Here is a 72,089-nt window from a genome sequence, read left to right on the forward strand (position 1 = left end):
ATTTTTTTATTTTATTTTTACCAACATCCCATCTCATGTGATAACGACTCTGCATCAAGTGTTTCAGCCAATCGGGGTGCTACATTTCTGTTCTTTTCTGAGTTTCTCTTTCTAAAAATGAATAAACACAGCACGCTACAGTGACAACCAAATAGTTCACAACAACAATAAAAGCTACAAATAAACCTACCGGTATTTCAAATACAGACTTAAACTAGGGGGAAAACTAGCGCACAAATGTGTTCTGCTGGTTCCATTTCTAATCATTTTACTTTCACAATCACTGTAACTAATCATTAATCATCCCCTATGCATGGCGTATAAACATTGTTTACACTTGACAAAACAGGCAGTTCAAAAAATAAAACATCTAACAATAACAATAATATAAGGAATACACTCTTGTGGCAAGAGAGGAGACCGAAGATGGAGGATCCATGTCACCAGAAGCCAGAGATACAATTACAGGCTTTTTATTGCAGACTTTGGTGTATTTTATTTCTTAAACAGTACACCTTCGCTATAACGCCCTTCATTATAACAAACCTTCGGCCATAATGAACCTGGCCCCTGGCCCCTAAATAAATAAATAAATAAAGATAATGTAATATACTATTGTAACGTATGTCTCATCTGTGGAGTGCAGGAATGCTTGGAGTAGGAGGGTCTGTGTTTCACATTGGTCGAACAGCCTATGGGCGACAGGCACGGACCACAGGAGTTGCTGATGATTGGCCCTGGAGTGGGATGAGGCGGGACTAACTAGGGCTAAAGACCAGTGACGGGGAGTGTGTGTTGACAGAATAGTTCCACGCTGAGATTCCTTTAAAAAATGTATTGGTTTTAGCGGCGTAGGTCGTGGCCCACAGCAACCTGTTAATTGTTAGTTAACAATTGGCATATTGTCTTTGATCATTTATTAGTGTAATAAGATCGAGTTTGGCCCTGAATCGACTGAAGGTTCATTCAGCGTTAAGGATTTTTGTTACAATATACACACACTGTGAACATCCCGGTCTCTACGCACGGGATGCCACCTCTGCAGTGAAGTCAACTCTTTTGTCTTAATAAGAAATGCGCGCTGTGTAACTGCCTCCAGCACGAAAATAATTTTATGTTGCAACAAAGCTGGAAACTATATTGATCGTTTGAAAAAAGTAGTAATGTAGGCATGTCTCTGTTGTGAATACTGGTCAAAATACACTCGTTTTTTAGCTTGTTCAGCAACCATGTGGCAAAGCAAAATTGATTAAAAAAAAAAGAAAAAAAATATTGAGGATCTGATTAACTTTTCATATCGGGTTGATTTGGGATTCTTTCATGTTGTATTAAGATTTGGTGCACTTTGAAACGATTCATGTCAGATTGATTTAGAATAAAAGCTTTAATTCGGGATTTGTGCTTTTTTTGTACTGCGTTTTAATTATTTAGAATTGGATAAAGCAAAGGCAGAATACTGCATACATGAAACAAACATGTACATGTAATTCTACTTTTATTCACAATCTCATCTCATTAACTTACTCCAACAGTTTATCATTCATTTTGATTGTCCTTTCGATATAACGAACAAAAGGCTGGACCCCAACAGGTTCATTATAGCAAGGGTGTACTGTAATTAGTTGTAGCTGTTGACAATAGCTTGAAAAAGTAGCACATATTCCCATTCCCATTTCCCTTCCCTTGTTTTTTGTAATGGTTTTTGCCACTAAACTTAGTTTTGTTTTCGTGAAGTCCATTTGGTTACCGTATTAAATTGAACTTTCATATTTGTGTCGCGTTTGTCTTTGCTTCCCAGCATACCGTAATGTTGTCGAGTTGCTGTAATGGTATTTGATGCATTTTCCTGTTTTCTCCATTTTTTTCCAGTTACACTTTTACTAAAAGTTTTAGTAAATGTATATCACTCAATGTCTTTTTTTCTTGTGGCAGCATTTTCCTGGTTTTCAAACACGTCTCTGTTTTCAAAAGCAACATTTTGATATCTGGTCGCCATTTTTATTAACTGCCAGTGTATGTGTTGTTGTGAAGTCAGTTTGGGTGTAGCGGTAACTTGCTAATTTTAACGAGAGAGTAAAATGTATTTTAAGGGGGTAAAATGCAACATTACCTTGAAGTCATGAGTACTCTCGATAAATACTGTACAATCTTTAATGGTGATGGGGTAAGCATTAAAGAGCCTCCCATTTTAACTGCAATATTATTTTGAACTATTGTACAAAAACTTAAAAAAAAAAAAAAAAATCAGAGACAACAGCTGTTCTTCTTCACTATATTGACCACAGCCAATACGACTTTGAAGATAAGCACAGAAACAGATCATATATATGAAGACCGGCCCGCCGACTGCAATTGCAGGCCCCAGGGCAGAACAGTCAAAGGCCCCCCTAGAAAGGGACGGCTGAGGGTTACGACACTACTTTTTATCCTAAATAACACATTAGAAACCAATATGTGTAAGTTGTGGAAGCACAAAGCGCAAAGAAAACATCCGAAACATCAATTAGGCTAATTAAACACCAAGTCGTGATTCATGATCGTGTAATCTAAAAATAAACAAGCAAAAAAACTAATGAAAAAATATAAAAAATGTAACTAAGTATGACCAACAAAGTTAAAATATACAATAATAAAACAGGTATTTAAAAAGGTAAAATACTCACATAATATGGGGATGGGGTCCTAAAATGCAACTCTTCTGTATTTTTTTGCAGCAAAATCATCAATTATGTCTTGAAAGTTCAATGACCTGGCAAGATCGTGCTCAAAAGCAAGAAGAGCAAGACCATTGAGTCTTTCTTGTCTGATTGTTGATCTTTGTACGCTTTTGATTTGCATCATTTTGCTAAAAGATCTTTTGGCTTCAGAAACAGTGACGGGTATGGTACAGAAAATCCGCAGAGCTACAGTGACATTAGGAAAAAGACATTTCAGCTTAAGTTCATGAAGTTTATTTAACAGTTCTAGTGGTTTGAGAGGTGCACTTCCAAAGTTTGCCTTATAAATTGCTTTCATGTGTTTCACCTCATCGATGATGTCCGTGGATACATCGTTGTCATATTCTCTGCAGAAAGCTGCACATGAATTTTCAATATGAGTATCAGTGAATTCCAAAAATAACCACAAAAAGCTGAAAGAATTATTGATATCTTTGGCCAAGACAAACCGCCGTGTTAACCCCCCGATTACAGTCAACAAGCTTGTAAAAAAACATTCACTTTAAAACCCCCCTCCTCATTCACTTCTCCCAGTTGGACTTCTGGTGTTTCATCGTGAAACTGTTTTCTCTTTTTTGTGTGCTTCTCGGGGATTTCAGTTTCGGTTGGCAGGTCTGTTGACAAGGCTTCGGCTGCACGCTTGGCTTCTGAAAGAAGAATTTCCCACTTATCACGTAACTCTTTAAGCTCCTCAATCAAGTTGTCAATGTTTTGTACTTCCATGTCAAGTTATTGCGTTGATCTATGGCAACCAATATTTTGAGCCATATTGTTGCCATCAAAGTACACCTAAATGTATGTAGCATTGAATTCCCTTTAGCTCTGTTTTGCACTCAGAAGACAGATTTAGTTCCTGGCACTCAATAATTGCATGTTTTATTAGTGGCAAATGTTTTGCAATTGGTTTAATACTTTCCTTTGACCATCTAGTCTGAGAGAGATTGTGCAATGAACATCCAATCTTTGCTTGCAATATCTCCCATCGTTGAGGGCTGTTAGCAAAAAAATTGTAGATTTTTTGTATGATTCCAAAAAATTTTATCATGTCATCACAGCATTCAGCAGCATTTGAGCCACACAAATTTAAGCTATGAGCGCCACAATTAGAAAATGTAGCGAGAGGATTAATTTCAGTAATAATGGCTTGAGCACCATTATACTTGGAAGCCATATTCGAACCATTGTTGTACCCCTGACCCCTGCAGTCTTGCAATGGGATATTGTGTTTTCCCTGTTCAGTTATAATGAGGTAGCAATGTCTCGTCCAGTTTTTTGTTGCAGTCAACAAACTCCAAAAATCGTTCTTTGATAACAAAATATGTATTGTTGTCTAAAACATATGTTAGGATGATCGTAGTTTGCTCTGTGTGAGAAGAATTAGGGGTAGCATCGACAGGCACAGCAAACTATTTGGATTTTCGTCTTTCCGATAGTATTTTTTTAACTACTTTTGCACTGCATGCCTGGATAAACTCGTTCTGACTGTCTGCAGAAATATAATGAGCTTGAAGTCATTTTCCGTCGTCTTGAAGAACTGGATCGTATTTGGCAAGCAATTCAGTAATTCCAAGAAAATTACCGTTATTGCTGTTTCCGATTTTATTTGAAGTTCCCCTGAAAGCAAGTCCTCTTTCACCCAGGAACAGAGTCCCTGACAGAATTCGGTTTAGCAAATCCCTCCAGTACTTTGCTTTAGCTTCAATTTCTTTATCTAGCTGTGAATTTATATCAATTCCTTGGGCAAGTCTTCTCTCTAAATCTCGCCGTTTCAGATAACATTGCTTGTGATGATCACTGACTTCGTGAGCAGGCAATTTATCATATTATTTGCGCCATGACATTTCTTTTTTCCAGCCGTTGTCACTTGTCAAAACCGATTTGCAAGAAACGGGGTTTGAACTGAATAATCTACACAGGAAACAAAAGCGCGATTCTGCACTTTCACTCCACACAAGCCAGTCCCTGTCAGCAACTTATCTGTTTTTTTTTGGTTGATTTTAATATGGAATTTGGAAACTTCCTTTTTTCGTCTTCGGGAAATGTGTCTGGATGCCTAGATGGCCCTTTTCGAACAACCTTTTCTATCAGAGTTGCAGGTAGCGCAGTATTTGATAACAGCCCAGTATCAAATCCACATTCTTCATTCTCTTGAAGTGCAATCTTACTTTCAACAGTGTTTGTTTTGCCTGTCTCATTTGTATCGAGTCTTTCTTCTTGTTCAACAATACTAGCTTGGACTGTTTTTCTACTTAAATCAGTTGTTTTAACAGAATCATAAGTTAGCGGTTCTGCCTGATCTTCTTTACTAGGCCTAACCCCACATTTGACTGAGGTGTTTATGCTTCAACCTGTGTAGCTTCAGATTTTTCTTATTCTTACTGTGATTGGCTGCAAAGATAACAGGGCTAGCCAGAGACTGGATAATGTTTTGTTGGGTGGGTTTTTATTTTGCAGTTTCCTAGTAACTGAAAACATTGTATTCTGGGAGATGTAGTTGTTAGTGGAAGTTTTAGGGGAGGCAGACAAGCTGTGCAGCAAAATTGCTATGCGTATTCTTTTGCTTTTATTAAAATTGATTGCGTATTTGGGATTTTTTAATGCATAAAAACAGCAGGTACTCAGCTTATCTGGGCCGCTGCATGCGAGTCCACACTAGACAAAACTTTGCAAATCAAAGGTACACACAGTGCGTAACATGCATACGGTTGTGGGCGCTAATGTGCGGGATAACGTTTTATATTCATTTAAGTTTTAGAGTTACCTTTATGTATGTGCAGAGTTTGTACAAAAACGTATGTATCAAACTGTTGGTGGTCTTTGATGTGACTGATTTATTATGCAAATGGACTCCTTGGTGTGTGTGCTGTAATTCATAAGCTGCATATCCCTGTTGCATGTCGGTTTCTGTCAAGGTGCACGAGAGCGCTAATTTTACTTTTATAGAGGGCTAATAGGTGGTCGCTTAGCAGGCGCTTTCATATCCTAAGGTGCACATTACTTATATACAAGACAAATTATCAAAAGCAGTGGCTCTATGGGCCATTGTGGAGATCAGCCTTCTCTGCAGATTTCCCTGAAGTAATAAGTAATCTTTAATACATGGTGATATGTAGCTCAAACCATTTAAACACCTTGCAGACTTGTCACAGCAAATGAGTGCAGCCCTGGCTGCCCATTATTATTTATTATTATTTATTTCTTAGCAGACGCCCTTATCCAGGGCGACTTACAATTGTTACAAGATATCACATTATACAAATATCACATTATTTTTACATACAATTACCCATTTATACAGTTGGGTTTTTACTGGAGCAATCTAGGTAAAGTACCTTGCTCAAGGGTACAACAGCAGTGTCCCCCAACTGGGGATTGAACCCACAACCCTTCGGTCAAGAGTCCAGAGCCCTAACCACTACTCCACACTGCTGCCCATGGTATTCCTAAACCCGTTTGACAGTGTTAGCATTTTGTTCTGTTTTTAATCTATACAGTGTAGTCTCTGTTCTATTGGAATTTACAAAATACAAGTCACCATTAGTTTCTTTCCCCAGAAACCTCTGTTGGCTGCTTGAAAGATAATAGAAATAGAATGGGACCAGGTCCCCTGTGCTACATCTTACCAAGACATTTTGGATTGGCAGTTTACTTCTGGCAGCTTTACATTACAACAAACCCAGCAATAGAAGGAGGAGGTTGCATTAAACTCTTCCTTCAATAACACTATTTTTTATTTTTTTTAAGCAAAGGTCAGATTAATATTTTGCCAATGAGCTCATGCTTTCTGAACTTTTATATACAAAACCACTGAAGCATATGATCACGTGATGTTGTTTTTTTTATTCTTGTTTTTTTTTTAGTACAATGACAGTTATAGTCTGGGGAAATGTCTAGCTACATTATGTACATGTGGTGGTTTGTTTCTAGTGAGAGGCATGTGAGTCATGTTGTTTGTCTGATATTTCCGATAAATTGTAGAATTATTCAAAAGAAAGCAGACCACAAGTAAGGGTTTCAAGTTGCCTTTTGCAGATTTGGCACGTTTGCAGTTTGTACCCTTGTTACTCTTCAAATCTATTTTTATTATATGCACTTGCAGCCCTTTCTGCACAAGTTGTTTTTATTTAGCTTTTTTTCTGTCACGTGCAGAAACCATTTTTTAAGAATTTAAATATATATATATATATATATATATATATATATATATATATATATATATATATATATATATATATATATATATAAACCTTGCAGGAAAACACGATCAGTCTGTGATGTGTTGTGTTTTTGGCTGTTCTGACTGTTAATATTGTATTTTAATCATGCTGATCTGAAATTTAAAAAGCAGTAGCTTATGGTCTGGAAGCCTGTATTTCTGTTGGCAGGCAGCCAATCCAAAGCCCACAGTAAAGCCTTTAAATCTTTGTCTTAGCAGATCCCTGTTACAATGACAATAACAAACACAAATATGCAAGGAGTGGAGGAGGAACATAATCGGGTAGCAACAACAGCAAACAGCTGGTTAACACTGTTTAGTACTTTACTGAAACATTTAGAAAAAAAAAACATAGAAATGTTAAAACATATATTTTGGTGCACTCTATGTTATGTGTGTGAGCTTTCAACACACAAACTGTTTTTGTATGTTTTCTTGTTTGCGTGGATATTTATTAAGATGTTTGTGGGAAATTGTTACTCTTAGCTTGTCAGCTACTTATCTGATTGATTTTAAAAAAATGTAAATATTGTATACAATTTGAAATATCGTAGTTTATGTTTTGTTTCCCCAACATTATGAAACAAATGCTGGGGAAACAAAACGTGCACTATTTCAAATTGTTAGAACAAACCGTTCCCTCAAAACACTGAGCACTTGTCATCACATATTGAGGCGATTTGCTGTGTTACATTTCCTGTCCTGCTGTAAGTTCACTTTTCCTGTGTTTAACATAATAGGCCCCAGTTTAACTAATGTGAGGTCCTGTTGCCTGTACCTGTAACAAAAAAAGTGAACTTAGTGTTGTGGCAAGAAAAAATGTCTTCCTCTGCATCAGTGAAAGCAAAAACATTAGTAGCAAAACAGCAGGGTTCGTATGTTCTCCTAATGACGAATGGTTTAAAAGGCATGGGCCTAAGTACTAATATTACTTACATGTTCGTAAATACTGCAAGTTCGTAGCCTCTGCCCTTCGTAGAATTTTTGCATGCAATGTACTAAACAGTTATTTTTTGTGAACAACTACCGTACTATCACAAGTCAGTGTTGCCAACTTAGCGATTTTGTCGCTAGATCTAGCGACTTTTGGTTTCCCCTAGCAACGAAAACATTGTCAATGTGACTAGCGACAAATCTAGCAACTTTCACTGCCGACAACAGTGATTTTCAGAGAAAGAAGTCGCCAAATTGTATCATCAACATCAGTCACAAGCAGCTCAATACACCACGCTTCTCCCGTCCTAAAGTAGTACAGTGGTGGCGTTCTTGTAGTGCAGCTTTCTGCAGATCTGCAGTTCTAGACAGAATCGCGGAGATGCGCGTTCTTCGAGGGCTGCTGCGTGACGTCACTCAACTCACCTGCAGAAATCTGCCGATCCTGTACAACTTTTTTTTTTTTTGCCTTGACAATAGGTTTCAAGAAAGAATCTGAATATCTGAAAGTTTGTCCCAGTTTCTGTCTTGGATTGATGATATAGAAATATAAATGTGTGCTTATCAGTTTCATTGATGGGATCCATGATGATGACGAGTAATGTAAACAGCCTACAAATTGTAACCGTCATTCTATCCCTTCTGGAAAATCCATTTTTTACGTACTGTATACCTAGGGCTTCTGATTTTCGGTTTTAACCGATAAAACCTGATAAAACACCCCGATACAAAAATAATTAAATCGTTCGATAGACAATAAACACCAGAAAACACTGTAAAAACTGTGGAAATGGTTAACCTATTCACATTGACTGTACCCTTTTCACATTAAAAAAAATAAAACCTACAAAAATAATGATAAATACATTTCCCAGTGCTGCTGGGCAATGCCCCGCCTTCCTGTCTTGTATCTATCATTGATTCGTTCTGAATACTTTAAACCCGCCCCAACTACTGAGTAACAGCACATTCCTACATTTCTATTGGAGACTCCGCTTGCGAGATTTAAAACGAGATTACAATCAGGATGGAGGCTTGTTAGTGGGATTTAAAGCTGCGTTACAGTTATTATACAGAGGATTTAAAACAGAATTGTGGCAAAATGTACAACAATGCATACACACAAAAACCCCAGAAGAATGTGCCCGTGACCATAGGGATTTCGTTGTGGAAGACAGCAAAGGAAAGAAGGTACAACTTAAGTGTGCAAGTACTGTCGAGTTACTACTATACATATTTTGACACACACAAAAAAAAACGCTCAAGCATTTTGGAAAGTAATCGAAAACACTAATTTCATACAGTATATCAAAAACGAAAGCCCCGAAAAAAACGATTTACATAAAACTCGAAAATAGCTAATAATAAGCACCGAAAAATACAGTTAATAAAACCCGAAAAACAGAAGCCCTATGTATACCAGATGACATGGCCACTGACAGACTCCCTTCTGTAAACTCCATTATCATAATATCTTGACATCACACCTTGCCATTGACATTTGCTGATGAGGACTGAAAAATTAGCCTGACATCCTTCTCGTTCAAGTTGTGTAACATATCTACATTTTTTAGGCTGAGTTTCACACTTTATCTCCCAAGTTCAGTTGTAGGTTCTAATTTCCCCACATTTTGCCTTCCTTCCTCTGTTTCTTTAGAAGCCCCAATCCTTTTGTACAGAGATCCTGCACTTGTAGTCCTTTTTCTTCTTTGTCTTGCCTGTCATGCTGTAAATATCCTCAGTGATAAGGGTAAAAAAAAAAAAAAGCAGAACTCTGTTTTGAAGGCTTTTAACAGGTGGGTGATCTTGGGAAATAAAGTCTTGCACCCGTTTTTCTGGAGGAAACACTCATAACAGGAATAGTTGCTTGTGTAGCAGGCAGTTGTCTGGTGTGCAAACTGTTAAACTGCTACTTCATTGAAATAAATGTTTCCTTTCAATTGTGTGGCACATTTTGTAGCCGTCTCAAAATAGGAGAATAGTAGTTCTGGAGTTACAGTAGTACCACCAGACACCCCTAAACCAAACTGTGCTGTGACACATCTGTCTTAAAATTGCTTGAGCTTGCTGCTCTCCAGTTAAACTGTAATATGACTGAAACCTGCCCAGAGAATCACAGCTTCCTTGGCTGCTACATGCATACCTCTGACAGCTCTTACAACAGTTGGAACCGGCTGCTATTTCTAAGAGCTATAGCTTGAATGCAGCAGTTTAAAAGTAGAGAGAAATATAAGGTGTTCAAATGGTGTTTTGAAAAGTGGTAAACATTCCTTCTAGAGGAAGGAAAGGTGGCATGCTGGAAGCATTCCAGCAACCTGGCACTGCCAGATATACAGTAGGGTTCTGTACAGTTGAGGATGGAAACCCATTTTGGATAGTCCAGAGGGATAGAGCACTATCCTGGCATGTTTTTGATCAACATTTTTGCTGTTTCTGGTATTTTGCGGTACACTTACAGCAGGTACACTTGTGAAATTAAAAATGTTAATTTCAGATGCCTCATGCAAAATAATAATAATAATAAACAAAAAACTATTTTTTTCTTTTTTTACATTAGCTTTGAACCTACCTTGAAGTGAAATTAGTATCAACACCTCAGACCATCTTAGACCAAACTGCATATGGCTACATCATTATTAGAATAGTGTTTTGTTTTTGGTTTGTGTTTTTCACTGTACAGAAACTGCTTGTAATGCCTTTTGTAAACAATGTTATATGTGCCTCATAATCTGTCTTTCTTTGTCAGAAACCACTTTCACAAGGTGATTTGAGGTTGTTTTTAATAAACATCCCAGATGCTTCACTGAAGTTTCAAAACGTTTCTTATGCTGCCAATTCAAATATAAATAACCTTTTTTGTAATTCATAATGCACTAGGGGACAATCTTAAAGTTGAATCTTTTTTTTTTTTTTTTTTTTTTTCCTGTAAAATGCTTTTAATGTCTGGATTAACTTTGTCTAACTGAGTGAGCTCTACTGTTTCTGCACCCAGGGGACAAATAACACTGACAGACACCAGTGCCCATAAACAGCCAATATCATAAACGGATACAAATGCAAAGAATTGAAAAAACTCAGAAAGCCAAAGCACCCTTGAGATAAGATGTTAAGTAAGTAAACATATTCGCTATTCAGGAAACTGCTGGTGTGCAGTTTCAGTTGGGACTTTTTAAAGAGATCCAGATAACGTCTTTTATTGCGAGGGGTGATGTTGAGGCTACTATAAGTTGAAAAAGAAAAAGCATATTCAGCAACTGATTTACAATAGTATATCTTCACACCCAACGCCATATCTATATTTTAAAGTTTGGTACTTTCACAGGGTTCTAGGAATACATAAAACAAGGTTACAATGTTTTGCATTGTCTAAATGTGATGAAACATTTAAGACATTTGCTATAGGAAGTTATTTATCCTACTGTGAGTGTAGATCACGGTGGCCTACTACTTTTAATGTACCGACATCTGTGGAAGGCCGTTAAGTATGTCAGGGCATTTATTCTTTTTTGTCTTTTTTGATATTTGGTGGTAACCTACTTTCTCATGGTACAGATGCTTTTATATGATTTTGTTCTTGGTGAGATAATATGTCTGTTGACATACCTTGTTTTGAAGGTGCAGTTTATAATCTTGTGAGTGTTACAGTATGTTCCCTGGACTGAATCCCAGATTCTCAATTACAATGTAATTCTCATCCTTTTATTGTTTGAGTAACCAATTTTACTTTCTAAAAATACAACAATTTATTTATTTATTTATTTATTTATTTATTTTTACTGTTTTGTTAAGGTTAAACAATTGCATTACAATCGTTTGAGCCCTGTTTGCCTGCTACTGTACAAAGGATTGAGCTGGGTTTTTTACACTAATTTGATGAGAATCACAGATATTTAGACTTTGTGAGTCAGGGTAGCACAGTATTATTTAATTGAAACTTTAACTTTCCCAGACTGTTTCCAGTATACTAAAATAGTATACCTTATCCCTGCAACCAGTGCCCCAAGTACCTGTTGTATGTAACAGAATAGACCACAGCCTGCTGTTTCCTGTGAGATTTCACCCACTTGACAGCTTGTGTCCCAAAGGTAATGCAGGAAGTAAAATACAATGGCTCTTATCAGTTTCAGTGGTAGCTTAAAATATGGTCCTGTTATTCCAAAGCTTGCTTTGTTAGTGTGGTCAGGCTTCTGACAAGGAGTGGGGGGTTGTCTTGAGTTTATTGGTAAACACAGCAGGCAAATACATTATTTGTTTTTAACTCATAACCTGCAGTCCCGTTTTTAAAATGCCATCTAGTTTTCACTGAACGGTATTGCTAAATTCAACATGCTTTGTTGCACTTTCAACTGTTGCTGACCTTTAACACCTCATCCAAGTAACCTCATCCAATATATGCTTCAAATTTCTAGGTTTATATAAACATTAAAGTTATGGAAACTCCTTTGGCAAAATAGTACCCTTCACTTGTGAGTAATATGGCTGCCATATTGTGGTCCAGTAACTGTTTCCCAAATATAGCATTTTTGTACTTGTATTTATTCCAAGATCCTCTAGGTAAAGATCAACCGTAGGTATCACCCAATAACATTTTATTATTTTGTCATTCATTTCACAAAGTTGCTGCTTCCACACACTCAAAGCATTATACCTTAGAGACAATTTAAGGTAGCAACATATTTCCAGTTCTAAAAACACTGCATGGTAAATATGTCAGTGACCAATAAATCGACCTCTGACCCAATCGTTTTAAAGGTTGTTTGACTTTTTTGGTTTCTTCATGATAGAGATAGACATACATTTTGTGTTAGGGTACGGAAGGCCTGTGCACACTAGCTTACCCGGTCAGGCAGGATTCCATGTCACCTAACATCTGCTTGAGGTGTGATATTGTAAGACCTACGATCCGGTGAGTTGGTCCATTTAGATTGCACCAGACAGTCAGCTAGTGTACTATATGCTTTAAACTAGTAATAATGCAACTTGTAATAAAATAATTATTACTGGTAAAAACATTTATTAGGGAATTGAGGGTTAAAAAAGGATGTGGAGGAAAAGCGCACTTGTAGTGCAAAGGTTATTGTTTGTTAAGCACAAAACAGACAGAACAGTTCTGGTTCATAAAGTTGTTAATCTTGTATGCTTTCCAGGAAAAAAAGACTTTGTTTAGGCTGTTGGAATCCAATAGAAAGCACCTGCAGCGGTGTCATTCTCAGATCAGCTCATGGCAATATAACATTTCATTTATGTTGCTACCTGGATGAGGAATCATTGTTAGCCTTGCAAGTGAGGGTGGCTGTAGTGCTCAGTTTGCTGTTATCAAACTAATTTATGTACGAATTTTAAGCTCCACTGGCTAGGGCAGACTATTTAATTCATAGATCCAGGGCAGTACCTCTCTCCTCTATTTTTCAAAAATTAATAGGCCCTGACAAAAACTCATAGATTTTCATTAAAATTTATTTATTCAATATTATTGTAGCCCAAGAGTGGTTATGATACAGCTAGATACTATAAATCCCCAGTTGTACAATTATTTTAATATATAAAATCAGATGCAATTATATTTCTTCTGTCAAGTAATGTTTTTAAAATTATCTTTCATCAAAATATGCCATTATTCAGAAGTATTCTCAGGTTACACCTGTCAACTTTCGCATTGCATAGAATACTGCATAGAAAGCCCTTTTGCAAAACTAAGCTTACCTTTGAATTCGAAGATGACCACCAACCAATACTTTTGGAATATGCCTGCCTTAGGTAGGTATTCGCTGAGCATTTTATGTCAGAGCTGCCGATAGGCCACTCCGTGGAGTGACGTCCTCGGTCCCGCCTGCCGAGGGAATAAGTAGTTGCTCCGTGGAGCTCACTTCCTCTTTTGCCTCTCACTACGGTAAGGTAAGCAATCTGTGTCACTAACCTGACTGTGTTTTGAAAGAGCTCCTCTGAGTCGACTGCAGTTCCCTTGCATTCGTGCTCAGAGCTGGCTTGCCGCTCTCGTGGAATCAGCGGCTCCATTTGAGCGTCTTTTTTTTTTTCTCACGGCCTGTTTCGATTGTGTCGCAGGCCATCTTTTCTCGGCTGTCCGTCGTATTAGTGTGACTGCCTGTGCAGTATTAGTGTGTGCGTGTGTTGTCTTTCAGCCTACACCTTCAGGTAGAACAGCGTTCCTCCGCCGGGGCTCGGCTTGCCGCCCCGCAGTTGAGCAACAACAGCCAGTCAGCCATGTGTCCTCCACCGGGGCTGTGTTCTAACCTGCCCCTCTGTCGAATAGACCTCGCAAGGTGCCTTGGCCCGCCCACCTCGGTGCGTCGGGCATTCGAAAAAAAAAAAAGTGTGTTCTCCCTTCTTTTTTCTCTTACTAACTGAGCTTTCGTCCGCTGCGGCTTCGACCTGTGTGTCTCTCCTGGTGCATACTGCGCGCTGACCAGGTGGCTAACTACACGCAGTTAGGATAGGCACAGCTGCATTAGCTGCCCCCCGGTGGTTTGGTGCGCGTAGCGCCTCTGTGCTCGGTGCACGTGGCACAGGGCTCGGTGCTCTCTGCCTGTAGACGGTGCTCCACGCTGTAGGCTACGCGCATCCCCGGTTGTGTGACTGCACAAAGTCCAGGCTAGTCACCCTTGTCCAGTTGCTGTGATTGAGCCTGTGTGAAACAGCTCTCTCTCAAGATTTCTGGAGTTCCCCTGCAATTTATTGTTAGAAGCTGGCTTGCCACTTCCCTGGAATTAGAAACTCTGCTTCTGTGAACTCATCTATAAACGCTGCACAACTGCGCTATGTTTAATCTTTTTCTTTTCAACAGCCTACATCGCTTTGTAATTGTAGTCTGCTTTTCTAACCTTACAGCACTTGCAGTTTTGTGTTTTTTCCTTTGCTATTGCAGCTCTGCCACACCCCGCTGTTGAGTTGACCGCTGGATTGTCGGTGCGCTTAAAAATTGAGTTCACCCGCGTTTTCGTGGTGACTGTTCTATTACCCTGACAGCTTAGCTGTTATATGCATGTATGCCTTGCAGTTTAAAAAAAAAAAGTAACCTAACGATTTTAAAACAATTAGTTAGTAGGGATACGTTCTGAATTAAATAGCTAGACTTCAAAGTTCTTGGTTTTTAAAGAGATCTGCTTTGCCTCTTCAAACCTTGTGATAGAAGAGCTTGCCAGATTACCATGTAATGAGATGATTATCTTTTAAAAGACTAAGTCATGTGAGGAGTGAAAAAACAGGCGCCAGAACTGTAAACATGAGTTTTGGATACTTAGAACACCACTTCTGTTCCTTCTGAGTGAAGTTAATGGGTCTCAGTAATTAGAAGGGTAATTAGGAAAAACAACAAATCTTTTGATTTTGAAGATGTAGACACAAATCCATGATCCTTTATGTGGCTGCATGTTTCTGTGATCCACTGTATCACTGCTTTTGCATTGACAGTTATTCCAAATGCTGCTCCAACCTGTTACTTTACAGAGTGTATGATGGCTACTCGCTGCAGTTCAAGCATGGTCCCCCTTCCTTTCGGGGCATGACTGTAACATCAGTCACGAACCTACAGAACGGCGCAGTGGTGTCGAAGGAGGTAGCAGCTCTGCTGCCAAAAAGGGACTAGGAAGGGTTGGAGGAAGGGTTCAACCTAGTACCCAAGCGGGATGGTGGCCTCAGACCGATCCTCTACCTCAGACAGGTCAACCTGTAGAGGTTCAAAATGTTGACGATGCAACAGCTGTTGAGTCAATCAGGCCAAGTGACTGGTTCATCACGGTGAACCTCAAAGACACCTATTTCTACATCCCCATAAATCCAGCGCACAGGAACTGCCTGTGGTTTGCTTTTCAGGAAACTGCATACGAGTTCTGTGTCTTGCCATTTGCCCTCTCCCTAGCTCCCCATGCCTTCTCAAAGTGCATGGTAGCTATCTTGGCTCCATTGAGACAAAGGCATCAGGGTGCTCAATTATCTGGACAGACTGGCTCATTTGTGAGGTAAACACCCATTAGATAATGGTTACATTTCTATTTCAGGGAACCAGGGTCTCCAGCACAAGCAGTGGCCCACATGGAACTTGTCACCAGCCACCTTCAACGGTTGGGCCTTATGGTGAATCATACGAAGTTCACGCCTTCTCACACAGTGTCTTATCTAGGAGTGTGCTTGGATTCCAGGTCCATGCTATCTACTCTGTTGGACGGCTGAGTGCATAGAATAGCCGCCTGTTTAGAGCTCTTTCAGCTCAACCTAGCGCTCATGGTTGTGACGTTCCAGAGACTTCTGGGCTTGATGGCAGCAGCTTCCCAGACCTTTCCATTGTGTCTCCTGCACATGTGCCTTCTGCAGGCCTGGTTCAACAGCAAGGTTTTGTCAGCCTGCGTTGAAAGGCACTGTCTTGGTGAAACAGCCTGCCCATCTGCCCAAGCGCTGCGACCTGCCGCCTATGAAGGATATTGTTCCTCAGTGGAGGCTTAACGTGGTGCTTGATGCACTCATGAAGTCTGCATTTGAGCCCTTGCATTCAGCTGAGCTGAAATTTGTATTGCTGAAAGTGGCTTTCTTGCTTGCAATCATCACCTCCACAAAGTGGGTGAGTGAGATGCAGGCATTTTCAGTTGTTAAGGTCTGCTTAATTTTTGCAGAAGCAGGACAATACCAATCCTGTTTTTTTGCCGAAAACTATTTCAGCATTTCATGTCAACCAGTTGGAGGGAGTCCAAACAGTTTTTGTCTGCTATGGGGCAAACTCCAAAGGTCAAGCCCTGTCTTAACCAGAGGCTGTCCATATGGATAGCAGATACAGTTAGGACTGCCTATGAGCGAGCCAACTTGCCTCCTCCAGAAAAGCTCACTGCCCATTCCACCAGGGGCATGGCAATGTCATGGGCTTTATTCCATGGTACATTTGTCAAGGACATTTGTAATGCAGCGGTATGGGCTGCTCCCCATACCTTTACTACGTTCTATAGATTGAATGTCGTGGAACCTCAAAACACTGGCTTTTGAACTAGACTGTTAAGGGCGGCTTCCGAGTTAACCCTTACAACACAGGCATAGAAGAGCGTTCTCCCTCAATTTCTTAGCCCTAGCTACATGTTACTGGGGTTCCTAATGGTATGCAAAAGGCAGCCTCGGCTTAGCCTTGTAGCATTCCACTCATTCTGCAATCTTGCCCTTGCGACGGCTTTGGTATACTCACCCATTAGGTAATAGTTACATTTTGTACTTGAAAGGGAACGTTAGGTTATTATCATAACCCTGGTTCCCTGAAATAGAAATGTAACCATTAACCTTCATGGTCGCTGCACCCATGATTGCAGCAGGCTTGAAGGGAAAATGACAATGAGATCTGTGCGCGAAGTCCCGTATGTCCTCGGGGTCGGCCATGACTGCAGGCTCGTCAGAGCAGCTTTGCTATAGAATACTTAGGTTTTGGGTCTTTAGGAGGTAAACAGCCATTAGGTAATGGTTACCATGCCGTTCACATAGATTTCAATAAAAAGGCAGCACTACTGTAGTAAAAAAGCTTGACAGATTGATCAATCAGCTGTTTGCACCTCATTACTGAGCAATTGTCTCTGTACTGCACTTTGGCTATTTAATCCCTGTACGCAGTGTTGGGTTTATTTACAGTTTGAAAAAACAGTACTGACTGCCAACAGCAAGCAAGCATGGCTGGAAAGAGAAAAGCGATGAACATCAGCACGAAAATTCAGTGTAAATGAAATGTCTCTGTTAGATGCTGTGCGCTTGCTAAAGCATGCTGGGAACTCTGCCAGTCAGCAAACAATGCAACGTTGCTTCAAAAAGCTAGGGACAATGTTGGACCTGATTATGAACTGGGGAAGGGGATGGGAGTACTCTGTAAGTAATGTGTGTTTGTACACTGTGTAATTCTTGTTCAGATCTGTTAGCGTTCTCTGTGTATTTTGGTGCTTGTGTGACTACAGCTGAAAGACTCTGCCTGTGTGTGAGTGCGTCACTGAGGTGGGTGGGAGCAGGTCTGACACGACCAGTCAGAGATAGGGAGTGTTGGACCAATGAGTGAGGAAGGGGGAGGGACTTGGGTGTGAAGGAGAGAAGCTGGATATGGCAGCGGGAGATTTGAGAGAGAGGCTGAGTTTGTGAGTGAGAAGAGAGGAATGAGAGCCATTGTTTACTAAAAGCTAAACAAAATAAATAAATACAGTGGTTTCCTACTGCATTGAACCACAACTGTTGTCTTTCATTACATCCTGGAAACCCCGCAGCTCCACGCTACAATATTTAAATAAGTCCTGTTTGCCTGCAGGGTGTATCAACTTCAACCTCTGTCTTGATCTCCTGCCTGTTAAAAACAGTGTGCCAGAAAAAGAAAAAGTGTATATAAAAATATATAAAGAACAAAGTGCAGCAGTCCACAATAAAAATCCAAAAAAAGGAGCTCCAGTATCAAAACATGTCCAAAACTAATCGTGTATAAAAACATTCAATTTCCTCTTATAGAATACAATCCAACTTTGCGAGGAAGTTACTGTAAAGCAATCCACCATGCACGTCAATTCTGCTTCTTGGCGTCCACACGATGGAGTGCTATTCTGCCTTTCTCTTTTGGTGAATACATGAATCTAAAAATCCTTATACTCATCGTCTCTCTCTCTCTCTCTCTCTCTCCTTCCGAACCAACCACCAGTATGCCTCGGCTTAAAAATAGTTATTTTTAATACACGACGATAAAAATAATAAATACACTAACAATTAAAAATATCCAGGGTCGACCCGTAGCTAAAAACTAACTAAAAGACAATCATAAAACTCTACCATCACAAACACACATAAATCCTAAAGGGCTGACCGATAATAGGACACTTAGCTTCCCTCTGGGGCGATGATATTCTAGTGTTAGTGTCGTCACTCTCGTTCCAAGGTTGATTTACACAGAGATGAGGTCATCTGCAGCGTTTCCACAGATTTGCCCAACGCTATCCGTCCGCCGCTTTGTTCCTGCAGTAGTCAGTCCCTTCAGTCCTCTGTGGCTCTTCCACTCTCCTTTCAATTCCAATCCAAACAGCACGCCAGTAAGCCTTTTCGCTCCCCCTCTCACCTTCCAGTTCTCCGCGGCTCCAGTCCCGCTTCAGTCTCCCTGCCATCTGTACCTTATCGCAATTAGCAATCGCCAATAAACCAATTTGGCAGCATAGTGTAGCTCTATTCAACTTCAGGTGCCTTAAATTATTAACAATTAAAACAGGAAACCTGACACTCGTTCCTCTATGCATTCTGCCAAGTGCTGTAGAAAAATATGACAGTACTTGGTCACCCCGTGTGACATCTGCAAGGACAGCTTTCAGTTCTTTTACGTCAGATGAAAGTTCACCATTTAGGTCTTGCAAAACAAATAGAATGTGCAACCCATAGTGATCTTGGGCATCAGTCGACTTGTCAGTGACCACTGACAAGCAACCAGACTGTTTTACCAATTCCTTAATCTCCTGCTTGTGATACTCGGCAACGTTAGGTAAGTATTCATGTTTCAGCTAGGCTGACGAAGGAATCGCTCTACCATTTGCTACACTCTGTCTGAAGAATTTACATAACTTTTGGTTGTCCAGTTGTTCAAGAGGGATATTTGCGCAAACAAATGCCTCTGTCAGGTCAAAATGTAATGTGTTTCGTGCCCTCACAGTTTTCAGTGGACATTTTGAACACGGAAGTCACCGTTTTTTGTTTCTTTACGAGTAAAGCAGTCGCAGTACTGCTCTGGATTTCCGCCTTTCTCTTTCGGTGAATACATGAATCTAAATGCCTGTCAACAGCTGATTCTTTGTAGTGATCTACAGTAATGTTGCAGGACGTACAGAAGAGCTTACCTCCATCGCTGTGTAAAACTCTTGCTGGATACTGCTTTAAGTGATCTGCTGCAGACATATTTTTAGACTTTTTAGAGACATCCATTTTCTTGTTTACAGTGTAGTATTTTAATTTCCCGCCTAGATTGCATATAGTCACATGACATAATCACTGCACAGCACTGTGCATGGCGATTCTGCAGTACACGCAGGCACACAGCAGAGATGTACAGTTTTGTTAATGTGATTTTTTTTGTGTGAAATACAAATAATAATTAGGACATTTATTTTAACTTCTTAAGAACATTGTAAAAACCGTGGTATTGGGCTAATTTCACGATTTCCGCGCAGCCCGTGAAATCGTGATTTACACAGGGCCTTACCTATAATTCTAGAGTTACTGCTTTCTCCCACCTTAACTCGAAAACTACTTACGTATTTACTTACTCTCCTGAGCTTACTGGCATACCGGTACCTGTTGTTTTATGTTTTATATAATACCTGTACATATTTATATAAAATATGTATATTTAAATTTTTTTATACCTAAAATTAGTTCAGTTGTTTCTTTCCCCCTTTTTTATATCGATTAGCTGCCTGAATGCCTGAACCTACTGCAAAACCAAGCATGCAAGGGGTGATTTGGCAAGCTGTCCAGCGGAGGAGTTGGTGGAGAGAGCAAGACAGTCTTTCCTGGGTAAGTGACCATGGCACTTAAGTTATATATCTGTTGTTTTTGATACATGTAAGAGAGACACAGTTATAGGGCTTCTGATTTTCAGTTTTAACCGATAAAACTCCCCCGGTAAAAAAATGAAATCGGTGCCTATCCAATAAACACCGGAAAAAACACTGGAAATGGTTAATCAGTTGGTTGACTTTACCCCCTTTCCCTGCAAAAAAATAAATAAAATACAATAACCTACAAAAAAAAAAAAAAAATCAGTGCAGTTGGGCAATGTCCCTTCTTCCTGACTATCTCGCATTGATTCATTCTGAATACTTGAAACCCACCCCAAATACTGAGTGGCAGCACATTCCTACATTTCTATTGGAGGATTGTCACACGCTTGCAAGATTTAAAAAGAGATGTTCTTGCTCGCTAGATTTAAAACTATATTTCAGTACGAAAGGGAGTATTCACAAGCTTGTGGAATTTAAAACAGAATTGCAAATTGTGGCAAAATGTAAACAAATGCCTAAACCCCCGAAGAATACTGCTGACCATAAGGATTTCATTGTTGAAGACAGCAAAGGAAAGAAGGTACACTGAAGAGTGCAAGTACTGTCAAGTTACTATACATATTGTGACACGAAAAAAAAAAAACGCTGAAGAATTTTGGAAATTAACCGAAAACAATAATTTCATACAGTATATAAAAAGCGAAAGCCCCCAATTTTTTTTTTTACATAAAATTCGAAAATAATTTGAAAATTAAAAAAAAAAAAAAATAATTGAAAATTAAAAAAAAAAAATGAAAACAGAAGCCCTAGTTATAACCCTTCAATTGCTACCTCATTTTCATGTTGACATTTTTGGAATATTGAAATGAAGAGAAGTGTTTTTTTTTTTTTTAATATAGTTTAAGCTAGAAGACCTGAATCTGACTCTGACCTGTCTTCATATGTGGATTAGATCTGAGATGTTTGTCTGCCAAAAACAACACCATCAAAACAGCTCAACTATTTCTGGAGTTTTACACAGTATCTGGGCAGACAGGGATAGACGCTGGTTTTATAACTGTGTATAGCCAATCCGGACTCTTGTCTGACAGTCCTTAATCAGTAAATGCACTGTGTTGTTGTTGAGTATTATTTTTGTATAGCATATTATTATGGCTTATGTATAACAGTTAAATGAAAAAAGTGAGCTATTCTCCATGAGAATATAAACGTCTAATCTGATGAAAAGATTATTTCAAATTGTGTGAGGTGAAGGTTGGATTTTAATCTTCTATGCTAAAACCTTGTTTGTGTTATTGTTTGTTAATTTAAAGCTGTTTATACTGCATGAGAATACATTTTTTTCATAGTGTTTTTCAGTCTGATTGACATTGCCTTGCTTATATTAACATATATAGTTAATGTTTTTTATGACAAATATTCAGTGAAACATATGTATTCCAACATCTGTTTTTGCTTAATGTGAAATGAAGAAAACATGTTTTTTTTTTTATATATATATAATTTATAAATGATCTATGGTAACCTGGAGTCTAATGCATTTTACATGTTTTTGATTTGTTATAATGTATCAACCACATAATATTGGTAACATAGGGTAATAAATGTAGACACATATATACTAACTTAAAACAAATACCATTTTTAAAAAGCAACTTGATGTGGAATATCTAGTGTCATAACTAAGGTACATTTAAACAACAGGAACACATTAGTTAAGGGTATTTCATACCCATACTAATTGCCCTTTAATGTGAAGTGATTAGTGATTAGCTCTTGGTAACATGTTATGTAAGGTAAGCGCTAACTAAGGTTTATATTCATAAGGATTGTTCAATCTTTGAGAAATCAACTCTCACTTCTAAGCATGCACCACAGTTTCTGATAAAACGATAACTCTTGAGGTTTTTATGCATATTCATTTTGATTTATATCTAAAATTGGCTTGTCTTAGCTTCGGGATAACACAGTACTTGTCCTGCCAAGTTGTCAAAAATAGGTTTCTGCATTTGTATTTGCTTAAATTGTTTGGAGATAAAAACTCTGATTTATAACAATGTTGAATTTTGTTGAATATTTTCCTTCCTGTGAAACTGACAGGATTTCACATGAGTATTTAGAGATTAGTGTCTGTATACATTTTTATTCCCCACATGTATAACTAAATGTGGTGGCCAATGCGATCCATGTTTACCTGAGCTGTGCACGCATTGACAGATCAGGCGGAACAGGGCCAACAGATGGAAGTTGTTTGCAACCTTCATAGAAGAGTCGTACCAATAATTATATAGTGAACCAGAATTACAGCATGGCAGATGGGAATCCTACAGCAGTTAAGAGACATTGCTATGTATGCCCTCCGTGTTTATCATTGAGATGTAATCAATATTTAAGGATGGTATTGCTTAGAGATGACACGTGAAATTGACACAAAAGTAGGAAACAGTACCTGTACCTTAAAATAATTGTCTCTAGGATTTGGTACACATGGGGAAAAAAATAAGAATGTAGCTGTAGACAAGTTCATTTCTGCAAATATACCCTATGATAGTTATATTAACTGTGAAACAACTTTCTCAGTAAATATTTCATTGTTGGCTGTTACTTGTAGACAGACCCTTGTTCTTTAGTAGGTTCTGCACTGCTTTGCTTCCTTGGCTTATATGGCACTGGCAGTATGAAACTTGCACGATTCTTTTATTTATGAAAGCTTATACCATTTCACACCATTGAATAAACAGATGAGTCTGAGTGCCAGCAAATCTATGTACAGGGGGACACAGCACAGCAGTGTACATTGATAGAATTTCACAGGCTTCACAAGTTTAATGCACTTTGTGTAACAATGTCATTAAAAACAGATGCTCATCGGTGAGTACATTGACATTTACTCAAATGTTCCTGTGTCTTCATTTAATTTCAATCCCAATGTCCATTCTGGGGTGTTTTAGAATGTGTGAAATGCTGTGGTTATAGATTCCAGTATTATAAGCCCCTTTTTGAAATACATCTAAATTAAATGCACATGGGTTTAAAAAATAAGTAAATAAATAAAACATTAAGGACTTAATAATCATAAGCATATGCGTTTTTCTTCAATTACATGCACCAGTGTCAGAGGGGACGGGAACGCCAAAGACATATATTGGGGTAAATATTACAAATTCCAACCATATTCAGCATAACATTATACCCTGCTGTCTGGAACAGGACAATATGTGCAATATAAAAATGAAAATGTTTTTGTTCAGGAGCTACTGTACTTAAAGCAGTCCTATAACTAATCAGCACAATCTGTACACTCCAGGGATAACAGTTGATATCACTCTAAGCTTGAAGTAAAGTAAATCCCAAGATGTATATGTAACAATTACAATAGCATCTGCTGGCTGTTTATGTACAGTGTGTATAACTGTGTGCATAATAAGTGTAAGTAAATTCCTTACATTACATGCTTTTAAAATAAAGTAGCTTTTGGATATATTTTGTTCCAGTGGTCGCATTGACCTCTTGAATATGCTTAAATAACCATATAACAAATATAATTGGAATAGCTTAGTGCTGCGTCTGCCTGAGGACATCATAATCTTTGACAAGACAAAATGAACAGTTTATTGTTTTTCTCTTTCTACAGCACTAGAGATTTAAAGGCTGTTGTTCTCTGATTGGTTAGTGTTGGCACTAGCCAATCGCAGCAGGGCATGACAGTTGGCCAAATTGTGTCAATCCTGACCTGGCAGGGCTGCAATCCACAGTATGGTACAGTCTCAAAGCAAGCTCTCTGCAGGGGCCTTCTGAGCAAATTCTGCTGAAGAGTATGGTGGGTTTGTGATGCGGGAAAGCCGTCCTCTAGGGACTCAAGAAGGAGGTAGATTTGAAATGGGGTATCTAAAAAGTAAAAGAATAGAGAGCCTTCACACCATAGCCATCCCTCTGATTAATGTTACATCTGTTAATGCTAATTTAGGAATGTTACATGGGTGAATGCATATTAATAAAGGAAATGATAAAAAAAATTAAAAAAATTAAAAAAAATATGGGGCACATTTAAAACCTCAGACTGTAGATGCTGTTACACACTGTATGTACAGTACACACATAATAAAGAAACGAGATGTATGGTAATAGTTACATTGTCACATTGTACCCTTAATGAAGGCTAAATAGTAACAATAATGACAATCTTGTAACCAATATTGCATTCAGGCTATATGCATACTGTACATTGTTCAAACTATAATAAGTGATACACTCAATCACTACAAATAACAATAGCAGAGCTGTGCGCATCCTCATTCCATTTATAAGTCATATAAATGCATCCTGGGTACTTTATTTCACTATTTGTATGTTGCAAGAATACGCCAGTCAGCCATTCTGATAATGAACGAATAAGCATGTTTATTCCCTTTAAAGAATAATCAGCATTGCAATTGGTGTGCAATTCCAGCAGCATGCAGTATAAAACGGTGAGAAAAATGGCGCTATTGTACATTTAAAAAATAAGAACAAATGTAATAGTGCTTAATGATACGGTGGATTAGCGATTGTGATTTCAAGAAGTCCCCTGTAACACATCAGGTGATGCCGGGTCACTTACAATTGATGTTCATTTTCTCCACTACCATGCTCTTGCATAAAACAAGACACAGAATGTGCTCTATAAACTTGGCCTCTACAGATTGAAAGGGGTGTTGGGGAGTTCAGTATGTGAGTCCCATTTTCAAAGGCAGTCGGCTCATCTATATTGTATCTGCTTTCAATTTAAAAGCGACTCTGTGTGTTTGACCTAGGCATAGTTTGCTTTTCATTTACAGACCCCAGATCACCTTGGAATAAAATCAGTCCTCGCCTGTGTTCCCCCAGGTTTTATTTGCAGAACCAGGTCGGGTACCCTGATTAGCTCTCAGCAGGATCATAACAAGAACCATGACGGGTTTAAACCTGAACAGCAAGAGCTCTAGCCAGCTCAAAAAGGGGAAGAATAAAAAAGTAGCGGGTGCTGGTTCAAGTTCATAAACAGTGCATGGTGCTGAATAAATGTGCAACTGTTAATGAATAGCTATTTCAAATATTTACAGAGGCAAAATAAAAAAGAAGACTGGCATCCAGGGGCAGCTGTTCCCGAGAAACCGTAACGCACGTAAACATGATATATGGACCTGGTTTCTAATGCACCAGTGACATATTTAATGTGTTTGAAAGACACATGGTTATTAGCTTGTGTGGGTCTAGGTCTATACAAGTGCATTATGGAGCTACACACTTGATTTTTTTTTTTCAATATATAAATAGGGGGCAAGGTCTAAAACCTTGTTGCACCTCATTAATCTTTTATTGCCGCATTTGTTATTTGCTTGTGTAAGGTGCCAAGGCTGTGTTGACACAAGGGCTTAGGCTTATGAAAAACCAAAACCAGTTGGTGGACCATATGGATACATTTACCAGTGTACCTTTCACCAAAGATACTGATATTGCCTTAATGAATCACTGAGAGTAACCAGTCACAGTTTTAAGTAATATTTGAACACTGAATACCTAGTGTCAGTACTATATAACCCTCTTTTTGTTTAATAATTTATGATACTAAAAGTATTACTGTAAAGTGTCATCTATCATCTACCTATAATGATTTTGCTTCAGTTACACATGATTAGCAGAAATGGCTGAAAGGTATTCAAACACACAGTCAAGCACAGCCAGGCAGCTGATAACAGGAAATAATAGTAACTCCATTGCAATATTTGTATGTATGCCTGTCGATAGGGTACATTTAATCAATATGTTAATATTTATAGTGCATTAGTATGTTAAACTACTGAACCGCCTTTCACCCCCTTAAGTTTTTTTTTAAAAAAAACACATCATAACTAAATCTATATCATTAAATACTACTGTATCATAGAAATTAGATCTATTGAGTCTGTGGGTTTCAAATGATCAAGCACTATTACTGTGCTTTGCTTGTCCAGTCTTTTAAATCTTGGTGTTCAATGTTATTTAAATTCTAACCACAGAAACATGCTTTGGTTTATGAGGAAGCCTTCCAGGTATCACAGTTTGATACCATTGGAACTAGAATGTAACAATACTGTCTAGAGTAACAAGAAATCCTTCCCATCTGAAATCTTTTAAAGGTCTCAGTTCAGATCATTTGGTCTCATGGCATGTCTTTACATAAAATAGAATTGTTCAATAGAAATAAGAAGCAATTTATCTCTTACTTTTTGATGCTCTGCATTTTCTTGAGTGTCCAAAATTATTCAGATTATTATTATTAAACATCTGTATAAAACAACAGCCATGTCTGTCTTTGAAACCGTACTGTAAGTTCTTTGGTAGCAGAAAAGCTTTAAAATTATTATTATTTATTTATTTATTTATTTTTTATTTATTTATTTCTTAGCAAACACCCTTACCCAGGGCGACTTAGAGTTGTATACAAAATAAAATACATATCAAGAATTACAGTAAAATTAAGTGCAAGGAAGGAAGGGTCGGATTCTTTGTGTGTTGCTCAGGAAGAATCGGCAGGTGCGTGCTAGAGTGGAGATGTGCTGGGAGTAGGAGAGGCAGGGGTCCAGGGTTACTCAGAAGTTCTTGGCTGAGAAGGAGGGAGAGAGCGTGGTAGATTCCAGAGGAATGGAGATAGAGAGATCAGAGGAGGGGGCAGATGAGGAGGGGAAGAAAAGGAGGTCAGATTTAGAGAGGTTGAGTTTGAGGTGATGCGAGTGCATCCAGAAGGAGACAGCAGACAGACAGGTAAAGATACGGGAGGGGATTGTGGGGTTAGAGGGGCAGAAGGAGAGGAAGATCTGAGCATCATCAGCATAGAAATGGTATGAGAAACCCTAGGATGCGATGAGGGGGCCCAGGGAGCGGGTGTAGAGAGAGAACTGGAGAGGACCCAAGACTGATCCTTGGGGGACTCCTGTTGAGAAAGGGTGAGGTGTGGGGGTTGAGCCGTGCAAGGTTACCTGGTAGGTGCGGTTGGAGAGGTAGGAGGAGAACCAGGCCAGAGCAGTGCCAGAGATTCCCAGGTCAGCGAGAGAGGATAGGAGAATAGAGTGATCAACAGTGTCAAAGGCAGCAGAGAGATCAAGGACAATTAGGACAGAGGAGAGAGAGGCAGCACAGGCAGAGTTTAGCGAGATAGTGACAGACAGGAGAGCAGTTTCAGTGGAGTGAGCAAAGCGGAAACCAGATTGGAGACGGCCGAGAAGAAAAAGGCCACGTGGATTTCTGTTTGTGATGTGCATGTTTTCCAAAAATATAAATGTAAAAAAAATATGTTTTTATAAAGGTAGACCTATTCATCTATAGTAGTAATTTATTGTCTGGTCTTAATGCTGACTTATTCTCTAACCATAATCTAATATTAGCCACTGCTGATTTTCTTTATGCAACACACCGTTTTATAAAGCACAGGTGTATAAATCACTAGTCTACACCAATATTAAAAGGAACTAGCACTAGCTGTCTCCCACTTGTTTCACCCAGGGCAGAGCTTAGTTTTATCTTTGAGAGGCACTTTTGGTAAACTTGCATTGTATACAGCTGCCTGTGTTTTACCAACTCAGTAGGCAAACAGAGGACACTCCTGCTGTGTCAGTCTTGCACTTCACATGAGCACACAGAATCAATCACAATTAACAGAAAAAATAGCCCCTTCTGTTCACATCTTAAACACAGGTTTACATGTTAAATTGGTTGATGTTTCATGTTTTACAAATGACATCCAGAGAACGTGAGAGATTTGTAAGGACTTGCTTCTGTTTTCTCATTCACTTTTGGTAAGGCAAGGTATGTGCAGTATTGATAGTAATTTAAAATTATGGGCTCCATCTAACAAGAGAATATGTTCCTTTTGTCAATCACTGGGTTTGGCTTCCATGCATACCCGGACCCAGACAGACTGGCTGGCTGACCCTTTTCTGTGGTAAGAGGGTCATGCAGCAAAGCTGCCTCGCTTACCATAATCAACAGTCTTTCTGGCTGTCACGGACACATACAGTACATTATGTAAGGGCTCCTCAGGATCAGATAACTGTTAAGTTTTAAATCTAGTGTATTTGTAGCTGAGGTCTCAAAGAGAATAAATGGTACCAGGGGATGGGGTTGGTATTTTTGGTAATGTGTTTTTTGACAATTTTCTGTGTGATATAGTACACGTAAAACAAATTAAATCTTGTTCGCCGTGCATTATATTAACCAATTTAACAGGAATTACAAGTAATTAAAGTAATTATCTATAATTGTCACTGTTTCTCAGTAATAAGTTAATAGTGGTAAAGTTAGGGTTGAGGCACAGGTTAGGGAAATAATATGAATATCTTGGTTGTTGGCTATTGCATAGTTAATATATATATATATATATATATATATATAAAGTTCTGGTGATGTAATAAAACGTAAAATTAAAAAAAAATCATCCACATGACAACATGGTTTACATCAGATTACATATTTGAATTAATTGTATAGAAATTGTGTGTGTGTGTGTGTGTGTGTTTTGTTTTTTTTTTTAAACCTGATGATGCAACCCTTCCAAAAAAATCTATGGCTTATGCTGTTTCCAGTATTAAAAACTCTTGACCCTTTAATCAGTATGGCTTTCACAAATGTCAGTGAATAAAATATGCAGACTGAATGATCCCCCCCCCCCTACCCTTTTTGGTCTTTTTAAGTTTGTCGAAAGAAAACAAACATAGGGGATATGTTTTTGGATATGCTTCCTCACAGTGACAATGGTGAAAACAGCAAGTGCATTCAATGAAAAGAGGAGATGCACCTGCCGGGAACGAGAGCAGTTGTTGGATGAGGTCGGCCTTTCATTACAGCCATTGTTATTGGTAAAGAGGAGAATGATGTCACTGCTTTTCAGGCCCAATTGGCACCCTGTGGAGTGACACTTAATTTACCTGCTGCTGCTTTCTCAGTAGGGGTTGTAGTTTTTAAAAGCGAATGAGAGGCTGAGATTTCACACGTCCGGTTCTTCAGAGCCACATAGGTGCATGGAAATGAAAGGAGCCTGATACTTGTAATCAGCATGCATAGAAATGGTTAAGGTGTAATGAAACATAAGGGCACATTCAGGTAATTCTACCTTTACAGGTTGGTGCCCTGGGGCCCATCTTATGCAGAAACTGCTTGAGGTGGCGGCTGTGCAGTGTGGACTACAGAGGCACCATCTGTTTCTTTCCCATTCATTTTCTCTGTCCCTCAAGCTCGGACTATACACTTACTTTGAAAAGCACTTCATCTGCACATTTCCCAAAACCGGCTTGATTATTCATTGTTCCATCAAATCCTATTGAAAAGAAGCAATTTACAGTCCAATTTATTTTTTTATCCTACTTGTATACATGTTTATGTATAGACTGCAGACCCATCATCTTACTGTATGTTTGTCAGTATAATTTCTCCAACAAAACAATTCAAGCTTTATGTGTTGGCAGCATTTCTCTATGCTGACTTGGTTGCCTGTTTTTTTATCAGAATTATTTTTCTTCTTAAATCTGAAAAGCAAATATATTGCATTCAGAACTAAACTAAAGGTAACAGCATTACGGTTCTTTTATATAAATGTGTATCACTTCTTTACCGTATATACTGCCTCACTAGTTTTAGTAGGCTTTCTTATTTTACAGTATTTGGTATCATTTTAGGTTAGTTGGTAGGATAACAGGAGTGTTGCTGCCTAACTCCCATCAGATTTACAAATAAATACACACACTTGCAAATACATATGATTTTGTGTAGCAGCAATAAGTAGGTTTATTATGATTTCATCAATTGTGTTTTTATTTGTTGCAATTTGATGATTCTGCACCTGAAACATGCTCAGTAACACATGCATAGACATCATTTTCTTTATGACTCATTGAAGTGGTCTGATTCTTTTTAATTTTTGGTTTTGAAATGCTCTTATATAGCGAGTTTGCCTCAGTAACAGATCCAGGGCAGCTCTTGAATGGGTCGAGTGCTGAGTGCTCACACTAGAAGCTTCAGGGAATGATTGATAACAAATAGGTGAAAGGTCAGGCTTGGCTGCTAGTCGGTGGGAGGCCGACATGCTCGCTGTGTCAGCCAGGGGCGGAGACACAGTAACTGTAGAAGGAACTAGGTCTCGCTGAATTGCTTCAGCCTTGATACAGTGCATGAGTCGCAACATAAACATGTTTTTGTTTTGAAATTAATGACTGAGACGCACGGCATCTACAGCAGGCTGGGCAGGTGTTTCTCAGCACATGACATATTTTTCAGCTACAGTTCTCATGTATGATTGTCACTGGTAACAAAAACTGACTCTCTGCAGTATGATCTGAAGTGAGAATTGTGGTCCAACTTAGCTTATAATTGTATTATCTGATTTGTATTCTGTGTGTGATGTAGGTACCACAGACTTGATTACACCCAGTATGTGAGGCAACTCTACTTACCGTGTGGTTTAATTTGGACTAAACTAATTCTGAATTGCTTATGACTGTAACTTTACTTTTAAGAAAAAGGTGTGACCATTCCACAACATTTTACTAAAGTAGGATGGATAGAGATAAAATGTGTGATTTAAATTAGTAATCTGATTTTACTCTTGAAAAACTTTGCTTGGAGTGCTTTTCAAGTTCTTTTGAAGAAACAAACAGTACAGTAAGTACACCTAGTTCCTAAGTCTGTATTTGTTCCTTTACCATTAGTGTTCTTTTATAGTAACATAACTGATTAGACCAGGCTGCTTAGCCATTGTAATTGTTTTGTAGGATGATACCACTAAAAAAGCAAATCTTTATTAATGTGTTAATAAATAAATTTAGAATATTCATCCATCAATTAGGAAGCTCCATTTTAATGCACTAGTAAATGACAGCAGAATATTAAAAAAGAGAGAGCCCTCAGGAAAGCAAAACATTTATAATGTACATTTATAATTTAAAGATACATTTAATAAAGGCATGATATACCAGTTTCTAACCCTGTTTTTCAGGCATTCATCTGTACATTGGTGCCTTCATCTACGTCTCAGCCTTTTACTTTTCTAGTGCTTGCATCCACCTATCAGCATTAACTCACAGTAGAAAATGGATCGGATATTTCCTTTAACCTGATTGGTCAATATGAGGTCCCTAATCTCTGCTAAAGGACCTTGAATGTTATCGTTGAAACTATGTTTAATCTCTGTTCCAAATCAATTTGCCGGAAACATATAACATTAACATATGTGGAGTACTAGATATTCCATTGTAGGACATAACAGTAACTTAAATGGTGAAACTTATACAAACCTGCAATCAAATCCTAATTAAAAAATAAAGTTACCGGTGCATTTTTTCTTTTACATGTTTTACATTTTTTTTTTAGTATTGAAGTATTTAGCCTATTGGAAATACCCACGACGCAACATAGTCCACCACCAGGATACTGAAGACTGAATGCTACAAGACCACAGATGGAATTGTGAGAGAACTGCATTATTCATGGAATATTGAGAAAAACGAGTATTAATAAGCAACAAAAACTAGTGCTGCATAAAATCATGCTTTTGTTTTTGTTTAACGTATCAATTTTCTAATAGCAATAGAATCCTCAAAATAGGTCTTTACTCTCTGGTAAGGCCCTTCTTGATATGTTATGACCTCTCCTATGGCGCAGGCATTTATTGGCACAAGGCAGGCCTTACAAGATGGCAAAGCCATCTTATTCAGGTTATTTTGCTAAGATATCTAGCTAAATAAACTACATCAAAATATGTAATTTAAAAGATTTAAATGTTAGAGTAATATAGGCCTTGCTTAGTGGTTTGTTATCACAGTAAAACCTATGTGACATTACTTTCCTGACACAGACAGTTATTTCGTCTAATCAGGGTTCTGTTGCTTAATTGATTAAGGTTCTTCTATCTGGGATCTATGAGGATGATAATAAAATAAATAAATAAATACATCAAAAAAACTTACTGTCCTCAAGTCTGTTCATGATCATGTGGTAAGGGCTTGGAAATTAGAAATAATCAGATCGCATCGATCTTGTAAACTCAACGTACAATGCTGTGGATATCATAATGTCAATGCAGGCCGTGCATCTTTGATGAAAGAAATACTGGAAGATAGATCTAGTGTTGATATGTTGGTGGGGGATGGGATATGGTTTTTGACCAGAAGGTGGCAGCAGCGTTATGAAGGTTGTAAATAGTTTGTTTTGGTGAATGATTATGAATAGTGTATTTAGTCATGCAAGAGGAGGATTTGCTCATATGTGTTTACGGTAAACTGCTGAAGTCTTGTTTTAAAGAGCCAGTTTGAAGTACCTAATCATAGGTGGTTTAATGTAAACATTTCCAGTTCCTCTTTCATATCTACTTTAAAGTACATTGAGTTTTCTGTGTTTGTGTGAGTGAACTGTTCTTTATTTTAATATTCTGTGGGTGAATCAACTTGACCGTCTAGCTGCTGGACCAAATATACATATATTTTGACTAGTTTTACTGAAATGGTGTTTATTCTCAAATGCTTATATTCATTTTAGATGATTGTATATGGTAGTTTGAGCAGGGGTTATAAAATGAAGAACTGGTGCTTGTCAGGTAACATATATTCAAGTTAAAGTACAGTAGTGGAATTAAAAAGGTACTTCTATTGTTTATTATAACCTATGTAAGTAATTTAAGTAGTTCATTTATTAAACAGTTTCTGATTTATATTACAATTTCAGTACTCTAAATTGTCAGTACTGAGTTACCTCTGGGATTGGTGGGGAGAACAAACATGAACATAAATGCAATGGCACATTCATTGTGTCCTCCCACATGTGATTTTTCAAGCTATTACTCATAGCAGCTGGGTTTGTGCTGCACATGGGTAGGGTTGCTTACAAACAAAACATCCTTTTACGTGCAGTGTTTTTAGTAGCGTGGTTACACACAGTGTGCCTCACACGGCAGTTCTTGTACTGTAACTAACAAACAGTCTAACAGAACTCTTGAACAGAAATGCAAGTTCATGAAGGAGCTGACATGCTGTTTGTATCAATAATATGAACTTTATGAACTTAATGGTTATTACTGCACTGAATGTTTACTCCTGTGCATGGTCGTAATTAGCTGTGAGGACACCAAGGTCGTGTCCTCGGTTGTTTTTTTGCATCATCAATGCTGCTCATGTAAAAATTCTGGTAAAGTACAAAATACTCCTTAATTCTTTGTTGGTTTGCCGTGTAACATAGATTTGGAGGCTGAATGGTAAATACCAAGCAGTCATATAAATACTGCCAGCTATAGCTTGAAACCTAAGTTTGACCTCGGTAGAATGTCAGCGCTGGTTATGACGCTGCTCCTGCGTGAGCTGCTTTAACTGAACCTAGACTCAATAGTTTTGGGCTCCAGTTAATTAATAGCACCAACAACTTAGTCCTGGCAGCTCACACGACATTCATTATTGACTTAGTTTGTTTATATACTGTATGCAGACTCACACACTAATGTGAACTAAATATATATTTGTGGATTTGTTTTAAGTAAGGATACCTTTCCTAATGTTCATAATGTGCACTGGATCACAAGATGTGTTATATGTTGTACAATTTACAAAAACTGTCTATTGTAGAATTCCCCTGTAGGATAATGCTTATAATAAATTAGCTTTGTATGTACAGCACATACTCAATGAGAACACTGTTTTATGTGATTCATTGCCATGAACAAAATAATCCCTAGTACGACTGCATGTTTTTGTATGTTCTGTCCTGTAATGAATCTTTTCCTGGTCTTGACATGAAAGTGGCGCAACACTGACAGGAGCACACAGCGTTCTGTGGCGCCTTCATGTTACTTCTATGCACTCGGGATACGCAGAGCCTTGATTCACTCTCGCCACACCCACACAGACAGAAACAAGTTGTTTTAAGGCACTGACTATAAAGTACCATTCACTGTCAGATGGGCCTAGATCAGATGTAATGCTGTTATATTATACTTCTAGCCGGCAGAGCTGCTTGACAAGCCAGCCAGATCACTTGCAATTAGCTTCACTCAGATTGTTTTGTTGTCTAATCCCGCTGACAGAACAGGGCAGAGGTTGAGCCAAGGAAAGTGGGTGTGACCTACTTGCTCTTCCACTGAACATCTGCCATGCCGACAGGCAAACAAAGGTCACATTCTGCTGATTTTACCTGAGCAGTGGTCGAGGCAGCAGGTGCAGGGCTGTTTGATTATTTTGTCCCGCACCTGCCGCACCTCGGGTAAGTATAAACAGCTGTTGTCTGGAGATTGGTTTACCCCATAGGTGGGGTTGGAATGGGCCCAAGTATGCAACTCTTTTGTAGGGCTTCTTTTCTATTTCTAATAGCTGCTTCAGCTAACCTGCTGCCTAATAGGGGCCTCTGCATTAAGTCATGTTGGGGAGGGAAAAAAAAGAGTTTGAAGTGGAATAGGGAAGGATAATGGGTTTTCTTTCAGGCATATGCACAGTCTGCAATTCAACACCAAGTCTCAGTTAATTCAAAAGGTCCCAGTTGTATGGTTGCTGTTGGCTTTATTCTAATCTGGGACATGAATTCTCGTGGTCTCACTTTCCCAAATAATCATCAGTGACATTTTAGAAAACATATTCACTTTAGAAATACTATAAGAAACTTAAGTCAATTGAACTTAAGTTTATTTAATTATTTCTAAGTGTAGCACTATTGAGTGTTTAAGACTGTGTTCTCACTGGGTACGTTTGGTGTGAAGTGTGAACAACAAAGTCAGTTTGGGAAACGAACCATACTGAGTCCACTAAAGAGTGGTTTGCTTGCTAAACCTCAATGTGAACAACTGCTGGACTCAGTCCTTTTGCACATAGGAAACAAATTATACAAAGTAACCTGACTCTGGAGTAAACATTTTGCATGTGGTTTAGTTCATATTCTGAGGAAACTCAGTTTTCAGCCTTATTTTTCTGTCTTAGTCTGAAACAGTAAAATTGTTAAATCGTCCCGGTTTTGCTATTTATCACTTTTTATTTATTTATTTAATTGTTTTAAATAACTAGAAAGCTTGTATCAGTGTAGTTAATAAGAGTAATGTATTAGGTTGTGTTAACACCATTCAAAAGTAAAATTAACAATCTTATGGATTATTTGTTTAATCATTTGGATCATCTGACAACCCTAAACTACATGGACAGTGCGAGAAACACCAGAATCCAAGCTGAACTGGACAAAACTCATAGCAATAGTAAAATATATTCACCCTTTTCTCAAATTACTTTGTTTAATGCCTACAGTTGGAGAACAGTGCAGTGTTGCGTAACTGAATACTGCATTATTCTCCTACTATAGGCATTCAACAAATGTATTAATTAAATTAGTGCTCCCTCAGTTCCCATGCTTTCTTCCACAGCAATATGTAAGAATCTAAAACATGCTATTAAAAACCAGAGCAATACATAAGTAGCTGCCATCTTTCATGATACCAAGATGCCTTGCATGATATTGTAAACATCCGGTTCACAGACCATATAAACGAACCGACTGCACTTGGAAACTGCATTGTGAACACAAGGTAATTCGGGCCTAAAAAAAATGGAAAAGGACCAAAAAAAAAAGAACTTTAGCTTGCATCCAAGCAAACTTGGTCCCCTTGCTCGCAGATAAGTGTGAATAGCAAGCAAATTGATACATTGTTTCAAACGAAACGAACCAGTTTTGAAACTGACCAGTGTGAATCCAACCTAATAGTTTATCATACCCATTAGCAGGAATTCTTGCTAAAAAAAAATTGTTACTGTGCATTTAAGAATCCCTGGGAGCTTACTGTACATGTTTTTTTTTGTGACTACAACTAACTTTGACCTGTGACATAAAATGGCTGCTATATTATGATCATGTTAACTACGATTCAAGATATTGGCTTCATACTCGGTACAAAACTGTGGTCTGTTGGTCATTTTAATCTTGGGTATCATGCAACAGAAATGTACAGTTTTCTGTCAGTAATTTTACAAAGCTGCTGCTAAATGTGTTGATGACCTTGAGTCATGTGATTTTATTGTAATTATTTATGCTTCTGTATAGACAGTACACTGAGTTTTTGTCTAAATGTTTGTTACCAGGAAGGGTATGAAATGACTATGAGGAACACTTTGCCTCTGTATTATGTGGGTTCTTTCAGACTGGTGACAAACATCCATTCAGAGTGCCAATTCCACTTTGATGTGTTTCACAGGCAGGCTATGGAAACCTTTATCTGTATATTTTAAATGTTCTGTGATGTAAAAAACTGCCAGGTGTTAGCAATGCTCTGGAGATGAGGAGCCTGGTGAATGTGTTAATAATTAGCAGCAGTGAGGCTTATTTTAATGAATGGGCTTATTATCAGCATGTTTAGAAGATTCATTTCCTAAGGTAAACCTTGTATATGCTTGAACCATTGGTTTGGAAGTTCATTTCAGACAAGCCCTTTGCCACTTCACTGACTTGACAGTGATAGCCTAGGATTCTTTTTTTTTAGTTTCTTTTTCATATGCAGATTTATTTTAATGAGATCCATAGTTAATGTGATGTTGACAGGGCACCAGTTCAGAGTGCCACTTCCACTTTGATGTGTTACACACAGGGTATGGAAACGAGTATGAGCAAGCATATGACACAAATATAATGTAAATCAGCCTTCCTGCTAACTGAGCAATACAGAAGGGGTTTGTAGCACTTCATTTATTGTCTGCAGCTTCCATTGCGTTGCTGACCCCCTAGAGTGTCTAGCATTGGAATGTATAGGCCTGCAATAAGTTTAAATTATATATCAAATATAATTGATCTCCCTGCTTGTGAGAAGGTCATACACCTCAGACTTACGGTTATACTGTATCCTCTTGAATCATGTACATTGTGCTGTAATTGTAAATGGCTATATGTGGTAGTCATTTTATTAAACCTCAGCGAGTGAATATCAAAGGGATAAACCCATACAGACATTGGGATATCATAAACGCGCACAGTGTGAAGTGTGGCCATACAGGGATAGGTATACACATAGTTGCAGAGGAAGGTAGGTACACACAAGCAAGCACTGAAACATTACACACTAGACAGCCATGCACATAACAGTAGTTGTTGCTACCCATTACACAATAATGATGTTACTAATCTAGTGTGTAAGCCATTTGTTTTAAAAACATGAAGATTTTCTGTACTGAATTGCCAACAAGTTCAGTTCCAAATCCATACAGAAATGCCTGCTTCAATCTTGTTCAAGTGCTATGGTGTTGAATCAGCTGCACTCACTTCATTTGAAGTGATGTGACTGCTGGATGCTCAGTGTTATGCTTGCTGTTGAGATAAATTTACCATCCCACACATTTGTCATAATTTATATTTACATTTTTTTATTTTATTTAGTGCCTAATTATTATTCCTCTGAATTTCTCCCCAATTTTTTCTTCTCACCACAGCAGTTCCCCACAGAGCTAAGGAGACCCGAAGGTTCAGTGGGCGTTCTCCGATCCCACAACCGAGCCAGCTTCCTCTTTTACGCCCAGGAACTTGAGCAGATGTCAGTGAGCTCCCAGCCTCTGAAGGACAAAGGCCAGCCCTGCAGGTGTACACTCTGAGCTCACTGGGCGCCTGGCCAGCAGGGTTTGCTGTTGCGTGATTTTAAGGCTGTAAATCTACATTTAAATGTCTAAAGTGTTTAAATATCCAGTTGTTTACCGGTTAAATGATTCATAACATATACAGTATATTTAATAAAAGTACTCTTGTGACTCTTTTACTCAAATGTTACTAACTTTATTTTAACTCATTTCTACTTTTAAGTTTAATTGACACACACACACATATATATATATATATATATATATATATATATAATATATCAATCAGTGCTTTTATTAAATAATAAATAAACAAAAGGTTTAAACAAAACAAAACACTACAACAAAAGGGCACGTTGGCCAAACAAATAAACAATAATGAAACAAATATACTTTCAATACAGCAATTGTTTCTTTCTCTTTGCTCTCTCCGCTCTCCCGTACTCGGGTAGAGAGCTGCAGGTTTATATACAGTGACCATCTCCAGATTAGCAACAATTAATCAATGAATTAACTCGGGAGATGGTCACCGTCTGCACGAGTTTAGTAAGGATGCGTGACTGTCAGCTAGTTAAATAAATCAGTAGCTGATCAGTCATGCATCCTCACAAGGTTTCTAAAATCTAAAACAATAACAAATACGCGGCGCTTTTATCCACGCCGCAAACAATACAAATAATAACGAAATAGTGCATATATATATATATATATATAGGGGCGGGACACTCCGCCACTCATGCCCCCCCCTTGTGCGCAGCACACATGGCCTTTTCGGCCACCTCCCCCCTTAGTCCCCAAAGTCCCGGCTAGCAGTCCCGGCCCAGGAACAGGGGAAGCAAGGTTCTCCGGGGGCGACCACGGCGGGATGTCCTACTCCCACCCAAACAGCTGTAGCGTCCCGGTGGAACGCGCACAGGCCGGCTCCTCCGGCCAAGGAAATTTTGGGGGTGGTCTCCAGACCTCCCCCCCCCTTCTTCATGGCCGGCAGCTCCCCTTCGTGGGGCTCTGACCACAGTTTCTCCTGCCGCGAAAGTGTGGCTGGGGGAGCTGGTCTCCTGACCCCCCCCCCCCCTTCTTCGTGGCCGGCAGCTCCCCTTCATGGGGCTCCAGCCACAGTATTTCCTGCCGCATGGCAGGACTGGTAGCGACTCCAGGCGAAGCAGGACCCTCGACGACCCCAGGCAAAGTAGGACCCTCGGGAGGCGACGGCAGCAGCAGCGGTCCCTCGGGAGGCGACGGCAGCAGCAGCGGACCCTCGGGAGGCGACGGCAGCATCAGCGGACCCTCCGGAGGCGAATTCGGGAGGGGAGCCCCTGGCCATGGAGACGGCATCAGGAGCTCCACTTCTCCCTCGCACCCTATAACTAGTGGCTCCACAGGCGATGCAGAGCAGCCGGCAGCCCTAGGCGATGCGGAGCAGCAGGCATCCTTGGGCGGTGCGAGGCAGGCATCCTTGGGCGGTGCGAGGCTGGCATCCTTGGGCGGAGCGAGGCAGGGCAGGAGCAGTCCTTCCCATGGCGGTGGAAGTGGAACCAGAAGGTATTCACCCTCTACTGGTGGAGGTGGGAGCTGCAAGCAGTCCTCCCATGGCGGTGGAGACAAAGGCAGTTCCTGCTGCTCTGCTCCTAGCGGTGTTGGAGACAAAGGCAGCTCCTGCTGCTCTGCTTCTAGCGGTGGAGGTGTTGGAGACAGAGACAGCTCCTGCTGCTCTGCTTCTAGCTGTGGAGATAGAGGCAGCTCCTGCTGCTCTGCTCCAGGCGGTAGAGACAGAGGCAGCTCCTGCTGCTCTGCTCCTAGCGGTAGAGACAGAGGCAGCTCCTGTTGCTCTGCTCCTAGCGGTGGCATAGGCAGAGGCAGCTCCTGCTGCTCTGCTCCTAGCGGTGGAGGTGGCAGAGGCAGAGGCAGCTCCCGCTGCTCTGCTCCTGCTGGTGGAAGCGGCGGAGGCAGAGGCAGCTCCTGCTACTCTGCTCCTGCTGGTGCAAGGGGTGGAGGTGGGGATAGCGTGTAGTCTCCTCCTGTTGCAGGGAACCGGTGCTTCTCCTTCTCCTCTTCCTGGAGAATGGGGCAGTTGACCACGAAGTGGCCCCACTCCCCACAGGCAGTGCACCAGTTCACGGCCTCAAGTGCGCTGAGGTATGCTTCCCAGCTGCCCTTCGGTCGTCCTTCCTCCTCCTCTCCAAGGTGGGGGCAGTTGATGACGGAGTGGCCCCCCTTCCCGCAGGAAGGGCACCAACTTGAGGCCTCGACCAGGCGAAGGTAGCCATCCCAACGTCCACTCCTGAGCTTCCCTCTCTTGGGCTGTGGACACACCGACTCCCCCCTCTTGGGCTGTGGACGCACCGACTCCCCCCTCTTGGGTTTTGGACGTTCAGGCTCCTCCCACTCAGGCGCAGGACGTTCGGGCTCCTCCCACTCAGGCGCAGGACGTTCGGGCTCCTCCCACTCAGGTGGTGGAGCCTGCTTCTTTGCCTTCTTGGCACCACCACTCATTCCCTTCTTCGGGACCAGCAGTTCCACCTCCTGCCATGGAGGGGGTTGGTCGGGTGCTTTGTGCCCAACCTTGCCGACGGCAAAGCACCACTCCTCCCCTTTGAGGCAGGTGAGGCAGGTTTCCTGATCCCCCTACGGCGATGGTATGTCCTTCAGGCGGATCCACTCCTCTGCGGTCTCGAACCTCACCTCGATCGAAGGCCTGCACAAAGATGGGGTCTTCGTATGGGCACACATCAGGGAGGTGCCCATACTCCAGGGAGGCGAGGCACCATGTAGCCCCACCTTCCTTCAACTCCCTCTGATGCTCATGCCACCTCTTCATGTAGGCATCCACTTTATCCATTTTTTATTTATTTATTTATTTATTTTCCACCAAACACAAAAATACTATTCGAAAAAAACAAACAAAAAAAACGCCCTTTGATTTTCTGGTCCGGCTCCTGGAGGCAGTGTATCCCTCTTCTGGACATCAACTTTTATTAAATAATAAACAAACAAAAGGTTTAAACAAACAAAAGGTTTAAACAAAACAAAACACTACAACAATAGGGCATCAGACCGTTTTTGATAAAACTGGCTGCTTGCGCCCCAGGTTGAAATTTGCAGTCAATTGCTCGCCTGTTTTGCCTTGCACTTCGAATTAATGCATGGATATCACTATCCTGGAGTATGCACTTCCGCCCACTGTTGCCCTTTGCTGATGATGTCTTTCCCTCGGAGTTCCATTCCGACATCACCTTAGACACTGTTGCTTGTGAAACATCAGCAAGTTGAGCTGTCTTGGTCACTGAAGCTCCTGCCAAACGTGCCCCAACAATCACCCATCTTTCAAAGTCACTGAGGTCTCCTCTTGCAGCCATGCTAGCTATAATTATAGGCAATCAGGCCTTTCCAGCATTTTTATACATGACCCTAAGCATGCTGGGATGTTATTTGCTTAATTAACGCATGAGCCACATGTGTGGAAGCCCTTGCTTTCAATATACTTGGTGTCCCTCATTTCCATTTTTTTGTCCACTACCTGTATGTATATATATATATCTGCCCTTACCGGATCACAAAAGTGATGGCGTGAAAATTGTGTTATCCTGGGCTGATTATAGTATATAAATGATTGAGCATTATCAGTTAAAATTGAAAAAAAATATATACCTTTGTCATTGGACTCCATTAATTCTATACCAGAAGGGGGTGTCTCCCATCTGTGGCTGTGCTTGAGTCCTCATATGTCACTTAAACTCCCCCCACCCTCCCTTGAAACATAATTACCACTAACTCATTCTTTGAAGAAAATAGACACGCATCAGCATCTACTGAACAGCTGTACCATGTTTTAGTATTACACAAACATCACTTTACAACTAAAGGTGCAGCACCATTTATTTTAAAATTGTTAGATACATTGTCATATACTAATCCATACCTAAACAACCACTTAATGTAAAAGTTCTAAGAATTGTATTTTTGAGGTTAAGATCAGAAAGGTTATTCAGGTGAACTGGTGTTAATACTGCCAACAATTTCTGATATTCTATATAGATATAGTTTTCTCCATAGCAGCCTAAAGTAAGCAGAAACGGAAAATTCAACTAGGTATACTTAAGGGTTTCTTTAAAATGCCTCTATTGTCTCATTTGGTGATTAAGTTTACAAACTCATGCACGCACACACATATATAATCATAACTATTGTATACTTTTGATTTTAGTGAACTATTTGATATGGGTAGCAAAAGACCAGAGGGGTGTGTGTGTGTGTGTGTGTGTGTGTGCAATTGAATTCTGAAGAAAGAGTGGTGAAATAGCCTTTCCAGTAGCAGATGGTGTGTCAGAACCTGGGATTCACCTTCTATGAGCAAACCAAGGCATTTGATATCTGTTTAACCCTACAACTCACACATGACAGGAGGTTTATTTAGTCTGTCTGATCATATAGAAATCTTTCAAGGCTGCTTGTGTCCCTGTTACAGACTGTCACAGCTAAGAGGCTTGATTTGCTCCTAATATTTTAAGGAACCAATGACTATAACCTTAAGTTTGAATACAGGAAACAACATAAGCCAGTCTCTCTTTTATGACTTGCTTGATGGAGTCTGCAATGTGTTTAAAAATAAATAAATAAAGGCGCATCCCTGTATTTTAATGTGTGTTTTGTTTTCTGAGCAATGGGTATGCCAGTTATTGCCTCCTAACTGCATCATGTTTACTTGGCTCCTGATGATGTACTGACAAGCAGGTTGTAAGGAGGAAGTACATTGTGTCTATAAACTGCCATTAAGGGAGAGCACGAAATCTTAAACTGTGGAATAGTTTACTATACAAACACCACAAGGTGACATCTTGGTAGAGATGCTACATTTATTGTGAGCCGTGCTTTCCTTTTTGTTTTGTGATGGGAAATGTCAGAATCTAATGAAAAAATGTGATGTCTTCTCTTTTTGAGAAAAAAAAAAGTTTTGTCAGTGCATATATTAGACTAATATGCAAATTAATGTTTTCAGCTGTACCCATTTTTTTCGCTTGTTTTAGGATACTAAAATGTTGTTGATCATTAATATTCGATTAGGAACCGAGTTGCTGAATGCATCTTTAAATGTTAGTTTATAATAACAACACATATTATGCTGTGACACCGTCATTGGGGTGTGCAGACAAGACAACACTGATATAACGTGACACGTCTGCAAGGTGTTCTAAATTGTTCTGGAGGGTAATGTGACTTTTCCTCAGTAATTATTGTCTATTTCCTTTACTTTTTTTTGTAGACTTTTCCTCACGAGACATCAGTAACTAATTTCCACTTGGATGTGGACCGACCTATCAGACAGATAACATGTCAGGGATTCCTTTTGCATAACGAATCAGTCATGTGAGTGATAATAACTAGTGGTTATAACTAGGTCATTTTTTGTTGTATTGTTGATTAACTCAAATAATGATGAAGTTACCCTTTTTGTTATTAACCATTCTTAAAGTATAAATCTGGTACTACACCACCATGGAACTGAGTACACTTTTTTTTTTCCCTGAAATGTTCCCTGGATATGGGTGTCTCTGCACATTGTTTTTGTTTCAGGGTGGAGATATTTCCCCTTGTTGAGGTTATGGAGATCAAAGTGGGTTTGCAATGATATCAGTGAAAGACCACCCTTGCTGTGCTGCTGTTTCATTTTTTTTTACAAACTAATGATGGTAGTTACTTGTGCCATTGTGGCTCTTTTACTCACAACATAAAAAAGAACTATACTTCAGGATTCCAACACCTGTACAAAACTGTACTTCCATTGTCATTTTTATTTAATTGTTAAATTCATTTTATTGTTCAAAGTTAGCACATCCATTTAGAAGGAAGTCATGCAAAAATAATTCTCTTCAAGCTCTTGTACATCAGGAAACCAAAAAAGAGATTAAACAGAGTTTTCTTTTTTAAAAAAAATTAGTTTTACGTCTATATACTGTAGCTTAGGTTTTCTACTGATAAGTTAGCAATCTTTTGTTAAATGTTTTCAAAGAATATGTATTTTTAAAACTAATCTGGGCACTGCAGTTTCAGGTTTTATGGATTACTTTATTTTTGTGAAAATATGAGAAATATAATTATCAATTCAGCCAAAATGCACTCATAAAATCAAAACCTGTTTTCTGGGTTACAATACAGTCTTAGGAATTTGCCAGTGGGAAATGTATTTTGACTGGCAATTTTAGGGAAAGTTTTCTCATAAGGGTCTTAACATACTGTACCTCTATGTACTTTCCATTCAAGATGAGGGTGCCTTTAGTCAAGGTTTCAAAGAGCAGCCGTGCCTGCTTACTGATGTGTAAGTAGCAGTTGTAGGAAGCCATGCCAGCTCAGCACACATGAGCCCAAGTACCTTACCCATCTGCATGAGGTCTAATTGGCATGCATGGCAACATGAGCCAGTTTGGAATCGGTGCTAATCTAATCCCACTAGGCAGACGGGTTAGTTGTCAGGGCCATACAAGGTTTCTTTTCAAGTGCCTCAGGTAAAGGTGATATTTTTCTACTCTAAATTTGAAGATTAAATGGAATATGTCCATTTTGTAAGTGCAGACCAGTGGATTTTAAAATGTGCCTTAGGGATGCGGGGCTGGAATCTGCATCAGTGTTTAAATGTCTTTGGCTTCTTGTCCTTGGAGATTTTACTTATAAACCACATAGAAAGAGACTACACCGTGGAAAGAAAGCTGCTGTCCCTTCAGGTTTGATGCATTAGACTAAATATTGTAACAAATTGAATAATAGAATTATCTTAATTATGATTACCGTAAAAACACGTGTATAAGTCGCACCGGTGTATAAGTCGTCCCCCCACCCCCCCCCCCACCCCGTTTTTGAGACAACAATTTCAGGGAAAAGCCTGTAGGTCACACCGGTGTGTAAGTCGCTCCCCCCTTTTTAGGACCCCCTAAAAATACCTAAGTTATACTTTCTCATTTGGTGGTTGCAGGAGATGTGCTTGTGTTCTCTTTCAAGTACAAAGTGTAACCATTACTGCATGGGTGTTTACCTTCGAAAGACCCGAAACCTGAATAAGATATATCAAAGCTGCTCAACGAGCCTGTGACGCAGTCATGGCCCGCCCCGAGGACAGCTGGGTTCAGCAGCACTGTACAGGACCAAGATACTTCAGTTGTGGTTGCTTGCAATTTCTCCCACAGTATCCTGATGCTGTTTTGGTGACAGCTTTAGCATCACTATAACGAAGGTTGTTAGTTCATTCTAACAAGCAGGCTTCCCTCAGACTTGTGTGAGTACTGACTGAATGTTTTTGCCAGTGGCTTGTACCGGTGGGCATCCCTGTACATTGCTACCCGCGGGAACTGCGAACTGGTGGACCCCAAGGTCACTGACCCGCTCCGTTCCTATCCATGTGCTCAAGTCACCAAACCAACACTGTACTGTCCTGGTGCTAAAGTCACCGACCCTACCCGGTCTGGTACCAAACTAGTCTTGTTCAGGTCTTGACCCGTAAGGTTGCTATCTATAAGCAAATTGAGGCACCTGCACATCTGTATACTGTACACTGCAGTGCTTCTTGCATCATACCTGGGTTTTATCCCTGCGAGACATGCAAGGCCAGTCTGCCTATTGAGGACAAGCATGGCAGATGCTCCTCCTGCCTGGCGCCAGAGCACGCCAAGGAGGCACTGGCGAACTGCAGTTTCTGCGAGTTTTGTGCACCTTTCTCTAAGTGCAAACTTGAGAAACGTCTCTTCTGTAGATCTACAGAGCGTTCTGTGTCCCTTACTCCTGCCCAGCGCTTTTCCCCATGACCCTCTGTTAGAGAGGTGGCTGCATCCTCACCCCGTGGCTATGTGCCAAGAGAGACCGGACAACGTCTTCATGGTCTTCCTCATGATCCTCTGCTTCTCTTCCTCCTTAAAGGAAGAAGAGGAGTCACTGTTCTAAGTGATCGGCGGACTCAGAGCAGATGGAAACGCTCTGGGGAACTGTTTCTCACCAAGGAATGGTGCTCGCAGAATTACTGCGTGAACGTTCAATACCACCTGTCCCCTAAGGGCCCCAGGGGGCTACAAGCGCAGATTGGCAACAGGAGGACATAATGTCTATCGCTGCCTCTGATGAGGTGGGCGAATAGGAGCTGGCATTCCCGTCTGTGGAATGCCAGCTCCTGCACGTCCCCTGCGATTAAGCTGTCAGCAGAGCTTCTACCGCTGATCAAGAGGGCCACTGCAGTCTTGCAAGTGCCCTGGCCTACAGAAGGCGAAGCAAGGCAGTTTGTCTTTGATGATGAGCCTACCACCTCTCCTGTCTTTTCGAAATCCAGTTGTTCTGGGATCATCCGGCTGTGTCCCAGTCGATGGACAACCTGTATAGGGTGCATGATGTAGAGAAGCTGGGCCTGGCCTATTTTCCACCGGTGGAGACTTCAATTGTTGCTTCATTACAGATGCTTAATTTAGCTCTCCTGTCCAAGGACGCTGCCTGCCCCAACAAGCAGTGCTGGGTCTCTGAGGTGATCCTCAAGCGTGCCTATTCAGGCAGTGCATTCGCCACACGGCTAGGAAACTATAATAGTATTCTGGTAGCCTCTATACCTTTTTGCTGAGGTCCCTTTCTGAGAGTCACAGGCCCTCACCACAACAGCTAGAGGAGCTGTGCTCTTTGTGTTGAAACTCAATGGGTAGCCTGTAGGCAGGAACCTGGCTGCACTGATAGCTGCACGTAGGCAGCTCTGGCTTTCCCAGGCACGCGTGCCTGACAGGGACAAAGCACCGGTGTTGGATGCCCCTATTACACCAGGGCATACATTTCATCCTGCAGTGGACAAGATGCTGCAGCGCTCTCACTGCGCGCGGGAATCCACAAAAGAGCTGATTCACTTACTTCCCAAGCGACCACCCCCAGTGCGCAAATCAATGGCAAACTGGCGACCTAGGCCCCAGCAGCCTCAAAGACCAGCACAGCTTTAACCCTTTGCGGTCCATTTATTCAGCGCGTCAGGCGTGTCAGGTCCAATTTATTTTCACACGCGCACTTTATTTTAGACGCGCTGTTTAAAAGTATTTTTTTCACAGTAAAACAGGTTTAAAAGGCACTGAATATCAACAGGACACTCAGTACTGCATCTCCAGCACCGCCCCACCCCTCGTTCGCTATATTTTTCAAATAACTCTTAATAATAGTACATACCAATAAATCATCTCTTGTTCGCTTGTTTTATCACCAAACTCCTCAATAATGCGATCCAAGTTGTTATTTTATTACTATAACATCTAAAAAAGCTCTGCAAATGTCTGTGATATTCTTTGAGCGCTGGATGCGGAAGCAGCTATCTTGTTTGTTTATGTCTGTGTTATCTATGTGGTGTCGGGTCTATCAGTATTCATGAGATATGCCCTTTTTTTCGGCTTCTCTCGGCTCCTATCGGTCTCACTTGGCCATTGAATGGTTTTCTCGGCTTTTTCCGGAGAAAAACGACTAGAGACCTGTTTTTTGCGTCTTTTTGATGTCGGACAGGGTCCGACATTGGACTGGAGAGGGAAAATTGCGATGTCGGACCAGGTCCGACATAGGACTGCAAAGGGTTAATGGGTTATTATTATTATTTATTTCTTAGCAGACGCCCTTATCCAGGGCGACTTACAGTCGTAAGCAAATACATTTCAAGTGTTACAATACAAGTAATACAATAAGAGCAAGAAATACAATAACTTTTGTTCAAGTGTGACAAACCAGAATTCAATAATACAGCAGATAATAGTGATAGTTACATCAGGATATGATTAAATAGTGATAGTTACATCAGCATATGATTAAATACAAAGTACTACAGGTTAAACACTTGGCAGATTACAGTATTCTGAAGTACAGGATTAAATGCAGTAAAATAGGGGGCAGATAAGAGCAAAATAAAGCACATTTAAATGAAGGGTGATAGTGTCCCAGGATACAAACAGAGGAGTTCTACAGGAGAGATGAGGCTCTGGAGGTAGCTGGGTGCAGTCTGGTCAAGGCATCTGTAGGCTAGTACAAGAGTCTTGAACTGGATGCGAGCGGTGCAGAAACAGAAGCCTCAGGCTAAGCCACAAGCCATGCAGCAGCCCTAGGAGTTTGCTGCCACAGGCTATTCAGACCGGACACTCACTGCAGTTCAAGCATGGTTCCCCTCCCTTTCGGGGAGTGAAATGTAACATCAGTCATGGACCAACAGGACGTCGCGGTGATGTCTCAGGAGGTAGCAGCTCTGCTGCAAAAATGGGCTATTCGCATGATAGAACCCCTCCAGTTGGAGGCAGGGCTCTACTCAAGGTACTTCCTAGTGCCCAAGCGGGATGGTGGTCTCAGACTGATCCTCAAACTCAGACAGGTCAACCTTTATCTGAGTCGAAGGAGGTTCAAAATCTTGACGTTCCAAAGCCAACACCTGGTGCAGTCAATCAGGCCAGGCGACTGGTTCACCACAGTGGACCTCAAAGACGCCTGTTTCCACATCCCCATAAAACCAGTGCTCAGGAATTATCTGCGGTTTGCTTTTCAGTGAACTGCGTACGAGTTCCGTGTCTTGCCATTTGGCCTCTCCCTAGCTCCAAGTGCCTTCTTGAAGTGCATGGAAGCTATCCTGGGTCCCTTGAAACTCAAAGGCAGAGTGCTCAATTATTTGGATGACATTCCAGAGACTTCTGGGCTTGGTGGCAGCAGCTTCCCAGACCCTTCCATTGGGTCTTCTGCAATATGCACCTTCTGCTCGCCTGGTTCAACAGCAGGGTTTTTCAGCCCACGTTGAACTGTGGCTGCCTACAGACAGTGTCTTGTCACTAAAGGCGCTTTCTTGGTGGAAACAACCTGTCCAATCCACGCCTCAGCATAGCGCTGTACAGTATCACCAGTAGGGAGGTTGTCACCACAGTCACGTCCAGCGTAGGCTGGGGTGCTGTGTGGAATGGTAGAGGTGCGCAAGGTATGTAGAACCCTCCATGTTTTAGAGCTGCAGGCAGTTTACCTGGCCTTGCAGAATTTTTTGCAGGAGTTTTGTGGGGGGCATGTTTGTCCTTACAGACAACACAACAGTGGTGGCTTACATCAACCATCAGGGTGGCCTCAGGTCGCCCAGCCTCCATAATGTGGCCCGCACGTTTTTACTCTGGGAATCCGAGAACCTCCTCTCACTACGGAGTTTCCCCAGCGCCTCAGAGTGGAGGCTTCTCCCAGAGGTGGTGAGCCTCATTTGCGAGAGGTTCGGGGGAGCGGAGATAGATCTCTTTGCCTCCCAGGAATCAACCCACTGTCGCCTCTGGTTCTCCATAATAGGAGGTGGGGACCCACTGGCATTAGATGCCTTAACACACCAGTGGCCGAAGGCAACTGTTATATACCTTCTCACTGCTCACCCGGGTTCTGCTGTGTCTGGAGAAAATCAGGCAGGACTGGGCCAAAATGCACCTAGTAGCCCCTTATGGGCCCAGGAGACTGGTTTTCAACCGTGATGCAGCTCCTGAGTGGCCAGCGGGGGAGACTGCCCAAGCGCCGTGACCTGCTCAGTCAGACACGAGAGACATTATCGCATCCCGACCCATTGAGTCTGCAGCTCTGGGTCTGGCCCCTGAATGGCTGCATTTGAGCCATCTGGGGCTTTCTAATAGGGTCATTGACATCCTGCAGAATGCCAGAGCAGCATCCACGCGTTCCCAGTTTGGGGTACAAATGGGGTGATTTTCAGACGTGGTGTCTGACTAGTGGGTTCGACCCCACGACCTGTCCCATGACAACTATACTGCAATTTTTGCAGAACCTATTTTACAAGGGGGAAATCCCATTTTAAATCCTCCATGTCAAAGGTCATTTTGGCTTGCCGTGTTAAAATGTACTCCTTGGGAGTGAGTGAGATGCATGCATTCTCCATTATGGTCCATACCAATTCTGCCTTTTTGCCAAAGACGATCTCGGCATTTCATGTCAACCAATCCGTGTAATTGGAGCTTTCCATCAGCCTCCTTTCCAGTCTGAAAAGTAATGCTCTGCCCAGTTTGGGCCCTAGCATACTATGCTGACAGGACGAAAAGTTGGAGGCTGTCTGAACAATTTTTTGTCTGCTATGGGGCGAAGTCCCATGGTCAAGACCTGTCTAAGCAGAGGCTGTAGAAATGGATAGCAGACACGGTCAAGACTACCTATGAGCTGGCCAACTTGCCTCCTCCAGAAAAGCTCACTGCCCATTCCAACAGGGGCATGGCAACTGCGTGGGCTTTATTCCAGAGTACATCTGTCAAGGACATTTGCAATGCAGCGGTGTGGGCTACTCCCATTACCTTTACTAGGTTCTACAGACTTAGGTCGTGGATCCTCAAAACCCTGGTTTTGGAACTACAGTGTTAAGGGCAGCTTCTCCGTCGACTCTTATACCACAGGCACAGAGGTGAGTTTCTTCCTCAATTTTTTAGCCCGAGCTACTTGTTACTGGGGTTCCGTATGGTAAAGCACAGGGCAGCCTCTCGGCTTAGCCTTGTAGCATTCAAGTCATTCTGCAATATTGCCTTTGTGACGGCTTTGGTACACTCACCCATATGGTAATGGTTACATTTTGTACTTGAAAGGGAACATTATGTTATTATCAATACTTTGATTCTCTGAAATAGAAATGTAACGATTAACCTTCAAAGTTGTTGCGTCCATGAGTGCAGCAGGCTTGAAGGAAAAATGACGCTGTGGCCTGTGAGCGCAGTGCTTTGATGCCCTCGGGGGTGGGCATGACTGCGTCACAGGCTTGGCGAGCAGCTCTGATATATCTTCTTCAGGTTTTGGGTCTTTAGGAGGTAAATACCCATTAGGTAATGGTTACATTTCTATTTAAAGGAACCAGGGTTATGATAATAACCTAATGTTCTTTTTTCAACATGGTCAATTTAAAAGGCTCTTGTACAAGTTTAGCAGGATTCCATGCTGTGATTTCAACAAGCCCTTGCAAGGTGCGATACATTATGTGCAGGGTATTTTAAAAACCAAAATGTCTGATTTAAAAGCAGACCCATGCATGAATCTGAATCTTTCTTAAATGTTGTTATTTATTTCAGTTGTCAAAAGTCTTTAATTGAATCAAAACAGATTCATTGCTTTAAATTCAATGCTTTCTCTAATTCTGTTGTTAAAGTTTCACAGAGAAGAATAAATGGTCCCAAATAAACTACCTTCTGTGTTTCAGGTACGTTTTATTTTTTGTTGGATGTGAAACCCTATAGAAGAGTAGCAAGTTCTACACGCACAAGAGACTCTTTAATCTTTTCCTATCTGCAACCAGCTGTGTGATTGGCAGCAAGTTCATTTCCGATATTGTTCACTCCCTTAAAGGCACATTTCTAAACCTGTCTTTCTGAAAAAACCCTCCACCTCAGTGCATTGAGTCAAATTCTCAAATGTCCAACGGTGAGCTTGCTGGTGTGTTGAGCTCATAGCACCCTGGCTGTATATAGTAACTTCTATCAAATATTTTCTCTTCCACTGTTTTCCTCACTGAGGTATTATGCAGTAAATGTAGCCCCTGGACATGTTGGCAACGTTTTATTGAAAACCTCAGTCTCTGTTTGCTAGAATGCCACTAAGGGTTTTAACAGCAGTTTCTGAGCCTCAAGTCTGTTTGTGTAAATGTATGGGAGGATACAATTATTAATGGGAGAGTTATTGGCAATTAATAGTAACATTATTCTTGGGACTACAAAGATCTAACCCATGTATCATTTGAATACCTTGGCATTTAAATAAAAGTTAATTGTTTCTTTGGTTTTGTCATTAAGTGCCCTTTGAAATCCCACTGAAATATATTATTTATTAATAAAAATAAGTTAAGTAAAAAAAAAATATGTACAGAAAGGTGTTTAATATAATTGATAGACCAACCTGCAGTCATTTGCTCACCTAGTTACAGATGTGGCATGTCCTGACCCTGTCAGAATTAGGGACAAGGCTGTCTGAGCTCAGGCTAACATCAGTCTCTGCGTGCCACTAAGTTGAAGGGTTGCCATGACAGCATCTTAGAAGGTGAAAAGTAAAGGGTCAGGAGAGATTGCTTGGTTCATCTTGCTGAGTACACCAACTGAATCGTGACGGATAAAGGGGGAAAATGTCGCTATTAGAAAATCTAATTTCTAATAGCACTTTTTTGTTCATCAGCTTTTCTTCTGAGCCTTCCAGGCAGCATACTTCAAACAATTTTGAAGCCTTTTGAAGCAGCACCTTGGAAATGAGGCATATGCGCTTTGGCTGAAAAGATGTTTCTCTGAATTAAGAAAAGGGTTTTAGAATGTGTGCAACCTTGTAAAAATACCATCTGCACCAAAGAGACTTATGGAACACTGCTTTTTTTCAAAAGGATAACAGCAACGTTGATCAGGGCCTTGTTGGAAAGAATAAGAAAGAGAGAAAAAGCTTTGTGTAGATCGGATGCTTCTCCTTTTAATTTTAATGAATGAACTGCACATTTAATTAATGTGCATACTCTGTTACACATACAATGGTAAGGCTTTTAATACAAATGTCATTCAAGATAAAATAATGGGTTTTAATACAAATAGGTTTTGACAATATTATTGCATTTAAATACATATATAGACTTTATGTCAGTGCCTTGAGAACAGCTGGGATTGTGGCATTGGTTTGTTTTAAAAAGTAGGTTAAATAAAATAAAAACTCTTACTTGAAAGCACAATAAGTACAATACATACAATTTATATATATATATATATATATATATATATTTATTTTACTGGGTTGTGCAAGGTCAGTAGCATTAAGCTTAGTTGTATTTAAACACACAGTGTGGAATGAATCCTCTGCATTAGCACATCAGCTTTTACATTAGAACAGAACTGTTAAGCTGTTCTAAGAACAAAGATAAATGAAGTCATTGGTAGTTAAGGGTTGCTAGTGTTCTGACAAAAGGGCTGGTAACAGAGGGGACCTAGCTGACATTTTACCATCTATGCAGAAGCACTAAATGTCAGTACAACTTGGAGAAAGATTTGCATTTGATAAAGCAGCCTTATGCCATATATGTCAGGTTGTTTCAGAAGTACTGGCATGATTTTAATAGTATTAGGCCTCTGAGTCTGCGACATGTCTGCTAATGTGCCATGAAATATTTGTGATGGATTGGTCCCAATTTCTACCAGCTTGTCCGTGCAGATCACCAGTGCCCCTATCAAGAACAGACCCTCACTGAGACAATGGACAGATCAGTACCAATGTGATGCCACATCGATAAATCCCTTTAAAAATATAATCATAACGCTTTCTACAATCATACATTTGCAGGTTTCATTAATTGATTTTAAAACTGCAGTGAATTAATTTTCAGAAAACGCTCACTCGCACACTGCCTAAAGTATTACAGTACTAATACTCTGGAGCAGCTTACCTTATTCATAAGCATACGTAGTACTGTACATTTGTGACTCTTCTACATAGTCCCTGGAAAGTCTAGCATGGTTTCTGTTATTGGTGACTTCAGCTAGCAGGTGTGCCAGTTCTTGTTAAAGGTTCATTACTGGGGGCTGTGTTAAATACTAACAGTTAGTAGACAATGCTCAACATCCATTTAATGTCCAAATGATTAGATGCTTCCAGCAGCACTCATGTCCATGGTATTTCTCTATGGAGTGAGTACTCTCCCATTAGAAGTTGAAACTGTAACCAAGTTATTTTGTTGCTGCCAATCTGCCCTCTGTTCTGGGATGTGGTTGTGAATGGTTTATTTACTGTGATGTGCTATTTTAGAACAATTCATTAAAGAATGACAGTAAACAATTCAGGTTGTGCTCCTCTGAGATTCTCCTTTGTTTTAGTTGTCTTCCCAAAAACCTGTACTCTACAAACACCTTGAAAACCACAAAGCATTTGCATGACCTGCCCTGTGTAATAATGAAGCAGTCTTATTAGCTTAATATGCATGCCCAGTTACCATTTCAGTAAATGGCCTAAATGGGTTCAATTGTGTCCAAGAAAATTTCAACAAAATTGAGTTCAATATGTAATATTTCAACTAAAACATAAAATAATACAGACGGAAGGAGATTACAATGGTTATTGTTTTTATACAACATATAAAATGTTATCTGTTGACCATAATCTGCACTACTCGTGTACATACAGTACATGAATACAAGCATATATCTATATGGACAAATAGTCTTTTTTTTTATTGAGTTATTGTGAATACTATTGTTTTTACTGGTATATGAGTGCAGGAGCATCTTATATTTTACTCTGTGTGATACTATATTACAGAGCAGTTGTAAATTGTAAATCTTTGTAAATACACCTTAATAATATTAAATTGATCTACATGCCATTGAAGGATAGCATGCTGGAACGTGAAGAGATGTACAGAGAATGATTCAAGGCTAATCCATTTGCCAACTTTAATTGCACATGCTATTCATTCTGTTTAAACAGCACCTTTATTATATTAAATATTAATGCGAGTTGTTGGATAGAATACATTAAATTGGCAGATGGGGGTCATCTGGACAATTCCACTGATTGAAGCTGAGGGATCCTCATGAATTTGCAGTTAGCTTTTAGGGAGTGTTTTTGTTTGATGGCAACAGGGGAGGCACAAATTATAGCCACTTCCCTGCACTGTGATTTCACAGAGCAGTGACTGCCATCTTCACGGTTCAGCTCTTTCCATTTAAAATTTTTTGCAAGTAGAGTGAACAGAAAATATATTAGGATAGAGTTTCTGATCAAAAATTTAGCAGGGTGACATGTTTTTCACATTTAGACACAAGTTGACCCAGGCAGTATAGGGACAGTGAGCATTTGTTAGGAACTAAATGTGTCTAAAACTGATATCTTTCTGGGGTATGAAAGCTTCCCATTGTTGTTCTTGTTTGAGATTATCATCCAGCAACTAACACCTATTACTGCTATTCAGTGGTGTAGTCGAGGGTATACGCAGGTAAACGGTGTCTACCCATTTCTACTCTCCTGTGATATGCAAATCCTGGGTTAAAGACAAGATATTTTAATGGTGCGTGTCTGTGTTGTGTTCAGAGAATGTGAGCGGAGAGGTGACAAAATTCCGTTCACCGCTCATAATATTCTCTGCTCTTACTGTATTAAAAAAATATATATAATAATAAATGCATAAACTAGCCGTTTTTCCCCCACTGTGTTGCCGATTGCAATGAAAGTCAGAAAGGAATACTATTTAATCGTCCTTACTATAATCGTATACCTTGACCCAAGTAAAAAAAAAAAAAAAAAAAAATCTACAGCTATGACCAGCAAAGAAAAAAGCCAACATAAAGTGCTCAGAGAAGTTATCTAATTCAATTATTTCGCGTTCTCATTATTATTATTGATTATTATTACTGAAAAATGCGAACATTGAAAATAAAGTAAAAGTTAGGAAATATCATCTTGCAATGAACAGGTGTTAACAGGTTCCTACAATGTTGTGTATGGTATACTCACCTATTTCAAACTTTGCATATGATTTGTATCAAATTAGCTTTATACTAGGCTTGTTTATATCTGAATATCTCTTAGGTAGCTCAAAGCAACGGGGCTAACGGACCACCCTGTAGTGTATTAACTATCTTAAGTATCATCTAGGAAGGAAATTAAAAGAGAAGACCAAAACTGTGGTGTTTTCTGGGATACTGATGGCACCTTGCAAAGGACAATACAGACAGCTGGAAATATATCATCTAAATGCATGGTTGAAATCGTGGTGCACACAGGGAGGCTTCACCTCCCTTGAACATTGCACCACATTCTACAACAAGGACTATCTATATAGGCAGGACAGACTGCACTTAAATAAAAAGTGAACCAATCTACTCTGAGAAAGGATCCTTGAGGAGGTTCAGAAGCATTTCAACTAGAAAGGAAGGGGGAGAAATCAACAAAAAAAAAACAGAAGGGAGACTACATCAAAACAAGGGCAACAACTCAGGTAAGACATTAAATGTATTTATCTAAATGCTTGAAGTCTCAGGAACAAAATGTTAGAACTTGAAGCTACTGCACTAACAAGTGACTACGATGGAATAGGTGTTACAGAAACTTGGTTATCAGAGAGTGATGGAGACAAATATAATATTAGTGGGTATACACTGTATAGGAAAGAGGCAGGACAGAAGAGGTGGAGGGGTAGCGCTATACATCAAAAATAGCCCAGGTGTTAAATCTAGAAGAAAAAAAAAACGCAGAAAGGATGGCTGTTTTTGGAGGTAAAATATCTAAGATTCTGGCAAAATCATAGATGAAGAGAAAAAATAGCAAATATATTAAATTATTACTTTAAGTTTTTGCAAAGGAGGATACAGACAACATGCCCCACATGTCGACCAGTTCCTATCCAGTTTTAAATAACTTTAGCATAACAGAGACAGAAGTGTTAAAGGGACTAGGAGGTCTTAAAATAAACAAATCTCCTGGGCCGGATGAGATCCTCCCAATAGTACTCAAAGAAATGAAAGAAGTTATGTAGAAACCGCTAACCAAGATCATGCAACAGTCTCTTGACACAGGGGTTGTACCGACAGACTGGAGAATTGCAAACGTAATACTGATCCACAAAAAGGGAGACAGAACTGAACCAGGTAACTACAGACTAATAAGCTTGACTTCTATTATATGTAAACTTATGGAAACCATAATAAGATCTAAAATGGAAAATTATAATTTATCTGCTTGATTTTTTTGAGGATGCAACATTGACAATGGATAATTGCAAAGCATATGACATGGTTTATTTAGATTTCCAGAAAGCTTTTGACAAAGTCCTGCATAAAAGATGAATTCTCAAACTGAACGGAGTAGGGATTCAAGGAAATGCATGCACATGGATTAGGGAGTGGTTAACAGAATAGAAAACAGAAAGTACTGATTAGATGAGAAACCTCAAAATGGAGCGAGGTAACCAGTGGAGTACCAAGGGGATCAGTATTAGGTCCTCTGCTATTCCTAATCTACATTAATGACTTAGATTCTGGTATAGTAAGCAAACTTGTTAAATTTGCAGACAACACAAAAATAGGAGGAGTGGCAAACACCGTTGTAGACAGCATTCAGAACTGGGCAGACACATGGCAAATGACATTTAATAGAGAAAGGTGAAAGGTACTGCACGCAGGCAATAAAAAATGTGCACTTGACTGCATGTTCTCTTTGTGTGTGTGTGTGAGTGTTCTGTGATTTGATTGTTTATGTTCTGTTAATGTTTGTTGTTAGGCACACTGGACCTGCAGGGCAGTGCTAGTATCCTTCATCCTTGCCCGCGAAAGGACGCTCACAGAACTGTTTACGTGAAGCGCACCATCTGGTCTGTGACTTTCCATGTGAACAGCACCTGAGAGGAGAAATAACTGTGTGGATGGGCTCTGGTTGGCTGAGGGCCAATAACAATGTATCTGTTCATGTTTATCTGTTCAACTCCACCAAACGGGCGTTTACCCACTTTTTAATTTTTTTTACCATTACACTACTGCTGCTATTCATCAATTTATTAGGTGACATTAAATAATTAACTATTCTATGACCTGGAATGGGGTTCTGGGGAAAAAAAAATCTTGGGTGGCAGTGCACTATTATAGATTAAAGTTCATAAGTGAATCATTACGCACTGAAGACTGTGCAACACTGATATAATCCCCCACAATTAGCTTTGAAGAATCTATTCAGCAACAAATTATACTGCTAAAAATAAAGATTCAGCATGGCAAATAATGATCTAAGTACAAATAAAATAGATAATCACACAGAGCACACAATAGAAAATTAAAAGCGAGAAACAAATTGGAAAGAAATTAAATATTGGGAAAATGTAGATACAGTACAATGAATCCTATTAAGCATATTATTATTATTATTATTATTATTTGTTTATTTAGCAGACGCCTTTATCCAAGGCGACTTACAGAGACTAGGGTGTGTGAACTATGCATCAGCTGCAGAGTCACTTACAATTACGTCTCACCCGAAAGACGGAGCACAAGGAGGTTAAGTGACTTGCTCAGGGTCACACAATGAGTCAGCGGCTGAGGTGGGATTTGAACCGGGGACCTCCTGGTTACAAGCCCTTTTCTTTAACCACTGGACCATACAGCCTCCTGTCTAAACATGTAGATTAAACATAGTACCATCTGGTTTTCAAAGGAGACGCTTTCCCATCTAAACTTGCCTCTGTACATTTTTAATTGTATGAACTGACCTTTGTGACTACTGTGCTGGCATGAGGGTGACTCTTGTGGCCACGGGGTCAGGAAGTACGTTTTTTGGAGGAACGCAGCTGTCATCAGAGACCGCACAGTGAGCAATTCAGCGCTTGGCAGACAGAAGGTAGACCGAGAGGCGGCGAGATCTCTGACCAGGAAATTAAAACTCCCCACTGGTAATGCGATCAATTCCATTGTCGCTAGGCGGCCCGCCACCCTGGCAACCTGCAGCCTTGATTCGATTCGAGCCTGTGAGGACGTAGCTCCCTGTGCTGAAGGCATTGGCTTCTACCACTACACCATGGGACCATTTTGTTCAATTTCTAATAGCATATTTTCTAAACAGTTTAAGTCTGAAATATCGTTCCTGCGTGTAACATACAAAATGCTGAGGCACTGTGTTGCAATTATAGATTAACTGAAAAAACAGATTTTTATCACAAGATGGATAAATAATAATAATAAACACTAACACAATGTAGAAAAGTATTTCCTTGTTTTGTTGTGGTTAAAAAAGAACATTAAAATAAAATAATTTACTGTAACTCACTACTGAAGGAAACTTACAAGTGCTTAAACCTGAAGGAAACTTACGTGCGCTTATCCAATTTCTAAAGTACTGAGATGGCATTATTACGTGAGGTAGAAATCCATTTACCTGAAAGGGTAGTGTTCATTGTTTGTTGTTTTGTTGTTTTGTAATTTTCCCTGCTGATGCGACTTAACCACGTAAGTCACATAATCCTGTTATTGTTTGGATCCCAACACTTCCTAATTTGGTGTGTACAGGCGGAAAGGGCACTGTGGCCACAATAGCCATGAATAGACATATATTTTGATGGGTATCGCGGCAATTGAGAAGGGCACCCATGGCAATTGCAGCATGGCCACCGTTAATTTCAAGCCCTGCATTTGCAAGAACGTGTTTGATGATCCTGGATCACACTCTTATATTTTCTATTTTGCATGTTAAACATCTAAAGGTCATATCATGACCCTAAATTGTTGTTCTATAAAGAAAACCCACCACCCATATTGTTATACAAAAAAAAAAACCTTAAACGTGTGTTTGAAAATTAATCAATACATTTGGTGTAGGCTTTAAAACTGTAGTGGAGCTGTCACTTGTACCCACCCTAGGCATTGTTATCTATTGATGCATTAAGATAAAAGTAGTGTAGAAAAATTAGACTGACAGGTAATTAAATTTGTATGAAACAGTGACTAATTCTAGTGCTATAATCACAGCATACAGTACTTTCTATTAGTCACAGTAAATTCATAAAATGATACAATTAACGTCTAAGTATTGTGAAAATATTTGCAGAATCGCTTAAAGCTCAAAAAAAATAAAATAATTGAGACCAATATTAGTCAGGGTGCATTAAGATAACAGTTCTGAAAATAGACTTAATCTTTTTTTTGTGTGTGTTTATTTATTTTCAGATCTGCAGTACATGATGTGAAAACTGCATTGGTCTGTCTTAAGCATGGGTGGGCAAGGTTGGCTCAACTTATCCAAGTCTTCTCTCCGTATATGTTTTGGAATGTTTTATGTGTAATTTAACAAAATAAACCTCATTCCAGGCCATAGAATAGTTAATTATTTTATGTCTCCTAATAAATAGGCATAGTTAAAATGCAATGCCTATTTAAATAATATAACCTTTTTTGTTGTTAAAATGCTAAAATTTACATATATGGTTGTCTAGTTTTACTTTCCTCATCTATTTGTTAGGAAGTTTAATGTTCACTCACACATGAGATAACTAAGAGAAGAAAACAGAAACTTGTACAGTACTTGTATGTCTGGCTATGTACCTATAGTTTAAGTATGTAAGCACTAAGAAGTAGCCAAGATAAACTGCCAAAAGTGATCAGTTGTGCAACTCCATAAATGCAGAAATACAAACAAATAAACACAAAATTCAATAAGTTTGGGGGAGTGGATTGTAGTGTTAGGTTTCTGTTAATCAAATTTTGATTGATGATGTGATAGCCGTGACATATGCTATTGTTGGCTTATTGATTGCTTTTGGATGGCTAATCAGCTCAGGAACATTAGGGAAGTAATGCCCTGGTAATCAGCTATTCGTTTAATTGACTTTTTGTTTTTCTTTTCGTGTGAATCCGTGGCTGGGAGTGTGGGTCCCTCAAATTATTCAACCTCCAGACTGGGACAACACTATTTCAATATGTCAAAAAGTAGAAAATGACACATTTTAATTGGCTTTGTATCACCTCATGAAGTAAATCACTGAATGCAAGTGGAACATCTCTATCAAAAATATTATGATATCCATAATGAAACATTGTCCAGATAAGGAGGCTGGGGGAAGACCCATATTTTAAATCTCTCAAGAACATGCCTTTGTCATAGGGTTACATGAAGTAGGTTTTCCAATTTGTCAGTTTGCTTACAGATCAAGGGCAAATAGCAGTGAATGTTTTACTGATAATGCAGCTAAAGTAAATATTGAAATTATTTGAATTAAGATCATAGACTTGCACAATGCAGTCATACTTCAGATCTCAAAATAAGTTGCAGATTCTGTTGCCATTATGAGAACCATTAGCACTGCCCTATTTATAGATTGTTTTACACTTAGATTTGTTTGATCTGCACTGTACATACCTCTGTAATGCATCACTAGCATGTGTGTTCCTTTTGATCTAAATTGCATCTCAAAATTTGCATAGATTTATAAAATAAAATATACAAGTTGGACCTCATGTCTGGAATTATAATTGTTTTATTTTCCTTTCCTCCTCCTCTTTCTCCTCCTCTTTTTTAATGTTGTATTAGAAAAAAGCTTCTCTTAAAATGTTTTTTAAAAACCCACTAATAGCCACCATTGTCGGTGTGTGCAGCAGGCAGCTGCTGCTTTGTGGCTGCATCTTATTTGCTACTTAGTGTGAATAGGACTTGGGGGCAGGCAGTGAATAGTCAACTATGGTGCTAATGTATCCCTCCTTGTGTGTGGTTGTTCTTAAGGAGTTCATGCACAGTGATCAAACTACAGTTTAGATTCCTGTTGTATATTTATATTATGGCTGGTAAATAATTGGATAGACCAACTGAGGCCAGAAGCAAGCGGCTTGGATAGTCATGTAATTATAATTGTTTTAATATCTTTTCTTGGTGTAGGAATTGCTAAACTAATTTGTTAACAGTACACTGATTCCCACCTTAGGTGGAAAGTGTGATGTAGAGAAGCCAGAATTGCTTTTCACTGTTGGGTGTCTGAAAGGCAATTTTTTAGGATCGGTGGCAAAAACTAACAGTAAAGCTGTGATCAGTTCTCTGCATTAATAATAATGTCTTTGGCAAAATCTATACAAACATCTCTTGGAATAACAGATGGAAAGGGTATTGCTGCGTGGTGTGGTATTCACTTATATACCACTTTTTTGGATATGTGAGCATTTTCACTAAAGCTATTTGAGGATTAAGACCATAAGCTAATAAAACATTGAACAAACTGTTGATGAATTAGCTTCCCATACTAGGCAAAATAGAGACCTGGAATTTTTAGGTGCTGTACAATCAATATATATATATATATATATATATATATATATATATATATATATATAAAACCAACATTGTTTATCTGGCAAAGACCAGAGACTACTACCAGTACTATTTTAATGTTGACATACATCATTTTGTTGCAATAGATGTACACTGTGCTAGCTGTACTGTTGTTTGATTTGAACAGTTCTCAGGTTGCCAATTCACTACTCAGATAAAAAGGAAAACACCCCATTTTTTTTTTTAAGGAATGCATTTTCTTAAGTCTGAAAATTTCTGAAAATCAACACAGAAAGAGGACCTGTTGCATCTTTTATAAATATATATACAAAAAGAAAAGAATATCCCAAACCAGCTGTGGATCCTTGCCTGTGTGTGTGTTTCTCTACATCGTCCTGCCAGGCTCAAACTATGCATTGTGAATAGAGATTTCATGGTTTAAACTGCATAACCTACATGGGTTTCTTTATTTTACTTTTCAAAAGCTAAGGCCAACGGACATGTATGTCCGTGGCACCAGGTCAATCCTGTTTGATCTCATTAAAGCAACATAGGTGGTCCTACTATTCTATTGTCTGGATAAATAAATGCCAAGAATGGTAAACACTTGGCTGGTGGTCAGCTACCGTAATTCACATCTGCAGCTTGAGTAATTGGAGTTTGGGTGTTTGTAGGTCAAGCCATAGCTGGCAGCCTTCAGCCACTGGTTGCCTAAGATCAGTAATATGCAGGCTAACAAGCAGCCTTGCATGAAAACCTAAGCTGCATCTATCACAAACAGCAGTATTGGTGCCTAACACACGGGGCTTGTCATTAATTTTAATGTTGGTGAAAGGAAGTTTGGAGACATTTTTGCCAGCTCTTGTGCAAGTTGTGACCTAGTATACAGCACTGCATTCACTTTGTCCTTCCAAAAGTATCTGATTATCTAATTTAAGGTGCTTCGAGGTGGGGCATTTTATTGTCCCACTCAGACCATTTGCTCACTAAATATCTTTTAATGGGCATGTCGTCTCACAAGAGAAGTGGTCGTCCATGTGATCTATTTTCTTGAACAGATGACTAGGGGTGGGACTTTTATAGCCCCATTCAGTCCCTTGTTTGCTAAGCTTATATACATACTTGTAGCTCTTAGTCAGATTTTTTACTGCAGGCAGCTTCAGACAAATTTGCAGATAGGCCCCTTATTCTCTGGGGATGATTCTTGCTTAGTGCTCGACTCCATACAACTGGAAAGTATGCAGTTCTGAAAGCTACTACTTAGCAACAGTAAGATATGATATATTTAGTCAGTCATAAAAATGTAAATTAAACTAATTCTCAACATAGTGCAGGGTCTGCATGAACCTCATAGCAATCAGTTTTTGTACATGACAAGTATTCCGGTGTACATTTGACATGAAACAGGAATTCAAACACGCTGCATATATATTCATAGAATGCTAAGATATTGCATTATAATTAATATTACAGAGGTAGTAAACGTCCCTTGGAAAAATCCTTGAAATGCTTTGAAGCCTTCGTCCTAGAGCTGTGCTTGATTTAGTCTCCTACTTCACATTGAATCCATAAATGTCAGTGCTTTAAAAACATAATTTCTTTTTTTTCGGAAGCACGCAATCTGATCCAAAATAATATGGGTTGAAATGTAGTTCAAGGCTGCTTTGCATTCTTGGGTTCCTCTGATTATTCCAAAGCCATTGAGCCAGTGTATGACATTATCAGAACCTTGTGATGAAATAACAGCCCTCAAAAAACAAAAATCTGTCCTAGTTCATTACTTCCAGTCTTTTTCTGGAAAGCTTAAGATCAAAGATATTCTACTTTTATTGTCTTTAACATGCATCCCCCCCCCCCCCTCCTTACATCTGATCTTTACCAAATAGCACCTAAACCTTGCTTTTGATGAAACTTAATAAATATTGACATCACTTTAAAGGAAGTTAACTGGGATTCAGACCGATTTGTTTTTAGATACACCATCTAGAGTGCACATATATTGTCAAAGAAATTTAAATCTTATGCATATATATATTTTTTATTTGTATATACCTAAACATTGGGCAGCTTACACTGCTGATGCACACGCTCCAAATATCTAGTCAGTGTATTGAAAGGCTGTCTCATGTATAGTATTTACAAATGATACAAAACTATATACAGATATTGCCTTTTAAAAATACTGCAGTGTAATGAAAGTTAAAGTAGGGTGTGGTACCTGTACGTATGCTATGTAATTTAAAAGCCTTGGTCCCTGGAGAACACATGTTAATTGAATGTATAATGGCATTATCCGTGCAGTGTAGGCTGTGGCATCAGACTGATGTCTAGCCCATGTTTTTAGGATGTCATTTTTATTCCAGGTGTATGAAATGTTTCCCAGTTTTCTAAGCCATAATAAAAAACAAGAGAAATAAAAAACTAGTCTTCATCCCCAAGTGTACAAGTTATTATTATAGGTTAATTAATCTATAGATCTTATTTGTTTAGCCTATGCTGCCTCAAGTAAAAAAAGATCTCCAAGTTATACGTTACTACAAAGTACCTATTCCTATTGTGTGCTTTTTATTATTCATAAATGCTGGATTTTGTTTTCAAATTAAATACAGTAGGTGGTTTGTCTCTGTTCCATGATTAAACAAATGCCACCCAAGAAGACTTTAAAATGGTCCTTATCATTTATTATTCGTCTCCAAATCAAAAGGGACTTCCAGAGAGTGTTCTTAATGGCAAGATGGTCTTTAGAATGGAGCTTGTAGCAAGGAGGGACCATATAATGTTTATAATGTATTAAAACCTAATCAAATCAAAATCAAAAGCAAATGAAAAGGTATATCGTTCTGTGTAGTCTGTTTTTGTTTGCATACATGCAAGTAATTTATCCTATCAGTGAACATTAATACAACTTGCTTTGTTCATATTCCAGGGAGCTTTTTGAGCAGTAGAAGACTCCCTTCCCATTAAAACTCTAATACATAAGTCACCTTGTTTAGGAAGAATATGCTACAGATGATGTCCTCTGTATACCTGTGTTACATCTTACCATGTAAAATCATTAAAACATTGCTGACTGGGTGTTTTCATATGGATTACCATTTTGGCAAGCATTTTTTAGTGTTTATATTGTCGTTATAATGTAAATGATTGGGTTTACACATACTAAAACAAAAACATATATATATATATATATATATATATATATATATATATATATATATATATATATATATATATATATATACTGTATATATATTGTGTTTCATTTTCTTACAGCAATGTAAGTATTTCAACTATGCGCGCAGCTACTGTGGGCTACTTAGCAGCTTTTTGCTGTTCTAGTGCAGCTATCAAGCAGCACTATTACAAAAGCTTGATTCAAGCATGCTGTTTCTAAGTTCGCGCTCGAAACAGAGGTTAGCCAGTGGCTGTTTTACAGGTGGGCGTCCCTGCTAATGTGCCACTAGCAGTAACCGATTTATCGCCCCGATCTCGCAAGCAGGATCGAGGTTACTGCTTCAGTACCGAGTGTCGGTATTGAGTGCATTGTGTAAGTACCAAGTGTCGGTACCAAGTGCACATTACTGTTTGATGACACTACTTTTGTGTACACTGCAGTATCACCATGACTGGATTCCATGCATGTGTCTCTTGCAAGGCCAAGCTGCCTGCAAAAGACGGGCATGACGATTGCATTATTTGCCTGGGTCTTGAGCATGAGCAGAGAGCTTTAGCAGATCTCACTTCATGTGATATTTGTGCCTCTTTAACTAAGTGTACGCTTGAAAATAGAGTGGCACGTCATTCTAGGGACCGTTCCCGCACGCCTGCGCAGCGTTTGGCATCGCCACACTCTGTCAATGAGGCTGGTCCCTCCCCCCCAGGGTTCTATACCAAGGTACTTCACCTCCCCCCCCTCCAAAGCGGAGGAGGAAGAAAGCTCACCTCTCATGTTCGGCAAGCAGGGGACAGATTGATAAGATCTGGGAGGCTGTATCAAGACAACAGGCTATTCTTGCTGAGCTGCTGCAAGAGCATTCAGCCCCACCGGTACTGCCAGTGGCTACACCATCTGCCCCACCTGCAACTTTGCAGACAGTGGCTGGTGAGATGGAGAGCATATGCTTTCTGTCACAGCCTCCGAGGAGGTTGATGATCACGTGAGGTTCCCATCTGACGATGCAGAATCGAACATTCCATTGGCACAGCTCTCTTTGTCAGCAGAGCTTATGCCCCTGATGCAGCGGGCTACTGCAGTCTTGCATGTGCCCTGGCCTGCAGCAAAAGAGGAGAGGTACTCAATATATGATGAGCAGCCAACAGTTGCTCCTGCTGCCCCTCTTATCCACCCGGATTCTCTATTTGAGTTGCAGTCCACCTGGGAACATACGGGCACGGCAGTTTCCCGTATAGTGGACTCCTTGTACAGGGTATTTGAAATTGACAAGCTGGGTCTTACCCACGTTCCATCGGTAGAGGCCCCCATTGCTGCGCTTGTTCAAACTGTCCTTGTTATCCAAGGACGCAGCATGCCTGAACAAGCAGTGCAGAGTGACTGAAGTCATTCTTTTTTTTTTTTTTATAAATTTAGTTGTTGCCAATTAGTTTTTATTATTTTCTCTTTATTTGAAAATGCCCAATTATTTTTAGGCTCAGCTCACCGCTACCACCCCTGCGCTGACTCGGGAGGGGCGAAGATGAACACACGCTGTCCTCCAAAGCGTGTGCCATCAGCCGCCACCCCCTGGGAGCGCCACCCCCTGGGAGCGCCACCCCCTGGGAGCTCCCGTCCACGGTCGGCTGTGGAATAGCCTGGATTCGAACTCGCGACATCCAGGCTATACAGCGCATCCTGCACTCTAGTGATTGCTTTTACTGGATGCGCCACTCGGGAGCCCTGAAGTCATTCTTAAAAAGGCGGCTAGTGCTTTCACCACAAGACTGGGAAACTGCAATAGAGTTCTTGTAGCTTACCAGGCTCACCTTATTGGGTCCATCACTGAGAAACTTCATCTCAACATCTGGACGAGCTGCGTTTGATCTCCAGGAATCTGCTCTGACTATCCAAGCCTGGCAGCATTGGTGGCTGCTCGCAGACAGCTCTGGCTGTCCTAAGCATGCGTGCTTGATGGAGATAAGACAGCATTGCTGGACACTCCTGTCACCCCAGGTCGCACGTTTGGCCCAGCGGTGGACGAGATGCTGCAGCAGTCTCAGCGTGGTGGTGCATCTTCTTCCTAAGCGCCCACCTCCACCACACAAGTCTGCAACACAGTGGCACTGTAAGCCCCAGTTTAAGAAGAAACCGGTGCAAAAGGTGACTTCCACATCAGGTGGACCTACCCGGAGACACCTGGGTGCTCAATACTGTACAAACACACAGAGCTCGTCACCAGACGACAGAGTGAAGAGAGTAACCACCTGCTACAGCTGTTTCAGCTCGGCAGGGCACTACCAGTAGTGGCTTTCCAGAGGCTTCCGGGGCATCCAATACCCTCCCACTGGGTCTTGTGCATATGCACCCCCTGCAGGTTTGGTTCAACCGCACAGTTTGTCAGCCGGTGTTGAACCACGACCTCCTATTGACAGTGTCCAATCACTGACTTTAGGCACTCTCTTGGTGGAGACAGCCGGCCCATCTACGCCTAGGCGTAGCGCTGGGAGCGTCACCAGGAGAGAGGTCATCACCATAGACGCATCCAACTAAGACTGGGAGGGCCGAGGTCTGCAGGGTGTGTGGCAGCCCCCGTCGGAGGGTCGTTACATCAATATTTTGGAACTGCAGGGAACTCCGTGGGAAATGCTGATGCATCGCAACCTGCTCAGTCAGACGCAGGGCACTTTGTGGCACCCCAACCCATACAGCCTGCAGCTCTGGGTTTGGCCCCTGAACGGCTGAATTTGAGCCATCTAAGGCTATTGAACAGGGTGATTGACACCCTACAAAACGCAAGGGCTGCCTCCACCTGTTCTCAGTATGGGTACAAGTGGGGCATGTTTCAGGCGTGGTGCATGTCACGTGATTTCGAACCCACGACATGCCCTATGGCAGTTATACTGCAATTTTTGCAGGACCTTTTTGATGAGGGGAAATCTCTACTTTAAAGGTCTATTTAGCAGCCATTTCAGTGTGCCATGTAAAAATCAATTCAGACTCCCCAGGAGCTCAATTTTTGAAAGGCACCCGGAGGCTTAGGCCACTGGTGAAGGATTTAGTTCCTCGTTGGAGATTAAATGTAGTGCTTAATGCACTGACAAAACCTCCATTTGAGCCCATGCATTCAGATGAGCTCAAATTTGTATCTTTCAAGGCAGCTTTCTTGCTTGCTATCATCTCCGCTAAGTGAAGACCAGAACGAGGGTCACGCTTCGTACTAACCCTGCTTTTTTGCTGAAAACCATCTTGGCTTTCCACATTAACCAGTCTGTGGAATTGGAGGCTTTCCATCCCCCTCCTTTCCAATCTGACAGAGAGCACCAGCACTATATTCTTTGCCCAGTGCGGGCATTTACGTATTATGTTGACAGTACTAAAAACTGGAGGCAGTCAGAACCATTTTTTGTTTGTTACGGGACTAAGTCCCAGGGACAGGCTCTGTCTAAACAGCATCTGTCTAAATGGCTGACAAGCACAGTCCAGACTGCTTACGAACTGGCCACTCTGCCCCTGCCTGAGAAGCTCACTGGCCATTCCACCAAGGGTCAGGCGACTTCATGGGCTTTGTTCCAAGGTGCAGCTATCCAGGACATATGCAGTGCAGCGGTTTGGGCTTCCTCCCATACATTTGCCAGGTTCTATCGGCTGAATGTCGTGGACCCGCAGAATTCTGGATTTGGCACTAGAGTGCTGAGGACGGCTTGCCAGTCCACCTGCACGTCAGAACATCAGAGGTGAGTTCATCGTAAATGTTTTTCAGATTGCTGGAATACTGTTCAACTCAAGCAAGGTTGAAAGGAAAAATGATGATGTTACCAGGCGCGTAGTTGCTTTATGCTGTGGGGGCGGAGCAGCAGCTGTGTCATCCTGCGCTGATGAGAGTTTTGGTGTAAAAGTTTTCAAGTTCGGATGTCTTAAAGGGGAAATACTCATTTGTAATGGTTAATATTCCTATTTCATGGAACCAGGGTTATGATAATAACCTAACATTGTCTTTTGTCTAATTTACTTTCTTTGCAAGATTTTTAACAACCAAATGAGCATGATGGGCCGAATGGCCTCCACTTGCTAGTAAAATATCTTATGTTCTTATTTAAGGTGCACTGGGAAGTTGTTTTGACAGAGACATTTGGCTTGAATACGCTTAACAGAATTCTGTTCTAATAGCATGTAAGAGGAAGGCATCTACATTAGTACATGTTTGTTTTAGCAATGTAGCATTAAATATAATGCTTAACTTTGCATTTTTCACTATTGAATTGTGTATGTTAGCAGTGTTTTTAATACTATCAGAACCAGTTCTTTGCCAGAAATATGTTTTTTTTTTTTTTATCTGCTGAACTCATTTTAGTAAATTATTTGGAAGTGGTGATTTTCAAAATATCTAACTCTATCAAATTGTAAAATGAACGCATAGTGTTTAAAATTAAGGAATACAACGTTTCTGTGTATTCCCTAATGTAACACATTACTGCGTTAATTAAAAAAAAATGTTTTACAGTGTACATGAATCAATTAGGCTAGCCTAGTTTCCTCTGTTTACTTGTTTTATTTTATTAAAGATTTGAACAGTATAGATTCATGGAGGTATTATGTTGTATGTGACTTTTTAAGAAAGTAAGAAATGTTACAAACAAGGAGGAGGTCCATTTGGCCCATCTTGCTCATTTGGTTGTTTATTGATCGAAGGAAGAACCTCATCAAGCTGTTTCTTGAAGTACCTATGTGAATCAGCTTCCACAACAGTGTTTCATTTTGCATTACTTGCTCACATTTTTCGAGCACATCTAAGATGCTGTAAAACATCTGGCCTAGCCTACTTCAAGGAAAGTATTTCTGTGTTATTTTGTTATATAGCCTATAATAATTAAGAGATTCCTTGTAATTGTATTTGAAGCTGTCGAAACGCCAGATTTCTCTTTTTATATGTAAAGAGAATGGTGTGTTTTATTATTTGAATGGCAATGGTGCGCTTTCTTATTTGAATGGCAATGACCTTTGAATACACTGGAACTGGAAATATTTAAACAGCAAGCATTCCACCATGCTGTAGCATTGTTAACTGTGTATTAGCCTCTTATGCACTTTGCACTTGCAGAAAAAGGAATTTGGCAGCCATTTAACATGTAATGGACATAAGATCCAAAGTATAGTGATAGTATTGAATATCATGATACTGTGCATTGTATCGTATCGAGGCTCCCTAAATGAGGTATCGCAGAACACTAGTACAGCTGTCTGTATCTGTGAATTTATCCCTCTTAACCCGCCGTGTACAATTAACATCAGTACGCCATCAACCTCGTAATGGGTTCCTAACATGAGAGACACCTCTGATTCTTCTGATACATAGGAACAATAAGCTTGCGCGCTAAAGCATGTGGAGTTACCATGCTAGCCAAAATAATGCTAAGTTGATTTTATTTAATAGGAATTGCTACACATTATTAAAACTAATAATAAAAATGTGCTTGTTTTCTAAGCTACTTTGAAATGGCTGTATACATATTTGTTGGTTTTGTGACCTTTGTGCAGTACTATCTACAGTACTTTCAGGAAATACAGGTTTAAAAATAAAACATCCTGGTATTTAACACAATATAATTAAGCCGTCTAATGACCCATACTATGCAGCATCTTTTTTCCTCCTCATCTCTATAACTTTTCTTCCACCTCTGTCTCCTGGAACTGGCCAGAGAGCCAGAAGAGCTCCCTGATCCATCATCAAGATGTATGATGTCATTAATCCTCCCTGAAAGCTTGGCACATACAGCCGCAGAGCTGGCAGTGAGCAAACGTTTATGGCCCAGTTCTCCTCCCCTGCTCCCTTTTGGGCTTGTTCTGTGTTCACACCAGAGGGCCAGACTGCCAGGCACTGGTTTGCAGCTTGCGGTTATTGCTGGTAGAAAAACAACCATCAGACACTCTTTTTAGCATTTGCTGTAGTGACATTTTCAGAGTTGGCTCAGTCTGTAGCTTTAGGTCATTTCAGGACAGCTGTACTTGAAAGTAGCCTGAGAATTAACTAGTTTTCTTGGAAACGGTTGTGTCTGTAATAGGAACTATGCTCTCCTTTCTTTTATGTTCATATATATATATGTATTTCACAATGCTCACATGAGCAGCAGTTATGAAAGTTATGGCTGTTATGAATCAGTTACAGGCTGAAAAAATGGCTTGAAACTAACCTTCAACTATTTCCCCCCCTTTGCCCTAATAAAGCTTTTACTGTTATGCAAAAAAAAAAAAAACTGTAGCTGGTGACTTGTGCCTCAGGATGGGAGTAGGTTATTGTAATTGCAGTATATATAAAGACAGCTGTGTTTGCTCCCCAAACCTACCAGTCTCTAAGAAGACATTTATTTTGAAGGTATCATAAAACTAATTAGATATAGGGACCTGGAGGGCTACTGTATATATCAAATGGATTTTTTTTTTATCCTGTGATTTGAGGGCACTACAGTAAGAGTAAATTATCATATAGAGGGCTGTAGTGCAAATATACATATATCAACTTTAATACTTTCATAAAAGGTGTACAAACATGGCCAGGAAATTGAGAAAATTTTCAGTGTGTGTTTGAATACTGTGCACTGGTGAGATGAGATTTGTTTGCAGGTTGCATTAAATTTTCTTGGCAAATATAACATACATATGATTCCTTGGAATTTAATCTGCACCAGCACCATTTGAACATACTTTAAATAAGTATGTCAATCAGAAGTAAAATGATTGCTTTATCCTTTTGAGCCTGGTATGTACCTCCATTAATGATTTAAAAAAATAGTTTTCTCATACTTCTAAGCAAACAAACCCTAGAGATGAATGCATTCTTAATAATGTGTGCATAGACTGTATGCAGGCAGCCTTTAAAGGTTCAACCCCATCTTTACAGTGAAAGTAGAATATGATGTGTGGCAGGGGGCTTGGGTATTGTGGGAGCGGGGATTTTATTTGCTGTAAGGAACAATGGTAGCTAAAAGATTGATTGTTCTTGAAGCTTGCACATTTTTTGAGAAACGTTTAAGGCAGGCCTCACTTCGGCAGATGGTCTCCGGGGCTTCTGAAATGCAGGGTGTCATTTGCCCAGCAGCAGCAGCAGCAGCAGCGTGTGCTACTGGGAGGGGGAAGTGGGGAGGCTAGAGCGTTATTGATATGAGCACCAGGGCCAGGCACAGAGGGTCAGGGCTGAAGGGGAGGTGGGAGGCAGCCTTCACAATGCAGCGCAACACAAACCATTTTGATTCCCTTTCAGATATAGAAACCCTGTAGGCATGCAGACAA

At 40.0% G+C, this 72,089-nt stretch overlaps 1 protein-coding gene across 1 annotated transcript; it reads left to right on the forward strand.

Annotated features, from left to right (window-relative positions):
- The first annotated feature begins 34,448 nt into the window (after positions 1-34,448).
- Positions 34,449-42,954, forward strand: LOC131736851 (loricrin-like). Its single transcript, XM_059022297.1, has 2 exons — positions 34,449-34,592; positions 37,784-42,954. Exon 2 carries the CDS (start codon positions 39,054-39,056, stop codon positions 39,930-39,932), a length of 879 nt encoding a protein of 292 aa, XP_058878280.1. The 5' UTR covers positions 34,449-34,592; positions 37,784-39,053; the 3' UTR covers positions 39,933-42,954.
- The last annotated feature ends 29,135 nt before the right edge of the window (positions 42,955-72,089 follow it).

Source organism: Acipenser ruthenus, chromosome 4, assembly GCF_902713425.1.
Source record: "Acipenser ruthenus chromosome 4, fAciRut3.2 maternal haplotype, whole genome shotgun sequence".
Taxonomy (NCBI): domain Eukaryota; kingdom Metazoa; phylum Chordata; class Actinopteri; order Acipenseriformes; family Acipenseridae; genus Acipenser; species Acipenser ruthenus.

What these genes read in the sequence shown, in the direction of transcription:
- LOC131736851 (XM_059022297.1), top strand. Translation starts at nt 39,054, where the DNA reads ATGGCAGGACTGGTAGCGACTCCAGGCGAAGCAGGACCCTCGACGACC.